Source organism: Trachemys scripta, chromosome 3 (assembly GCF_013100865.1).
Source record: "Trachemys scripta elegans isolate TJP31775 chromosome 3, CAS_Tse_1.0, whole genome shotgun sequence".
Taxonomy (NCBI): Eukaryota; Metazoa; Chordata; order Testudines; family Emydidae; genus Trachemys; species Trachemys scripta.
The window spans coordinates 65,022,993-65,095,081 of record NC_048300.1 but is presented as its reverse complement, the minus strand read 5'-3'; positions in this window follow the sequence as shown (position 1 = coordinate 65,095,081).

Here is a 72,089-nt window from a genome sequence, read left to right as displayed (position 1 = left end):
GCTCTGTTCTTTAACCACAAGGTTATCATTTCCCTCTTATCTGTCATGTTAGGCAGATAAAGGAATCTCTCAATTCACTCATTCCTGGAGAGTAATTCATTAGCAAACACTGTTCACCAATGTCAGTTACAAGTAAATTCCAGAGTGAAGTTTCATGCCTAGTTTAATAATGAAGTAGATTCTAATTACTCACCTGCCATTCCTCTCATCTTCACCTCATTATGAGGGATGTCCTTTGTTCCACACCCAAGTTTCTCTCTCCTGCATGCACATCTGCTGTCATTCTCATTTATATTAATCTAATTTGTCTCCATGAGAAATGGTAGATCATGAATCTGAGGGTACCGAAAATGTTAATTACATTAATAAAACTGGTCTCAGAGGAAGGATGTGACCATCCCTTGTAATTATTATTTTAATTCTTTATCTGTTCTGTAAACTGTTGCATTCAGTTTCTATTTATATAGGAACACCAGACAGCTCACTATAGCATGATCACATCAATAGCACTCAGAGGACCTATTCACATGGGTGCCCCCATTTCATTAGGTATTGCACAACTACATAAAAAACCAAAAGTACTTGCGTTGAGGAGCTCCCTAATATGAACTGGTTTTATCAGGTCCCTAACAAAATGACAACACTCTGGCAGCTCAGCAACTAAAAGTTACCAGAAACGGTGATTCTGGATACGCCTAAAGGATAAACAAAGCAACTAAGTAAGCAAGCAACCATTTGGGTTAAAGGGATTTGATTGTCCCTCTGAGATCAATAGGATGGACTGCTGTCTCATTCACAAAGGGCCAATTTCAAACTCACTGATATGGACTAGGATAAGATGTAATCTTTAACAGTTTCCTAAAACCTATCTCAAAAATGTTCAGAAAAAAAAAGTGACCTTACATGTTGAATGTCCATCAACGGCTGGTCAAGCAACACCTCAGTAGTCTAGGTGAACTTGAGATGGCAGAGGCAAGAATCAGATTCAGACCTTAACCAGGAGACTGTAGAAAGCTATAGAGTAGTCATGATTGAGTTTAATGGAGGATGCATCTGGCCCATTTTGAGCATTTTGTTTCCTGCCTATGAAATGAAGTTTTCTGAGGTCGAATCTGAGTATTTTGCTGCACAGGATATTACCATGATTAGCTGTTTCCTTTTTTCCTTTTTATACATTTCATCTATCACAAATTGTCACCTTGTCATTCTGTTATGGAATGTTGGTATCTTTTTCTATATTTAGTTATTGTTGAGAATAATCACTGCTCTGTTTGTAGAGATATACCCTGATTGCTGTTCTTAGATAAGGCGTTGGAACTTTAAATCTCACTTCAAAGGAAGTCCTTGCAAAGTCTGTTTAGAACAGATTGGATGGGAGAAAAAAAGACCATGGAACCCAGAGAATGTTGCACAATTCAAATCTTTCATCCTCTGCAATATTTTGTTGTGGCTGGCATTTTGGATCTTCGTCACTCCTTTTAGGGTCCAATCCTCCTTCCAGTAACATCAGTGGCAAAAGGGGCCATTGTCTTCAAAAGGGGCAGGAGGAGATCCCTCAAGAACAGTATTTTATACATGGGTCTGAAAGGCTAATAGCTGTGCTCATGATTACAAAGAAATGCAATAAGAATTAATATGAAAATGCCTTTGTTTTATGGACCATGAAAAACTGAGATTGTTTTGTTGTATGCAGGTTGTTGTTCAGAGCATAATGGGTTGGCATATATGTGTGTTTACAGCGAGTCCTCCAATTGCAAGTATTTAATTTATAGCAAAGCATTTTGGGATCTCTATGAAGAGCTCTATAAAATGAAAGGAACTATATGCATGGACTCCCTCTATTAGCTACGGCCCTATAAAACTGTCACAAACAAATGCCGTCCTTGTTGCTGTGCAGATGCTTTGGTCTCTCTCCGTGCTATCTCTTCTAAGATGTTTTGGGTTTTATTGATTCTTTTTGTGTTTGTGGATTGCATTATATGTTTATGCCAATGAGTATGGTTACCAACTGTGAAAATATTCTTCCAAAATACCTTATTTTATATTAAATATAAAACAACATTATAGCTTGCAAAATAGAAGGCAATGCTAGAAATTGGAAGACAGGTTTATGGGAGAGGGACTGAACAGATACCAGTCATGAAAGGTGCTTTCTGTCAGACTCTGTACCTACTATAAAACTAAGCTGCCACTTCTAAGTTGACAAGGTGGGTGAGGTAGTATCTTTTATTGGGCCAACTTCTGTTGGTGAGAGAGGTATGCTTTTGAGCTTACCCAGAGCTCTTCTTCAGGGCTAGGAAACATATGCAGAGTGTCACAGCTAAATAGAAGATGGAACAGGGTGTTTAGCATAAATAGTTAGCACACATTTCAAGGGACCATTGAAGGTAAAGTGGCCTATTAACACCCCTCCAGTCACAGGGGGACAGGAAGTGAGTGGAGGGGGAAAAAAAGGCAGTGGGGGAATTGTTAGTGGGTTACAGATTTGTTGTAATATATGTACTACAGGTATACCATTGGTTTTGAGATACATCAATTATATTTTCATCATCTGAACAGATGACCTAAACTCCCTCATAGATTTCCAATACAGCTTCAATAACCACCTCCCCTCCATTCAACTCTCTAGAACACTCTCACACTAGCATCAACTTCCTGGACACCATGATCAGCTTCAGCAACGGAAGCCTACAGACAACTACATACAAGAAAACCCACGGATCACCACACCTATCTTCACAGATCCAGTAGCCACCCCAAACACACCAAGAAATCTGTTATCTAGCTCCGAACACTCAGATACCACAGGATATGCTCTGAGGAGAAAGTCTGGGATATACACCTTAGCACACTTAAAACTGCCTTCACCAAGCAAGAACACTCCACCAGAGAAGTAGATTGCATCATGAAATACCACCCAAATACACAGAGAGAACCTCCTGCAATGCAGAAATAAACCCCCCTCTGACTGCACACCCATAATTGTCATCTACAGGGTCTGCTTACCCCTACACTAGCCCAGACAGGGTTAAACCCATATTATTGACAGCGGAAGTCCTGCCTCCCTGGCGGGCCTGGGCATGCTCCAAATGCTCTACCAGTATAAAGGGAGGAAGCCCAGCTCATTCTGGGCTGGAGGCTGCAGGGGAAGGACCTGCCAGGGAAGCTCCTGCAGAGGGCTAGTCACAGCCCCTGATTATGCTGGGAATCAGAGCCTCCCCAGGCCCGCTTGAACCATGGTGACTGGAGGAGCCACAAGAGGCAACTGGCCCAGCTGACCACTGAGAATCCAAAGTCTCATGGGAGACCCCAATGCAGAACTGGTAGGATGTGACCCAGGGAGGGTGATGGAATGGCACCTCCCACCTGGGAAACCTCAGTGTGTCAGTAGACCCCCCTGCTGAGTCAGTGGTAAGTTGTTATGCCACTGTTAGGGCTGTGGGTTGGGGCCCGGTGTAATTGGGTGGGCCTGGGCCTCCCTACTGGGGCCACCATACCCTTTGATGGGTGCCCCACCCCCATAGACTCTGGCCACTAGGCCATGCTGCCATGACCCTAGGGGTGTAGACTGTCACCCCCTGACTGCAAGCCATATGGGGTATTGTTAAACAATTACAACCAACACTCAATGGGGACTCCATCCTGCAAGAAATCTTTCTTGAACCCCCTCTTCTGGCTTTCAAACAACTTCCCAGCCCCTCCAAACTCATCATCAGAAGCAAGCTCCCCACAGCCTAGGACACACCATCTCAAAGTGGCCTGGTGTGGTGCCAGAGCAGCAGATGCAAAACCTGCAGACATATCTCCACTGCTATGATGAGCAACATCCTCCCCACCACACCTTTCAAGATTCTTGGGTCCTACACATGCCTATCACAAGTGCATTCATCCAGTGCACTAAATGCCCCAATAACAACTGTGCGGGTGAAACCAGACAATCACTATACTCTCTCAGATGAACTCACGCAGAAAAATGAGAGACAAAAACACCCTATCGGTTGTGGGTGAACACTTTTCACCAAATGATCACTGTATAGTTGTCCTCTCAGTCCTCATCCTCAAAGGCACTCTGCACAATACCTTCAAAAGATGAGCCTGGGAGCTTAAATTCATAACTTTGCTAGACACTAAAAATCCTGGACTGAATAGACACTCTGATTTTATGACTTATCACAGCAATCTATAACCCACTAAACCCTCCCTCTCCTGTCTTCCCCCTTCATGACAGGACTGGTGTTAACTGGCCACTTCACCTTCAATGGTCCCTTGAAATGTGTGTTAACTGTGTATGCTAAACAATGTGTCCCACCCCGTATTTAGCTGTAACATTCTAGAAGAGCTCTGTGTAGCTCGAAAATTTCTCTCACCAACAGAAGTTGGTCCAATATAAGATATTACTTCATTCACCTTGTCACTCTAACATCCTGAGACCAACACTGCTACAACAACACTGCATTTCTAAGGGTGATGGGTAATTCACTTTACTGACAATACACTCATTTCTACCAGCTCAAAAGTTTTCTTGTAAGAGATCTTTTTAAAGAAATAATTACTATCCTCTTTGGATAGCACAGTCTATTTCTAATCAGTATTTTTGTGCTTCTTATAGATGGGTTTTCATTTACTGTGTAGCTAGGAAGAAATTTCCCAGTGAATGAATAAGAGAACAAGTCACGCTGCCAGATAATTAGCCAAATAATAATTACATTAAATTAAGTAAATCAGTAAGAGCATAGTGGTCTCAGTTAAATTGCAATTCACTTGCATAAACCAATCCCTGTACTCAGCAAAGAGCCAATATTTGCATTTGAACTTGCTGTATAAAGGATTGCTTTATAATTGCACTCTTTAACGCATGCAGATTAGATGGGAGAAGTCTCTCCATTGAAACTCAATGAGAAGAAAGAGACATTTGAAGAAGTCTGGATTTAGAGGTTGACTTCATTCAAACTGTGATTACGGGTAAGTTTCTCTATATCAAAAAACTCAAATTAATCACTGTTAAGCTTCCAGTAATCTGAAGCATGATTCTGATCAAATGGTTAGCTAATAAATTATGTACTAGTACCAAACAGATATAGTAGTCTCTTAGCCTCTAATGCTATTGGGGAAATTTCAATAGCTAACAGTGTTCTCCTTGGAAAGTCACAGGTAAATCCCTTATTTTTGCACTTCCTGTCAGCTCCTTCATGACAAACAGTGCATGAGGTGTCTGAACTTGATACAGTCTGAACCTGATGGGAGTGATACCAAGAAGATATAGACAGTGAAAACTAGAGAATTGCTACCAAACTAAACTGGAATTATAAAGCAAAATCTTACTCATGTGAATTACTTAACCTCTTTTTTTCCCTCAACAAAGAAAAGAAAATAGATCATGTTTCTCATTTATTTCATTGTAGGTGTTAGGTCAAACATTCTTTTCTATTTATAATTAATATGGGCCAAATTATCAGATGGAATATGCTGGCATTTACTCCATTTATTCCAGTGAAGAATCTGGCCTTATGTAAGGATTTGTGGCTCAGTATTGTGTTTGCCACTTGCTTACAATGACCACATCTCTCACAAGTGGAAGAGTCCCAAGCACAGGTCTTCCCAAAAGGGTGGCAGTAAAATAGGGTGACCAGATGTCCTGATTTTATAGGGACAGTCCTGACATTTGGGGCTTTTTTATATGGGCTCCTATTACCCCCCCCACACACACACACACCCTGTCCCAATTTTTCACACTTGCTATCTGGTCACCCTACAGTAAAATCTTTAAAGCCACTCCACAACATTGTGTATTTATTTGTGCCACTAATATCAGGTAAAAATTCTTACATTCCCCTTTCCTTTCAGATGCCAACAGAAAGGGCCCATCTGTAATGTGCCTGGTTTGATAGTTAGTGTTCAGCACATGTGAAGGCAACTAACTACCACACTGACCACCGCTTATTATATCACAACTGTCTCAGTATTACTATGTTCTGCCCCCCGCCCCGTCTATCTGTTATAGCCAGTTGATGTTTCTCATCATATATTAGGATTGCAAAGTTTTTGGGATAGGACCCATCTTTGTGCTATTATGGCAGGGCTGATAGCACTGCCTATTATTTAAGGTTTTCCAACATTTCCCATCGTAAGACCCTATTTTCAGTTATATCATTGGCAAACTAACTCTTTTGGCTGAAATTTTCCATGCCAGTTGTCTGCCTCAGGCTGAATCATTATGGAAAATTTCTGCCCAAATGCTCCAACTGTCTGTGAGGAAAAGGATAGGGAAACATTTGTTTTTCCATATTAGAAAGTTCTGGTGATCTTTTATTTTGGAAGCTCAAATGTTTCCCACACACACATTCCGGTTTTGGTGCAGGGATTTGAAGTTTGACAGAGGGGTGGCCAATGTGGCAGGGATGCGTTTGGCTGACACCAGGAAAATTCATCCAAATTTGACCAAGTTATAAATATTTGAAAAATCTGAGTTTCCAGATACTCAGCAGAGATCTGCTAAAGCTCAACAGCTAAAATCTAGGAAAATTCTGTTCTCCCTGAGCATGCTCCAACCTGGGCTGAGCAGGACTTTTCCTGCAATTGCTGTTCCTGGCTATTGCAGGCTGAACTGGGGATAGGTACCAGAAGGGAGAAAAAGACCGATTCTCTCTCCTGTGCTATCAGTAACTGCCCTGATGGATCCAGGCAGCACAGAGGAGGAAGCCACCTGATTTGAATACAGAGGGATAAGCGACAGACCTCGGGGATGGGTGGGGGGGAATAGACTGAGAAAGAGAGCCAGAGGGGTGGAACTGGAGGCTGGCAGAGGAGAGAGAGAAACTTGTACAGAGATTTGAGGTAGGTGGGGAGATTGTGACTGGTTAGGCAAGGAAACTAGAACTGGAAGCCAGGTGGGTTGAGACTGGGACTGATCAGGCAAGGACTGGCAACCAGGAGGGTGGGAGGAAGGAGGTGAAGGGGAGGGGAGACTAATCTGTTGGGGAGCCAAGGTGCAGGGGGAGAACTGAGACTAGCTCAATGAGCACAGTCCATCCCATGCACTAAATAAAGCAGGGGTCCTATAGGAAAAATAATATGTGATCTTGTAATTAAAGGTTTATCATAATGCATACATAAGGTGATCAGTTGCACAGGTGAACTTAATTCTGGCTTTTCCTGCCTTTTGAGTGTTTGATTTAATGGTCTTCACATGTGCATGCATGTGTAGTAAAAGATACTGTACCATGTGCCATGGGTTTCACATATTATTTTACAAAGGTACTCAGATAGATCAGAAACACTGTCTCTTAGGTTTTAATCTTTTTCAAAATCAGACACATCAGAGTTTCTTATTCTCTGCAATTTTATGTATGAAGATAAACTCATTTTCATTAGAAAATCCAAAATTTTATTTTTAAAAAGGTACCCTGAAAAAGCTTAGTATTTATTCACAGTGATGGAACTACAGGATTCGGAATTAATTTTGCATATCCCACTCTTTCAGACAGACACAGTTAAAATCCACCTAACCCCCGCGCCCCCTCTCTCACACACACACCCCTAATATCTGAGCACCTTCCATGTTGATGGCAGTAGTTATGTCCCTAGTGAACTTCACCCTTTTTGGGGTAAGACCTCAGCATGGGGTAGGGATTTGGAGCTTTTTAAAAATTTTCTTAGTTTAATGGTTGCTTTGATTCAGGCTTTTAGGTTGGACGGACTTTTGGGGGTTTTAGTATTAAAAGTGTCATTTTCTTTGGGGGTCTAATACTTGCTTAGCCACTCACTAATTGGGTACCTTTGTCCAAGCTATTCAACTAGTCCTTGGTCAGCCCAGCTGTAAAAGTGGATAAAAAAAGAACTGCACTAAAAACCACTTGCTGCACATGAGTGAAGCTTTCCTGAGTAAGTGCATTAAAATAAAAATGAATATGTGAGTGATTTGTGATTAGATATGTACTCCATTTCTGAGACATGACCTTCAGAACTCACCTTGGGGCAGCATTGCTCCTGGGAAATAATCCACATACCATACAAGCCCATCATGATTGCTCTTTTCATCTTTGTAAGAAACCGTAGGGCAAGCAGTGGCAGTAAAATGGCACCACCATTCCTTTATTATTCATGCATGCATAAGTTTCTGTATTGAATTACATGCACTCATATTTCATTACAAAATGTTGAGATTCAGATTTATCATGATGTCTCTGCTACTATTGACTACAGCAGACTATTCCCTGGGCTTTTCTATCCCAGGAGGCTAAATGAGATGACACTCATTTGTATTCAGAAATAACGTCTCAAAGTTTCTGTATTGCTGTTCTAACTTGACCAAAATTCCTGGGTGGCTGGCCACAAAATTATAGCCTCTTTATCGCTGTTTAATTTTAGTCCACAATAGAAAGCCATTATTCAAATAGCTACAGGCTGACATGGTAAGTGGCTTTCAGAGCTCCTAGTTTTATAGGTATTCCTGTTGAATTAGTTTCAGAATACATAAAGAAAAAAACAAAAGTTTTACCTGAGTCTGTCAAAGAGCTGTATATATCTTTGTCAGATAAATCTGCAGATTTAGCGTCACACTGATTGCTACAAGGTGTGTATTTAATTGGCCTAAATTATCATAAACTGGAAAACCTTATTATGCTCATACATTTTAAAAAAATCATCATGTGTATGAAGTATAGATTTTATTGCCTTGTCATCTTACTGCCTATTAACGGATATGAAAAATATCTTCATGTATGCTGTTCATGTAAGTAAGACTCTAGATGGAGTACTTTACACCAGTGGATGGACATATCAGGAAATGTATGTAAGACTGGGAAAGAAGTGCCCATTTTGAGCAGACAGGGTCCCACTCTGCCACATTCCAGGGTGCAATTCAGACCAGAGAGGGGTTGTCGCTACCTGTCCTACAACCCTGTAAGGGGTCAATATGCAGCAGTTTGCTACTTTAACTGGAGCTACCCAAATAGTTCAGTTTAAACACAGCACTGAATTAGTTTTGATTACAAAATAAAACAATCTTAAGAACAAAAGAATGGCCATACTGGGTCTGGTTCATGGAATTTTAATATAGTTGTCCACAAATCAATTAAAGCTGCTAATAGAATTATATATTTAGCATTAACATTGTATAATATAGCTAAATTTGCTAATACATTATTGCTAATTCTTGGTCCTATCAAAATAAGTGGGAATTATTTTTATCCATTGCTAGTAGGAGTTAATGAGATATGGCTCTGATGCAGTTGCAGTCCCATATTAAAATCTAAACCTAGACTCATCTGGGACAAAAAAAATCATCATATTATAAATATTGCTAGAAGGTTTTTAGCACCAACTTTCTAACATCCTTTTCAAAAAATGGAGATTTATGTCAATAGTTGGACATTCACCAACGTCAAACAATCATTTCTTGAATGGAAACCCCACCACTATCTTTTTAATAGCACATTAAAGGAAGATATTGACAATCTCAAACTCAATTAACACAATCTCTACACCAGAAACGAGCAGTCAGGCTAGCTCTTTGTTCAATATATAGGTGTGGGCACGTGCTGGTGTGCCAGCCTGGAGCTCCTGCCCCTGGCAAATCTCAGTACCTGCCCCTCCCCCCTCTCTCTCATAGAATATCAGGGTTAGAAAGGACCTCAGGAGGTCATCTAGTCCAACCCCCTGCTCAAAGCAGGACGAATCCCCAACTAAATCATTCCAGCCAGGGCTTTGTCAAGCCTGACCTTAAAAACCTCTAAAGAAGGAGATTCCAACACCTCCCTAGGTAACCCATTCCAGTGCTTCACCACCCTCCTAGTGAAAGTTTTTTCCTAATATCCAACCTAAACCTCCCCCACTGCAACTTGAGACCAACTCCATCCCTCCGCCCTCTCACTTCCCCCCCATTTGCAGGGAGCTTCCCTTCCCCACCGGGGTGTAGCCTGTTGTGCCCCCAGAAGGTCAAGAAGTGATAAACTTCTTGTCCAGCAAAGAAGATTGCATTTTTCCATTAAGACTCTGCTCTGTCACCAAAGAAGGAGAAGCTGGGTCTAAATTCCAAGAATTTTATGTGTTAAGTAAAGATGGCAAACAGTAGATTCATCAGTTTGCTGGCAGCTTAGGGGGAAAAAAAAACATTTTCAGTGAAACCAAAACAAACATTTTTCAAAAAATTTTCTCAAATCACAAGGTTGAAAAAAAAGTCAAGTCAACATGAATCAAAATGTTTAGACATCAAAATGAAAAATGTTGAGTCAGAACGTGTCATAAGGTCAAAATCTTTCACTTTGACTTTCAGACATTTTGACGAAAGCAAGCAAAGGATTCACAAAGGCTAGAGTAGGAGATGGTGCTACCTCTATTATAGGGCCAGCTCCAGGCACCAGCCTGGCAAGCAGGTGCTTGGGGCGGCCGCTCCGGAGAGGGGCGGCACATCCAGGTATTTGGCGGCAATTCGGTGGATGGTCCCTCACTCCCGCTGGGAGCAAAGGACCTCCCGCCGAATTGCCGCCCCAGATCGCGATCGCCGCTTTTTTTTTTTTTGGCTGCTTGGGGAGGCCAAAACCCTGGAGCCGGCCCTGCTCTATTAGATGCTTTAGCCCACTGGTTAGGGTGCTGACATAGGAGATGCTGGTTCAATTCCCACCTCTGTGTGATGGATGAGGAGAGATTTGAACTGAGTCTTCCCCATTGCAGATGAATGCCCTAGCCACTGGGCTCTAGGGTATTCTGGCATAGAGCTCTCCTGATCTCTCCTCTTGAAGTTGCTCCATTTTTGTAAATAATTAAATAGTCAGTGGAGAAGCAGCTTGAATTTGGTCTCCGTACCCTTGGTGAGTGCCCTAATCAGCAGGTTATGGAGTCTCTTTTGCTCTTTCCCTGGCCCAATGACTATCCATGGTCATCATGACTGACAATGAATGCTACTATGAATGACCATGGATAGTTATTGGGCCAGGGAAAGAGAGTAAAAATGACTCTCTAGTCAGTTATGACATATTCTTGGTTTGTAGATGTTTCATTTGCAATTTGGTTTGAAAATTTGGTACTAAAAATGTACATTATTGCTTAGCTGCATACTATAGCTCACAAAGTATTGTGGGGGAGCTTAACTGCTAGAATCAGGTTGCCAATATTCACACTTAAAAATGACTGCTCAAGCCGATCTCTCATAATGGTATAAATTGGGGGGGAAATTGGGAGCTTTAAATGGTGGTACCATGTATTAGAATAAATAACACTACAGTTTTAGGTCTACTTCCTTGAAGGGCTTATCATTCATAAAGCAGGATTAGCTGTCTTAAGTTGGACATAGAATTTATGGTTGTCCATTTCAAAAAAACAGGAAAAGGCATTAGACATTTGTGAAAAAAGATGGAAGATCAAATGCAGTCTCAATTCTTTGTAACCACTCTTTTTCCACCATATTATCTAGCTCGTCTAGAGATATCTTTCGGAAAAAAATACCTGCTGAAAAAATAATGAAGATATACAGTAGTTTCACTGCAGTGAGGCAAGAAAACAAATATTAGAAAATGTGCAAAAAGCTTCCTTTAAAAGCTTTTCAATCTCTTGAGGCTTTAAAAAGAGAATCAATTCAAAAGCCTTCTCACTCTAGTGAAAACATGGGGGGAAAATCATGTGGGTAATAGTTAAATCTAATGCATCTTTGTACTGTAGGCGCTAGTGACTTTTAAAAGACCGAAATCAAGTTTTAGAATTTTTTGGAACTGTGCCAATGCCTTTTTGAACTTTATTACAGAAATCAAAGGACAAATTCCGCCCTCACTTCTCTGGTGCAAATTTGACTGTAAATGTTTCATTTCTTGTTATGCCTCTTGTCCAATCAACTGAATCCAGCTCTTATTAAAAGAAAGTTTTATTCTTTGTTACATTAATGATCTAAAATGGGCTTGATCCTTGTTTAAATTACACCACTTTTACATTAGTGTAATTACACAACCTTCAATGAAGTTATTTCTGATTTACAGTAGATAGGCCTTTCAACCTTATTCTGTACTACATTTCACCATTTTTACATCAGTGCAATTGTATTGACTTCACCAGTGTCACAGATCTCCAGTGCTTTTTCATGTTCAATTGAAACTTGAGGGAAGCTCATACTGAAATCAGCCAAGTCATAGCAGCATAAAATGGATGCAACAGAATGGAAAATCACGCCCTATTTTTCACAATAGGAATATACCATGGTTTGAGGAACTTTCTGTAGCATAGTTTCAGAAGTTTTCCATTGATCTGCCAAAATATTCACAATGGATAGTTACACTGCAATACTTGTCTACTGGACCATCAAATATAGTTTTATAGGATGGAAATGTAAACCTATTGATTGCTGCTGGAGGAGGCAAAAAAGATTAACAATCCAGTAAAACGACCAACTAACCAATAACTTCCTATTGTTCATTAGAAGTCTTGAATAATAGAAATGAAATAAAGTAAAGAGGTGGAAGTCTATAAAGTTAAAAAAAAACAAGTTCCATTCCGGAAGTGGCTGCAGTTAGAGTAAAAATGTGTGGTTAAAAATCTAAAAAGAATCCATCATTAAACGTAGCATGTACAATGGCATCAGGGATGATATTGCTTTTCATTCTAAGAAAACACCTTTTGTAACTCAAAACATCATAATCCTTACAAAAGAAATAAGGACTAAAATGGCCGCATTAAATCAAATCATCAACTAATTAAACCAAAGTAGTCTGGATTCAAGGAATTTAAACCCAAGTGGCTAGGGCGCCGTCAAGTTCTACAGCATTGCCTATGAAGCAAATAAGGTTGCGTGTCCCTTTTAAAGTGCACAGGAGCAACCTGTACACTTTGGCTAAGTCCACACTATGAGCTAGGGGTGTGGTTTCCCTGTTTGTATACATGTGCTCATGGTAGCTCAATGAGAGCTAGCATGAGTATAAACAGCAGTGTAGCCTCAGGAGCACAGACAGCAGCAGTGGAGGCTCAGCTGAGCGGTACTGAGTATGTACCCACCTGTTCCTGCTTTCTTAAAAACACTGCTGTGCATTGGGCAGACAACTTAATTGAGTTTTTTATTCCAAGAAGATCCTGCTACTTCAAAGTCCATCAACATAGGAGAAATGTATATTGTGTTTCAGATTTTGCATCAGCTTGCATTTATCAACATTGAACAGTTGTTTACAACTATGCTACCCAGTCCCCCGGTTTGATTAGATCCTTCTGGAATTAATCACAATCCCACTTTGTTTTATTAACCTGAATGTGCGTGTTTGTTTTGCTGTCTTAGCCTGGGTCTACTCTACAGAGTTACTTCGGTAAAACTACATCGCTCAGAAGTGTGACTAATCCACACCCCTGAGCGACACAGTTATACCAACCTAAGTGTTTATACAGATAGTGCTAGGTCAGTGGGAAAGTTTCAAAGTTTCTCCCACTAACATAGCTACTGCCTCTCGTGGAAGAGGATCGACTAAGTAGGTTGACCAGATGTCCCGATTTTATAGGGACAGTCCTGATATTTGGGTCTTTGTCTTATATAGGTGCCTATTACTCCCCCGCCCCGCCCCCTCCCCACTCCCTGTCCTGATTTTTCACACTTGCTATCTGGTCACCCTACAACTAAGCAGATGGGAGAAGCTTTCTCCCATCTACTTAGAGTCTTCATTAAAGCATTACAGTGGCGCAGCTTCATCGGTGCAGCTGCATCAATGCAGTGTTAAGTGTAGATCTGCCCTGAGTGTCCATCCTCCTCTCAAGACCACTAATACATATATCACAATACTTATCGCTGGGGCAATCCAGCATCAACTTTTCTGTACTGCAAGGAGCAGCTGCTTATTAGGGCTGTTTCCTATTGATTAACCTGCTTTTGATCCATGCCAGGACCTTTCCCCTTTCCCCATAAATATGTATTTTCCTTAATAATGTCTTGCAAGAGGCCTTCTCTGAAGCTTCTTTGAAGCTCCAAGTACAGTACATTATGTTCAGTGTCTTAAGTTTTATCTACAGTTGGATTCACGCCTACAAAGAAATATTGTAAGTCAGGCTAATTTCCTTTCTGAAAACAACTGGAAGCTGTGTTAAGTCGTGTGTGTGGTCGGATCCTCTTTCAGACAAGATCTTTATTTTTTGTGCTTGCATTTTGCTAACCTTCATGAGACAAAAATAAAGAACAGTTAAAAATAAATTAAAGTTGTAAAGTTCTCGCTTCAGCATCACAATGCATTGTTGATTAAATCTTACTGCAGTAGCGATAACATCTTCTTAATGCTGATCTCATTATAGATAAAGGGGAGGTATTTAATGGCAAGCATTAATTTCCTAAAGAAATACTATACTTAGTAACTAATGCAATTATATTGGGAGGCATAGTAGATGAGATTAGTACAATAGATGACCTAGTCTTAACAATGCCATCACAATGTAATTGCAAAAATATCCACTATATTCTAGATGTTCACTGTTCTAATATTCCAATTACTCATTATTTTCAGCAATTTGTGAAATAAGCAATTACTTTTCTGAAATAGACAAAAGCCAATTCCATTAATTTTAAAAATATCTAAACTCCTTTCATTCAGTCCTGAAACCAGCATGTTACAATGTGTTGCATATTGCTAATAACTCCTCCAGCAATGATGAAAACACCTATCAATACAATAGGTTGTGTATGAATAACAATACTCAGCAGTTTAGCAACCAACAGAAAGGTTCAGAAGTCAGGTTTGGGATAAGCACTCAAAACTTTAGTTTGCATATGAATTTAGGAAAATTGCTCTGGTGAAGGAATTAGGCTACAGATCCCAATTTTCAGTGTTTCCTGTTTCCAGCCAAGTCAAAAATTGCACAAAACCAACCTGTATTACAGTACTTTGATATTAAGGGACAAGGGGGGGTGAGGTAATCTCTTGCTGGTGACAGACAAGCTTTCCACTCCACAGAGGAGCGAATAGGGGCCAGATAGGATAATTAACCTGGAAAGCTGAGGGGAAAGCCCTAAATAAATTAATAGGCTCACCTGTGCAGTGTAGAAGGTGGGGCCTGTATAAAACCAGGTATCTGGCTGCAGATAGAGGCTGTGGGGCTGCATGGAAGTAGGTTGTAATCACTCCCTGAGTAGAGGGAATTGGGAGGCTGGCAAGCCCAGAGAGGGTGGAAGCCAGATAAATAGGAAGAAACCCAGGGAAACAGCAGCAAGGAATAGGATGGTATAGAGATCTTGGCTGCTTGTTATAGGGTTCCTGGGTGGAACCTGGTGTAGAGGGCTGGCCTGGGTTCCCCTACCAGCCACTGGGAAGTGGCAAGGGCACTGCAGATGCCAGTCAGACAGCAGGTCTGGAAAGACTGTGAATTCCCCAGAATGGGAGGACCTTAGTGACCTGGCCAGAGGGCCAAGAAACAAAGAGGAGACTGTAGTGAGAGGGGCCACACTGGGAGAGAGAGTGGGGGAAAGACACCACTAGAGGGGAAGTGCAAGCCTGGCACTGCTAATTCCCAGGATGGCCAGCAGGAGGCACCACTGTGGTGAGTGGACCCTGTGATGAGTGGACCCTGTGACATCCTGCTTCAAATCCCTCTTGAAAACTCCCCTCTGCTATGATGCCTACAAAAAATTGACAGTGGCTACGCAGCTGGTATGCTGAGACTGCTTCCTGTTATACTAAACATAAACAGTTACCTTGTCCTCCCCATCTCTCTCCTGCTTGCAGGGCCGGCTCCAGCATTTCTGCCACCCCAAGCAAAAAAAAAAGCCACGATCGGCGGCGGCAGTTCAGCAGCAGGTCCTTCGCTCCTAGAAGGAGTGAGGGACCTGCTGCCCCCGAATTGTCGCAGGTGCCGCCCCTCTCCCTTGGCTGCCCCAAGCACCTGCTTGTTAAGCTGGTGCCTGGAGCCGGCCCTGCCTGCTTGTTGTTTATCTCCACCTGTTGCCTCTCATCACATGCTTGGACGTAACCCTGTTGGGGCAGGGACTGTCTCTTTTAATATGTGTGTTCCGTTCCTCGCACAATGGGGTCCTGATTGGTACTTTAGGAGTACAAATAACAAAAACAATAGATATTTTCAGCTGCAAGTGATTTTTTTGCTAAAAAGAGATTACTCCTGAAAACAGGAGAAATTTGAATGCCATCATCTATGTCTCTGTATTATTCTTCGGCCTGATCCAAAGTCCACTGAAGTCAGTAGAGACTCCCATTTATTGCAACAGGCTTTAGACATGGCCCCACTTCTATTCCTACCTTGCTAACTAATCCCTTAGGATAGATTGTGCAGCTCTTACTCATCATGGTGATCACTAGCGACGTTATTCATGCGGAGTAGATTTGCTGTATTATCAATGGGCTACAAATAATTTTAAAAGCTACCATGTTTCTTAAATGATCTTATCCGGACAGTTAAATAATGAAATGCACCAAAGATTAATTCTGGCAATCCTGGATAATCCCTAGCTGAGTTCTTCAAAATATTCCAATCAGCATCCCGGCTCAGCCTTTCTACATCACTCGTTGAGCTCAAATGTGTGCTTATAATGTGGACATTTTTTATCCTGGATCTTGTAGTGTACAACAAATGTTTCTCTATGCTCTCATATTTCTAGTTGTTCTTCTAAAACCTCAAACAACAAATATAAAATACAATGTTATGTTGCTGTCCCACTACACATGACAGGGGATTAATTATATAGAAGTGTGTTGTAAAATATTGTGTAGTTTCATTATTTTATAAAAATAATATGCTGTGACAAAATTAAAAGACTATTTTATTAAATATAGTTACATGGATGTACCTATAGTAAAGTGTAATATGCTGGGAGTTAAGACACTTTGTTGCTTTTAAAAATTACATGTGAAATGCATTAGATGAAGGAATGAAAGATGAAATGATTTGTAAAGTTTGAGAATTAAATCAGGATTTCCTGTATTTTGTGTTTATGAATGGTGCATAACAAACTTAATTCCTTGTTAATCATTTTGTGTGTGTGTTTGAATTGCACAGATATTGGGCCAAAGTAATCTCTGGTGTAATGCCATTACTTCAATGAAGTTACATGAGGGTGATGAACTATTTCCTTTACTGCTAAGGCCATCTGGAAATTTGCAATGCCACAATAATGTTTTGCTTGCTGTGGACATACTTGCTCATCCTTTTTATTGGGTTTGGGGAGGGAAGGATAAAAATTGAAGATCACATTACCCACTTTTCTCTATATTGTCTTAAATTCCCTTGCAGATTTTGCTAAGCTTGGATGACAAGATGTGAATTTAAATATTGTTTAAATAAGCATAAAAGTGCAATCAAGAAAAGAGACAATAGGCCTCCTGAGGCAGAACACTTTCATGAATATCAACATAATCCTTGTTCTTTTACAGAAGAGATAAATACATATAAAACACATTTTTAGGAAAACAAGTGACCATAGCAGACTGCTTCTCTACCAGGAAGAAGTAATTTGAATGTACATGCTCAGGAGGGAAGCCCTTGTATTCAGAATATAGCTTTTACTTTTGCTCCCTTTTTTTTTTTTTTTTAAAAGGACTTGAGGAATGGTATTGTCTCAGCTTCTTACTGCTAGGAAAGTTTTGGACTCTTGGTTTGTGTCCATTCGTCTCTCTCCCAACTCACTCCAAAGATATTCTTTCCTAGTCTAGTTTCAATTGCAGAATGCACACAGTTGTCATTTCCTTTGTGAAAAAGCAGGAGCAAAGTTTATATACAGCTAGCACTGCTTTTCAGGACTTCAGCAAAACTCACTTTTGCATTCAAAACCTCCAGGTAAAACTGCCTCTTGGAGTGCTGTCTCCCGGGCACAACTTTCAATAATTATGTCTGTTTTAACTCTGCAACAAATGTGTTAGTTCTTTGTAGGAACACGTACATGACTGTCACTCAAAAGCCACTATACCCAGCTCCAGCCAGTGTTGGTCAAAACCTCACAGAGCTAGGGACCAAAGCTCTGGAAATGGGGCAGGAGTGTCCCCATCTGTAGCTGTTCTTTGTCATAAAAGTAAGTTCAATTGAAAGCAATTACCCTCTCTCTTAAGCACAAGTCCCAGGGTTGGCTGCAAGCAGCTCACAATTTTTGTACCCTGTTAATCCAGTTCACTCCTGAATGAATCAATACATCCTATTCCAGGACTATTTTTTTGGGACAGATTCTACAACCCTTTTGTGTCACCAGAGCACTCTAAAGGCTGTAAGCTGCCCTCATAGGGCACTTGAGGCTTCTACACTATCCCCAACTCTTTCTCCAGTGTAGAGGATAAGTCAGGGGTATGGCACTACTGTGAGCAGGGATCCTTAGCAGGCATAACAGCTCTCTGGGTCTCTTACAGCTGACACAAATTATTAAAGCTGGGGCAGCCTTGGGGTTGGGGGAGTGCAAAATTGGAATAGAACCAGCCACCTTTTCCTTGCCCATCCCTCAAGTCCTATGGAGCCTGGCAACCATTCTTCATATGGCTGCTTTTGTTGGTTATTACCAGGGCTGGCTCCAGGCACCAGTGCAGCAAGCAGGTGCTTGGGGCGGCACGTCCGGCTCTTCGGTGGCGGTAGAGCTGTACCAATTGCTCCCCCCCCCCCCCGCCGCTTGGGGCGGCAAAAACACTGGCGCCGGCCCTGGGTATTACTGGGATGTAACTGCAGAGGTGCACTAATAAATATTCTTTGCAAGGTTACTTGTAACATAACTACGTAATCTTTCTTTGAGATGATTTTTTATCTTTGTTTCCTGGGCTTACACTGTGTGTGTTTAGCATGGGATCTCCAAAAGCACACGGTATTGGCCAAACCTTGCTCCCATTCACATGAATGGCAGCTTTGCCATTGACTTTAATGGGCACAGAGTTGGACCAACACTGAGCACTTTCAGAAATCCCACCCTTAATAGTTTGTATACAATACAAGTGTATTCCTTATAAAGTTTTCTATCCCATTCAGAAAGAAATGGGCTGCAGTTAGACAAAATAAATATTTTCCAGCTTAATTAAAATGAATTGATTAATGTTGCATGACACGGTGACGATGAATAATATTACCCTTGTATCATTAATTTTAATGAGTTGATGCAGTCCTTTAGACTTATGTTTGCACAGAGGCTGGAATATGTGTGGTATAAAAGCTGAACATTTGTGTTTGTTGTAGTCAGTTTGTAAGTCATGCTGCTTTTGGAATGTTAATATTCGCACATTTTTATGTAATGCCAGGTAGAAGTGTTCAGAAGCAGGGCTCTAGTTCAAGATCCTAAAAGCATAAACATGTCTGAAGAGTCACCAGTAGCTGGAAATAAAATTCCACATAATTTAACACCTGAAACAGATTTAAAAAACAAATAAACAGCCAAACCAATAACCCTCAAAAAGAATACATTTAGATAAAAAGTTCAGTAATAAAGCTGGAGAGTGAAGGGGGAACAAAAAGATGAGCAAATATGAATTAAAGAATAGTGGTGGGTGCATTTTCTTAAAGCAGATAACATTCATTATTTTGTGTTTACTTACATTTATAGAAATGCTCAAAACAGAGAATATCAATACATTCTAGGCAGCCTGAACATACATTTAGGAATGTTTTAAATGCAATGATGTCATTTAAAATAAATCAACTCCCAGTAACCAAGGCAGTTAAAAATCTCAAATTCACTTCCAGTTCCTACAGTTGTGCACCATTATAGTTCACCTTACCTTTCCCCCTCTTATTTTAAATGCTTGAGGAAAAGATGAGTGTAACATTATTTTGGACCAAAGGTGGGGTGGTGGGAGCAAATTCCTCAGCTGCTGGGCTTTCACAGACCCAAGCAACAGTGCTCCACCATGAGGGCCTCTGCTGCTGTAAAATGTCAGGATGGCACCAGGAGAGAGTTGGTCTCTGAGGTAATAAGCCAACCTTGGCTCACCCTCCTGCAATGTACCCATTGAATGTGTGTGAGGGTATCATCGTTTACTGCTGGTATAGGCCAGGAGAAAATTACTATTTTCTGGAATAAGGAGGAGGATGGGGGAAGGAGTTCTGTCTCGGGGGTGTGGGTCTCAGTCAGCAGCTCCTCAGGCTACTCTTGGAGTCCTCAAACTTACATTCCACCTCTTGCGTGTGGCTCTGCCTAAGAGACAATCTAGCCCATATTCATTGAAACATAAATAATGACCAGTCTCTGGGAACCTTTTTTGGTTAATATAGTGGCATATGGAACATCTAACATGGTTAGCTTGTAATGCTATTTATCTCTTCTGTTCTGAGTGTATCATCTTTTTCCATATCGAGTACCATGAATTCTTGAACTTGAGGCTTCTACACTACACAAGCTTCACTACACTACACAAGCTTCTTGAACTTGAGGCTTGTGACAAGGTTGTGCACTCATGATCATTCCTATTATAACAGAGAAGCTGGACTTTCCTAAATTTATGCTGTCACATTTCATAGGATTGAGAGGACAGGGCATTTTTTCTTTTTCTGTTTAATTACTAACAGTTTCAAAGATATTTTCTACAGCAGGCAGAGTAGGGAAGACAGACACTTGAAATCTTGGCTGTGCACAGCCAAAGCATGAAAATCTGCAAATGGATTTTCAAAAGACATTAGATGCTAAAGTAGTTTACATTACTAACATTCATCACATCCTACAGGCTTTGTGCCATCTCTATTCCCCACTGAGAAATAAAACTCTGGGAGCTTTCTGAATTCATTTTAAGTCACATGAAATGCTCAGCATAAATGTACTGAGTCGGCATCTTCAGTCCCACTCAGTGCCATCTGTAACACCAGTTATCGAATGGCCAAATTCTGGACTCCTAGAGAAGCCCAGCTCTGGGGGTATTATGTAGGAATTTCTCCCCCAGGTGTTGACATCTGGGAAATCTCCTGCTCACAGTGAGGAACATTAATGCAGATGCTACTACACCCCATGGGATGCAGTAGCATCCACCTCTGCTTCCTTCCCATTACACAGGGGTTAGTGGATCTTTGTAGGTTACAAACCTATTTACTATGACTCACTCTTAAAGCCACGTCCATGCTCGCTCTGCATTACTACACACAGACTTACCTTGGAGCCCTGGTCTGTGGCACCAAGGGAGTGCAGAATCCCCTGGAACAGCCTCTTTCTGGCTGGTTTCCACCACCTGGGCAATGGAACAGCAGCTGTTTTGCTGTGTTGAAGACCTTCAGTGCCATGGGTAGTGCATAGAAGAGGCTTGGGGAGGCTAAACACCAGATGCAGGTCACCTCCCTTTGGAGGCTCATCATTTGCATTGTTTTTCACTTTTCAGCAATCCTCCCTGCTGTGGGGAGATGGAAGGGCTCAATTCCCCTTCCTGCCTTGGCTGAGTGGGTGGCCTGGCTCCCCCCATCCTCCTCTCTGGGGCCTGCTGCCTGCCTCTGGCCTTGCTGCCCCCCTGCTCATAGACTTGGGCTGCCTTCAAAGTTTGCAGAAGTGGCTCTGAAAACACATTGTAACCATCTTGCATGGTTCCACCCGGGCCATTTGTGCAAACTTTGTCCATACGCCAGCCCCTGATGCTCTCTCCTGGTGGCTGAGCTTTCCTCCTTTGATCACTGACGGGCAAGGAGGATGCTTTTGAAAAGCAGGTGTAACCACGGATTTTGGCAGTTACGCTGATGTAAAACTGGAGTCATTCAGTTGAGAGAGTTTTGGATCTGGTGTGAAATTGGTCTCAACACAGAAATGTGCTTGGGTGCCTCAGTCACAATTGGACAAACATGAATTTTTCTCCAAAGAGTTCCCCTGCTTCTAGCTTATTATGGAATTAATTATAGAAATATCCTGGTGGCTAGAAAGAAATAGGCTCTCTTCTGAAAAGTATTTTTTGAGCAAATACCCCTTGCCATTTATGCCTGTGAAAGGGAATCAGAGGGCAAAACTGACTCCTCACTCTGTGTGCTCTATGGGTCCCAAGAGAGAGAGGGTAGAGCTGCCTCTGTGAATGCTACCCCCCATCCTGTGCAGGGCGGAAAGGCAGGGTTGGGATATGGGTGGAACCATCACTCAGTCCCTCTCTGCAATGTGCTGGCCAGCATAGATGAGCTAGTGGGGAAGAGGGTGTAATCTGCTATTGCTTTAGATCCCTAGGGTAAGTGGAAAACTAGGGCGGGAACTGTGACTCATACCTGGGAGTTAGGCGAGGTTGTGCTCTATTCCTGGCTCACACACTGAGTCGCTGTGTGACTTAGGCCTCAGTGACTTGGCCTAGATTTGCAAAAGTATTTAGGTGCCTAAATCTGGGGTTTAGGCATCTAAATCCCAGTTTAAGCTCCACCGTGATTCATAAAACTGCCACTGAACCCTGTAGCCAACGCAATAAACGTGGCACCTCCATTTCTGCAGTAAAAGTTTCCCAGGCATCTGTTTCTGCCTCTGAGCATCCACACTGCTGCCTCACTCCAGGTGAAGAGAGGTTGCTGAACACCTAAGTTGCTTGCAGGGCCTGATCCGGTAGGTACCCTCTGCATATGCTTACCGAATCGGACCCCTCAGGCGAGTTCACACAAAATAGCTGAGTGAGGGGAGGAAGGAGAAGGACCTCCCTCACTACTTTTAGACCCAAGGTTATTATACTCCCCTGGGATGGGATACCCCTAGTTCATCTCTCTCCTCCACCTGAGGTCAGGTGAGTGCTCTAACCACGAGACTATGGGATATTCTGATGTGGGGCTCCCTCCAGCTCTTCTATTGAAGCTTTTCCACTGTGGATAAACAATGAAAGAGTAATTTGGGCTAGAGAGTGAGAGCGTGCATGTATGCACACAAGCACAAGAAAGACGCTATCGCTTGGTGGTGGTTAGAGCACTCACCCACGAGGTAGATCCAGTCCTTCTGTTCCAATGACACTTAAATTATTTATCCAGAGTGCAACAGCTTCAACAGGAGAGAGAGGGAGCCCCACATCAGAATAGCCCATAGCCTAGTGGTTAGAGCACTCACCTGAGAGGTGGCAGATCCCTGTTCAAATCCCTTCTTCCCCTCAAGTGGAGGGGAGACTGGAACAAGGGTCTTCCACATCCCAGGTGAGTATCCCAACCTCTGGACTAAAATTTATGAGGGAGGTACTGCTCCTCTCCTGCTGTGCTGCTGCTTCTTGCAAAAATCGCATAGGAGCCTAACTTCCACAAAGGGGTTCCCTAGTGAGAACTGCAAGCAGAGACAGGTGCTGCTCTTCAGCCTGGCCTTAGAGGCCTATGTCTGTGAGAGAGATGTGGGGTTTAGCACACACCCATCTTGTCAGCACTTTCTGCTGGGTAGCATAGGCAGCCGCCTGCCTAGCATGCTGGCTTTTGTGAATCATATAGGAGCCATGAGCCTGAATGCTCAAAAACATAAGTTTCAGCACAGAATGTCATACTGCCTAACTATTAGCCAGCTAAAACAAACCAACAAACAAAAAACCCCAATAAAAACAGCCCAGAGATGCTCAAAGCCTGAACTTGGAGCTGCCGAGACTCCTATACAATGAACAGGCAGAGAAAGGCATCTTATAAACAATGGTCAAAGGAAAACCAGATGAGGTTGGGGACCAGCTTCTAAAAGGTATGTAGGCTCCTAACTTTCATTGAGTTAATGGACGTTAGGAGTAAATACCTTTGAGGAGCTGAGCCCATCTGCCCAAGCAAGGCTGGAGACTCAGCAAGGCCCATGCATGGAAGCTTTGGAGCTGGCAGGCCCAAACAACCCCTCCCCCAACTCTGATGGGCAAGCAGTACAACTGACCCTCTGAAAGTCAGCTCTAAGGCGCTTGTCATGTTGAAAGCACAAGGAGATATAGAGAACTCCCTAAAAAGTGCTTCCTTAAGCCATGAAAGGGTGAACACAGACTCAGGAGACCCCCCCACTCCTCTCAGAAACCACCATTTCATTCAACCCACAGTATCTACATGGGACAGCAGATACCTAGCACATGTCCTCCAAAACACTGACCATGGAGGCAAAAGACTCTACAGATGGTGCTTTGGAAGGATTCTTAAACTCACCCAAGGAACATGTGATCTTAGACACAGGGAAAAAGGATGGAGCAACCAAGGGGAAGTGCCAGGGGAGCTGTACTGTGCTTCTACACACAAACACATATACACACAATGCCTTATCCCTGTTCCATGGCTCAGTGACCTGGTAGATCCCAACGAGGGCACTTCTAGCACAAATCACACTCTATCACAGTCCAGAGAACATCAGAAGTGCCCTGCATTCATGGCACCAGGGGATGTGGGTTTATGCATTAGAGCTGTTGAAGAGATTCACACATGGAGAGAAGCTGTCTTCTATTATGGTAGCTGTCCCATACCCTCCTCCTGGGCCTAGTCACTTCCCTAGAGGACATGGTGATCCACATGCATGTGAGGGTGCCAACTGGCCATTGAAAAAAAAGTGGAGACTTTGTAGGGAGCAGGAAGACAGCAGGGGCCATATGTCGGGGAGGAGTGTGGGTTGATAATGGGTGTGAGAAACTGTAGTCCGAGGGGATATCCTGTCACCTGCATGGGGCACAGGTTTATGGTAGCAATCGGACTGGTAGGTAGGAAGCGGTGGCTAATGGTGTGTACAGCTTGGATGTGGGTGGAACGTATGTGTGTGGGAGCAATGGAGGGGAAGTGGTGTGAGTCTTACCTAGCAGCCACCCCAGGAGAACTCTCCCACGCAAACATGTTGCTCAGCCTAGATTGCAACCACATGTATGCATCATGACACAGTCCAGGGTACTTCACTATGACAACCATGAAAATCAGCTGTGCATTGGAGATGGCCATCATGTTCATGGCAGAAGTCCAGTGTCTGTTGATGTAGACATATGCCTTGTGCTCTGGTTTTCTGATACTCACATATGTGCTGTTTAGAATGCCTAGCATATGTGGGAAGGCTGCAATCTGGTAGAAATCTAGCATGTTTCACCTCAGGGTGGCAGGCTTGGAGGGGAACTGGATGTATTCTCCCATGTGGTTGATGATGGCTTTCAGGAACGGTAATAGTACGTTGGAGGCCATAGGCTGGGTGATGCCAATGGGCTGGGTAGTGACTCATTGAAAGGAGCTTAAGGACAGTATGGCCAGGGTTATGCTGATCCGTGTATAGGTAGAGAGTTTGTGACACCTGCATTTGGCAGTTGGCGACTGTTGTGCAGCACATCACATAAGTGCGGCAGTGTATCTGGGTGTTGTGAGATTTAATTGGCACTATTTGAGATCTCAAAGGGGAAGGTACAAAGTAGGATCCATATACAAGCGGACAGTGGAGAAAAATTAATGTTTGACCCTTACAACACTTCTCAGCATACAGTACACTCTAAAGCTACATATGTCTTCTACTGTTGTTCAAGTTTCCTGAGTAATATAGGATGAGTAAAAAGAACAGGAGTACTTGTGGCACCTTAGAGACTAACAAATTTATTAGAGTATAAGCTTTCGTGGACTACAGCAGCCGAAGAAGTGGGCTGTAGTCCACGAAAGCTTATGCTCTAATAAATTTGTTAGTCTCTAAGGTGCCACAAGTACTCCTGTTTTTTTTGCGAATACAGACTAACACGGCTGCTACTCTGAAACCTGTCATAGGATGCTTTGCTCAGTTTTCTTTTTTCTCATGTAATGGCTGGTTCAGTTTCTGTAGTTCTGACAGAATAAAATGTCCATACACATCATTTAGCATTCCTTGATACCTTTTCAGTATTTAGCTACAAAAGGGGTATATGGGGAGAGAGTTTATGTACTGAATACATACCACACTTAACAATATGTATGGCCTCATGTTCTAATACAATTGTCCTCAAATCTCTGAGGCGAGGGTTAAACCACATACAAAGCAATTCCTTCCTTCTTGCCGTAGGCTGAATGTAGTGGGATGTTTAACAATTATCTCCACAGAGCATGACAGAGATATTATGGTAGAACATTCTTTGTTTTCCCATAAAATATGTGGAGTGAACCACTTCAGTATTTTATTAGTAGAGGATGGGAATTTTCAAAGAGTTAGGTGTGCAAATCCCAGCATGTGTGCACCTCAGACTTATTGATTTCACACAGTATTGAAAAAAGGAAACAGGGAGGCAATGCTGTATCTACAGACCTGCTGTTATTTTATTATTTGAAGGAACCACACATGGTAAATCTGATGTAGGAAGAGATTTTGTTTTACAGACTCCTGGGGCAATTAAGAAGATCTGATGTACCACAGACAAATATGGTAGGGATTTTTTGGGGGGTATGTTTTTTAGTATTTTGCTGCTTTCATTCTCTACTGTACATTGCCTTTGCCTTTATATTGCCATTTGTGATCTGTTTCAGAGTATTCATCTGAGAAACACGGAGGGTCACGTTGCATAACAAGAGCCAGTGGCAGTGAGCACAAGAGATGTGACTGTCACACCAATCATACACAGTAGGAGCTGGAACGTGGCTAACCTGCTTCTGTGATGTTACATCTATGCACAGAACACCAACTTGGTTACATTTCTGCGATCGGCACCAACGTGAAGTCTGACAATGAACTCCTGAAAGGTCCCCGCCTGCAGCCTCACTCTGACAGAAATATCCTTTGTTCTTCACACTTCTCCCCACATCTTAAAAATATTTATTGACACCATCTCATGTTCCCCAATATTAAATAAAATACAAATGGTTTTGAATTGGGTTCTGGGAAAAATACATATTGCATTAGATTAAATATTGGGTGATGGGCAGTAATTTATATCCAGAAAAATATATTAAATAGATCATTTATATTTATTTATTTCACACAGATATTTTGGGCCAGATGTACACTGGCACGGCTCCACTGTTTTATGCCAGCTGAGGATCTAGACCACAATATTTGTAAAGTGTGTAAAAATGAATTAGTTGGTTAATACGTTTTTAGCCAACGAAGCTATGCCAGTTTACACCAGCTGAGGTTCTGGCCCATGATGTATAATTGTTACGGACCAGATGGTACGAATAACTGTAGCTCGGTTGAAGCCTGACCCTCAGGCTTTAAAATGGAATGACTTTAGGGTGTGATCCACTTCCCTTACTGTCACGTATTCTTACTTTGTTTTCTAGTTTCTTGAAGCATACAACTAGTAATAAAGCACGTCCATTCTCAGCTCTTTAAAGGGAGATAGGAAGGACATGTCACTCTTCTTATTTGGGTTCATAATTGCTCTCTGAATAGGGGATTAAGAAAAATAAGGAGTTATGAATCTAAAATTGGACTTGGCAAGGTACAAAATTGTGGGGGGAATGAGTTGCACTGCAACAGTCACGGAGTGTAGCAAATGAGAACACCAACGGTACAGTGCAACTGTGTACAGACTTTCCAACATTTTCTGCAATGATAAAAACATACTGCCATAAAAAATGGTGCTGCCATTATTCCAGTACTAAACTTCTATTAACACAGGCACTAGTAATGAGGTGTCTGCAACAATTAATTTCCCCATTTCCATTGAGCTAAACTCTTGAAATTCATTGATTAATAATCAATTACTGAATACAGGCAAAAATAAAATAAATAAATCAAGTCCTAAGTTTTAACACTAAACTTTCACCTTTCCATCATTCCGTCAACGGTTACCAACAGGCCACTGTTTGTTTTTATGAGACTCCCACTCTTCTAGTGCCTGATATTTAGGCTGCTGAATATTGGGAATAAGCAGAAGCAATAGGTCTATTCTTCGGAGAAGAATGTAACCTCTCCAGCAGCTTTATAGTGTTTCAAGATAAGATTTCATTTTCACCACATGTTGAAAAATCATATGCACTGTTACTAGGAGGTTGAAAACACTGATAAACAAGGCACAGAAGATTAAGATGAAAGAATCCCTGCTTTAATCATAGGTTGCTTTCTTCAATCCAAATAATTGCATTAAATAATGTTTGAGCATTTTAAAAAGTCAAAGCTCTCCAAAAATGATGGCACTAAGGGGAGAGCTGGGTCTGCCCAAAGGGAGGGCTGCTATCAGCTAGTGCATGTGTATATATAGAGTTGCACTGAAAACCAGAGGAAATGCTGCTGTACTTAAGGTGATAGAAGCCTGTCTTTGCACATCAGAGTCCAGATTCAGTAGAATGCATACAGTGAATGTGGGCTGGTAACAGTAACCATCAACAGACAGCAAACATTGGATGCTTTATCCACAAAGTGCTAAAGATGAGTCACATCACCCGCCCATGTAAATTGGTATAGCTCCATAGACTCCAATGGGGCTACACCAGTTTATGCCACCTGAGGATCTGGCCCTATCTTTACTAGTCTCCACTTCACCATCTCCTTATAACTGGTGAGGGTAAGGTACTGGAGGCCTTTGGAAACAAATGTATTTTAGGAATATTAGTGAGTGCAAAAGACACATACAGGATACAAATAGCCAGACTGGTATGGGACTGCCATTATCAAATGAAATTAATCCAGAAAACAGTTGGATGACAAAACTTCTATGTAAAATTCTTATCAAAGTTATATAGGATGGATGTCTTTAAAAAGTACCAAGTCAGCTGTGGGATCTGAGTTTGAAAATAAACTTTTAGAAAGCTAGGGTCTTCTCTCTGCACCCAACAGCAGGATATGACTATTCAAGCAAGACCAATAGGTATGTACCAGTACTCTAACACAATACACACACTAATACATAGTCCACTGATAAAACATAGCAGAGAAAAACCCTTGATTGTAGTCAGACCTAACTGGCTCTGACCAACTAATTATTGTTTGTATTATGGTAATGCCCAAAGGCATAACGAGGACCACAGCCCTATTGTGCTAGGCACTGTACAAACACAAAGTAAGAGACAATTTTTGGCCCAAAAGCTCACATTCTAAACAACATTTCTTTCCTCTATTTTGAGCACAATATCGACTTCATGCATATTGTTACTGATGCCACTAAACATCCATAAGGCCCTTGCTCGGAGAAGTCAATGTTCAGCTCCACAGTTTTTAGAAAGATTAGTTTTATAAGCGCTAATGTAAACCTGACCAGTTTTATCAGGGATCCTAGCAATGGTAAAGAAATTTAAAAAAAAGTGGCTGGCTCATTCTCTCTCTCATATACACAAAGAATTGTCGGGGGACCCCTCTGCAGACTAATCACTAGAGATGGTTAACATTTTATGAATGTTTGAAATATTGTTGACACCCCCTTTTGCAAAAAAAATTTCCTGCAAAATATTATTTCCATTTTTAGACCAGCTGCACCAATCACCTAGAAAATAGGTGAAATATTTCTGCCAGATATAACCCATAGTGTGTGTGTGAGACTGCAGATTCATTCAAAGAGCAGTAAGTAGATAGTGGGGGGAAATCCTGACCCTAGTGAAGTCAGTAGGAGGTTTGCTATTGACTTCAGCAAGGCCAGGATTTCATCCCTGGCAATTTCCTCTGCACCTGGCCTGAAAACTAGCCTCTGAACATTTTTGGTAGTGCACGTCCACTGCTGATTATGCAGGTCACATCATGTCACCATAGAAGTCCAATTTCCTGACATGTCATTGAATTCAGTACCCTGATTAGCAACACTTTGGATTGCTACCGCTATGTATTCTTTCAAAGCTTCATCGTACTAGAACCATGACATACTGCATTACTGGCTTCTCTAAAATGTTTGCATGGACAACTCCTCCCTGTCTCCCTCTTCCCTTCCTCCAGAGATTTGCCTAGTTTGTTTTGTTTTCTGTTCTCTACATTTTATCTTGTATCCAAAACATTCTTTTTCATTCTAGATTTTTTCTCATTAAATCTTTTCCCCTCAAATCCAGCTTGGATCTCTCCCCAAAATCCAGGATTTGAAGTGATTTTGATAGCTTTTTTATTTCCCAAAGTAAGCACCTGAGCCTTCCACTCTGCTCCCACTTGCAGCAAAGCTGACAAAAGAAGTGTCTACAAGAGCCAATTACAAATGAGATGATCAGTAAAAGTGCTGCCGGTTTTAGACTCACCAAGAGTGCAAATTACATTTCCTTGCAGCAACTTGCTGTGTTTTATTAAAGAGGCAGAGTTTATTAACCTAGCAATTAACTGGAAAGAAAAATAGCCAATCAGATCATCAGTAATTGTATATTGGAGGAAAACCTTCAGGAAGTGCCTATATTTCAATCATTAGTCAACAACTGGTTACCAATCATTAGTCAACATCAACAAATAAGCATCACAATTGGACACAATTGCAACTACCATTCAATTTTCATTTTACTGATACACACATATCGCCTTGTGATCTTCAAAATTATTGTAGCTCTATAGTTCTCTACATTTGTCTACACATTTGAGGTGAACCAGTTGCTTGGCAAATGAACGGTTTGTTCTCTTCACTGCTGGCAATTATTCCCTGGCAAATTGGAACCCTTAATAGCTTCTGAAATGTTTAATTTTAATTAAGGTGCAAACATTATTATCTCTATGAATCAGAAGTTGAAGGAAAATGGCATGACCCTTTTTCTTGTCTTGCTCCATGCAGCTAGAGATTTTGATCCCTCAGATGATCCCAAATTGGAGTCGTCGAGGTTACCTCACCAGGCAGGTCCATGTTCTGCATTAGTAATAGCTAGTCTCACTCTGTAAAACAGAAATGTCCATAATTGTATGATGACAACCATCTTGGACTGACACCAGGGATTGAAGAGTTGAAAACTTGAATCTCTACAACTGGAGTTAAATTGCCAGGCTCTCCAGCTGCAAGCTGTAATGGACTCATATCCTCTGCGGAATGAGCACAATGGGGACTCTTAACACATTCCAACCTAATTTTGGAAATTTAACAAAGTTTACAGACTACTGTTACTTGACAGCTGATGAACTAGATTTTTTGGGGGAGCAGCTGCAAGGAGCCTTTTCGCCTCATACAAGCAACAAGGAAGGAGCGTGTTAAAAGAGATAATAAGCCAACACATTAGTCCATGCAGCATGTGCCCAAAGAGGCATGCACTGTGGATGATCATCCCTGTAATCACTATCAATTCCGTTTCCAGGTTGCCAAGTATGCGCCAATCTGTAGTGAGTGCTAACCAGGGGGGCACTTTGCTAGTGCTTGGTACTAGAGCAAAGTGCAGTTCCCACACATCCATGTGACTTGCCATAAATAACTTGAAGGATTCCAGTAGTAGAGAATGAACAGGCCTATATCTCCGCTTCATTTGGCCAGGTAGGATTTAACCCTAAATGTGTTACTAAACTATCTTCCGCAAGGTGTAAATATTAATCACCCTACCCTGTCACACAGAAAGAAATAAAAATCAAATATCTGACAATATCACCAAACTTGCAGAAACCCAGTTCTCATTTAAAAAGGCCACTTTTTCCCCACTCTGGTGAAAATGTAAATTGATCACTTTAAGGCCAGTTTACATTGTCAGAGATGTGAAAAGGTCTTAGTCTAAATGTGAATGAAACCCTCTCATATCTTTCACACATGCTTATGCACTACCGCTTTTGGTACTGTTGCATTGAATACAAAGGAAGAAAAATAGGGGGAGGGAAGGATTGGGTGCGGGGGGAGGGGGAGAAGAGCAAAGCCACCAAATTGTGACACCAGAGGGCAATGTTCTCTTGTGATATCACTCACAGGACAGAGATGCAGGCAAATTTTGCATCCCACTGGAGAGCTATGTTTTAAAATCTCCCTGTTCTGAAACGCACAATCTACAGTGGAGCCTGGTAAGGTATGTCAACTTTAATGTTTGAAAGCTTTGCATGATTTATAGAAAACCATTACACAAACTGCTTTTGTTATCAATGTTACATTTTACAGTAAGTCATAAATGCAGTGTCAGCAGATATACAATATTAGACAGATAAAGAGCTCAAGTGCATATGTACTCAAGATAAAGGCACTATAGTAAAACTACCCTGGCCTTCTCTTTCTTTAAGCGCACAACAGCCCTGAAAATTCTAACTAGCTATTATAGTGAAACCATGGTAACTACCGTACAGAGTCAAATACAAACATGCTTTCTTAAATTAGAGTGACAGCAAATCTGCCATGACCATGGTAAGGTAGTAGATAATATTCTACACCTGCAGAAATAAGACTCTGTCAAATCCTGCTTTGGTTTTATGAACAGTATGTATTTAGTCCACACTTCTTTCTGCCGAATTTCCCCCATGAGCCCCTTTTTGTTCTATTAGATTTAAAACTAAGTATTTTAAAGTGACGGATGAGCCCACACACACACAAAAAGAACAATTTGTCAAAGTTATGCAGTGTGCTATGATGAAGCCTGTTGAACTGTATGATGAGCCCTTGATGGAATTTGTCTGGGCTGCACTCATGAACTGTATGGCAGATAATGTTCTAGTGAGAGGATTTGCTGCAGTGCAGCCCACCTGACTGCAGCATGAGGAATTTCCCATTTACACCGGTCATAACCAGAGTTCAACGTGCGGTGGAAACCGTTTTTTCACAATACCCGGAGTGAAATCAAAGTGATGCAAAACAAAGCAGCATTTTCATTGTTGTACTTTTGCTTAAGTCTCAGAATTCCCTACAGAAGTACACTGATTTAACCGGTGAATTGTAACATATCCATTACACAAGAAATGCAGTGGGTCCGTTTTAAAATTAAAAGAATAAATCTCTCTATATAAACACACTTCTGGTGTAGAAAGAAAAGGTAATGGGTAAGATTTTCTAAGGGGCCAGATATTTAAAGGTGCCTAAAGATGTGGGTAGGCATCTAATGGAATTTATAAAAGCACCTAGATGTCATGGAATCCAATGAGTGTCAGAAGCTTAGGTGCTTTTGAAACTCCTATTAGGCATCTATTTGCATCTTCAGGCACCTAAATACTTTTAAGAATCTAATCCTATCTGCCTAAGCCCCTCTGACATATGCATTGACTTGAGCAGCTAAGTTGTAAGGAGGCAAGACAGTGATTAGCTGAACTTTCCTCATGGTAAGGGCCTAAGTGCATTTAATGGATCACATATATATAGATATAGATATATCACATACTGGTTAGTGTTACACATAAGCAAGTGCATAACCATCTATAACTAATACAATAGTATGTAATGCAGAAAGTTATATGTGATCATAGATATTGTTAATCATTATGATGTAATGAATCAGAAGGGCTGTTGATAGAATGCAGGTTGTTATCTTGAGGGTACACAGACTTCAGTCTTTGTTTATGTACAACCTTGTTTGTAAATACTCAGTCAGATCATTGGCCTGATATATCTTGATCACTGGGGTGTGGCACTCTGTGCCTATGCTGACATAAACCTGTTCCTTGGAGATGCTCTGGAGTCAGCAGTGGTTTTGTCAGCTACAGTAAGCAGTGGTTGTTTGCTTTGCTAGGTTCATAAGGTTAGCTGAGGGCCTACTTGAAAGCCTTACATTAGTAACTTAGTCACTTTTGAAAATGTTATCCAACAGCATTTTGGTTATTTTACATGGCGAGTAGAAGAACAGGTCAGTTAAAAGTTTTTTATATGTGCATCAAAACCAAATTGAATAATGATAGATCTATAGATATAAATAGATATTAAAATGTACATTTTGTGCAACATAAATTTTGGGTGTAATACTCCAACCCTTATTCAAGCTTATTAGGGCTGGGTGAAATTTTGCCGGAAAACCTTTTTTCAGTGAAAAATGCACATTGAGCAACACTGAAATGTTTAGCAAAAACTCAATTTTGCTGAATATTTTGTTTCAAAACATTTTCATTTTTTTTAATTTTCAGTCGGAAACAAATTTTTGTTTAAAAATTTCCTTTCATTTTATTTTTAAAAATATTTAAACATTTAAAAATTGTCAAAAGCAAAGTAAAACATTTTGATTTTGCCAAAACAAAATGTTTTGTTCAATCCCAAATTATTTTTTTTCAGCTGATTTTTCAAAACTTTTCATTTATGGTCTGACCCAAAACAAATCCCCCACCCTCCACCTTTTTGTAATTGCCAATATTCAGCCAGCTCCAACGCTGAGCAGTACCATACACCATGAGCTGTCCAAATAAAATCAGTGGGACAACTTGTGGAGTAAAGGTCTGCAAAATTAAAGGTTGCAGAATTAAGCTCTTTGTATGACTGGTGACAATGTTACCATAAAAAGTGTTGATATGAGAAATTAAATCATTGATCTCTAAGACAAGTGAAACTCTCCCCATTGAAAATAAAAGTTTTCCCAGATTACTTTAGAAGCACAATAGCAAGATGCATAAGAAAAATATCTGCTTACTAGCTGTTACTCCTGCTACTACAATTCTTTTTACCTACTGTGGGTTGGGGCCTACAAAGCCTTAACTCGCATAAGGTGTCCTTACTCCTGTGAGTAGCTATATTGATTTACTACTTGTGAACCACACCATCCTATCTTGGCATAGCCCATATGAAGAGATAGGGGAACTGCCCCACCCCATGGGGAACTCAGAGAGGGATTCTGCCTCAGTAATGAAGAATGCCTTTCCAGATCTCCAAAGTGCAGAGGGTTTGAGCCTCCTGCTACTACAATCCTTTATAGAGCACAGCTTGTTCCCCCTCGTTGATAGTCCCGCACTATGAGCTACTGTGTATGGGTTGTTTTTAATTTTTCCCCCCTAATTTTTCTCTGGCCTGCCTAAACTCTGGTTCTGATAATGCATGTTCAATGGGACTATTGCTTCCTTAGTTTTACATGTAACCCCCACTCAGAGTTTGCTAGCTCCTGAAACTCTGGACTGAGCTTCTAAGAGGTCCTAAACGACGGACTACAACAATGGCTATCAGAACCCTGTGACATCATTTCCCAGCATGCTTAGAATCTGGGGTGGGAACAGAATGGACTAGAAACTCCTGGTGAGGCCAATAGGGAGACTTTGAATAGCTGTGGGATCGAGTGCATGGGTCATGCAGTTCCAGTCCTGCAGAGACCAGCATCCAGAGTGGTGGAGATATGATCTGGCACTGGTTTCTAAGAACCAGCTGCGACCTCAATAGGACTCCAGATTAGGGAGCCAGGTGTGGGCCCTGCCTCAGGACACTGTAAGAGACCCCTTTGTTTGGTTTAAGCTGGCCTGCATTCACAGAGCTTCTGAACTCAACCTCTTCAAACCATCTGTCTGGGAAGGAGCCAGGTAGGGAGATGAGGGTTGGGAAGGAGTTGTATTGAGTTAGTGTTTATTACTTACTAGCTAACACTTTCCTTCCCAGATCCTATTTTCTTTTTCCCAGTAAAGTCCCTTTTTGTTATATTGTTGTTTTGGAGGGGTGTCATTTCTTTGCTGGCATTTATGTTGATGGACTTCATTGTTTTTCTGACTGCTCCTTGCCAGCCATGGTAGCATTATGAATTTTCCTAAGGGAGAACATCTCTTGTCCCTCAGGCATGGTGAGGCGTTACCTTGGGTAGAGGCACCAGGAGGCACAAAAAAGAACAAAGACCTATGTGTGGAGAGGGGAGAAGCCACTGCCAGCAGAAAGCACCAGGGAGGAAGTTTGAGCCACATCTCACGGGGAAAGGCTGCATACATGTATACTGTAGGTCTAAGAACAGTGAAACAGAATTGCACCAAAACTCCCATACAGATAATTTATAATAACCACTAGACCTTCCTCACAATAGCAGCTTTCAAGACACACACACACACACACACACACACAGCACAGCACAGATATCAAATAGCCATGGCTATTTATTCTGCTGTGGTGTAGAAAAGTACTGCATGTTACCGCTGAAATACAGTAAACTGATTATATCACACACTTCTTAGGAGGAGGAAATTGCTTCATTCCAAATATTCTGCTGTAGAATCAGAGTCCTCTGAGGAGTGGAATGAATACAATAGCAGTGTATGTGCCATCCCAGAAAAAGCCGAGAGTAAAAAGGAAAAGCAAAGGGAAAGGGATCTAACAAATGAACCTCAGAAGAAGCACTCAGACAATCCAAATAAGGATTACCCCTCATGATCATTTAGGAACCTGACACCTTTAAAACCTCCCTAGTGTAATCTGAAACATCAGCTGTTCTTATTTTGTTTGCAATCCGTTTACAGCAAACATCAATAATGAGTTCCACGATGAAAATAATTGAGTACAATCTCTCCACTGAATATATTCTCTGTGCATTGTGTGTCACTATATTTGCATCACAGCTGGAGTATGGGTCTTTATTATCCTCTAGTGGTTAAAGAGGTTAATGGGTCTGCTACAGCTTCAGTCTAAGGATCTTAGTCCTTTAGCACAAGTGGGCAAAGCACTCTAGGCTCTGGGTTCAAATTCTACTGTCAGCTCAGGCTGATTGGTTACACAAGGATTTCAAGGCAGATTCAAAACAGGAATTAACCCTAAGATCCATGTTGGCAAGGTGAGAATTATCCCTATTTTAAAGATATGGAATCTGAGGCACAGGAACTTTAAGGCCAACATTATCAAAAATGGGTGATTAAAGCCAGATACCTAAAATCCATATTTCAGCTCCTAAATATGTGACCTGATTTCTATAGATATTTAGCCCCCTCACCCCTTTCAGTCAATTTCCCCCCTCTCCTTTCCCTTTCTGGACTGTTCTCTGGTTTTCCTTTCACTCTTGTTTTTCCCTCTCTTGTTACATTTACCTTTGCTCCAGCACTTGGTTTTTGCTCTCCCTGTCTCCTCCTGTCTATGTTTCCTCAGATCAGGAGTATGTTTGAAGCTGTTCAGAGTGGGGATTATAAGGGAGAAAGCCCAAGATTTATGGGAAAATGATTATTAATTAAAATTATATTCTTATAATGTTAGGCCACTACAAACTCACCTGCACCTCTACTGAATTTTAAGAGATACCTACAATTATGTTTATACTTTGATGCTTGGAGAATATACCACCACATACTTATGTTTTGCCTAATTATTTTGTAAAATTAAATGTCAGGCTAACTTAAAGAAATACCAGGAGTTCTGCTTTCTGTCAACTAGTGACCAGCTCCCAGAATGGTAAAGATGATAACATCCTGCGTTGTAAAACAGCTAAGCGTGGTTTTAGAGGCTCTAAAAAAGAGCTTTCATAATTTCTCTTGTTTTAACTCCATACTGTTTTTACGTTTTGAAAATGTACATGAGCACTGGTTATTGTGATTTGTATAAAATATTTCACAGAAGTTTTCTATTGCAAGTTTTAAATTATAGGGAATCGATTCAAGGACCAGCCTGGTGAAAAGACAGCCAAACCACAAAGGGTTTTAATCAAAGAACAGGACATATCTCTGGTATCCGCTACCATTTGTTATAGCAAAGGTGGGCAAACTGCGGCCCGCAGGCCACATCTGGCCCGCGGAATCTCCTGCCAGGTTCCTAAGCTCCTGGCCCCTCCCCTGCTGTTCCCCCTCCCTTGCAGCCTCAGCTCACTGCGCCACCGGCGCAATGCTCTGGGTGGCAGGGCTGCGAGCTCCTGGGGCAGCGCAACTGCAGAGCCACAGCCTGACTCAGTGCTCTGTGTTGTGCAGTAGTGTGGCTGTCTCCAGCTGGGCAGTGCGGCTGCCTGTCCTGGTGCTCCGGGCAGCACGGTAAGGGGTCAGGGAGCAGGGGGGTTGGATAGAGGGCAGGTGAGTTCAGGGTGGTGGTCAGGGGCAAGGGTGTGAATAGGGGTTGGGGCGGTCAGAGGGCTGGGAACATGGGGGCAGGAGTCCTAGGGGGCATTCAGGAAGGAGGGGGGGTTGGATGGGGCAGCAGGGGGCAGTCAAGGGCAGGGGGTCTGGGGGCAGTCAGGGGACAGGGAGGGTTGGATGGGGCAGGAGTCCGGGGGGGCCATCGGGGGGAAAGAGGGGGGGGGGGGGGTGGGCCATGCCTAGCTGTTTGGGGAGGCACAGCCTCCCCTAACCGGCTCTCCATACAATTTTGGAAACCCAACGTGGCCCTAAGGCCAAAAAGTTTGTCCGCCCCTGCGGTATAGACTTGATCTTACCTTGAAAAAACAAACTGTGTAAGATATTTATGTACAGAAGGAGTCCTCCTGACTTTCAAGAATGTAAAGATGTTATGTTTAGGAGCAAAGAGGAATGCAGACATGAGTTGGCAGTTATAAAATTAAGTTGTAAACGTGGGCTTTCCTTTACTCCTCTCTGAAAGAAAAAAGCTGCTAATAAAGATTCTTATAGAAGAAGGTACTTTCAATAGGTGTGCTAAAGCCTTCAAACTTTGAAAAACACTGATGGTTGGAAGTGTTTTTTTTAGAAGATGCTGGTTACTTCCAAGTCTTATAGATTCATAGATTTCAAGGCCAGAAAGGACCACTGTGAGCATCTACTCTGACCTCCTATATAACAAAAGCCACAGAACTTCCCCAAAAAAGTACTACTAGAGCACTAGTTCTCAAACTTTTGTACTAGTAACCCCTTTTACATAGCAAGCCTCTGAGTGTGACCCCACCCCCACCCCTTATAAATTAAAAAACACTTTTTAATATATTTAACACCATTATAAATGCTGATGCAAAGCGGGGTTTCGGGTGGAGGCTGACAGTTCGTGACCCCCCACGTAATAACCTCGCGACTCCCTGAGTGGTCTCGACCCCAGTTTGAGAACCCCTGTACTAGAGCATATCTTCTAGAAAAAAAATCCAGTCTGATTTAAAAATCACCAATGATGGAGAATCCATCATGTTCCAATGGTTAAATCAACCTCACTATTAAAAAAGCCTGATTTCTAGTCTGAATTTGTCAACCTGAAACGTCCAACCATTGGATTGTATTATACCTTTCTCTGCTAGATTGAAGAGCCAGTTATAAAACATTTGTTTCTCGGGGAGGTACTTATAGACTATCAGGTCACTGCTTAACCTTCTCTTTGTTAAGCTAAGTAGATCGAGTCTGTCACTATAATATGTTTTCTAATCCTTTATTCATTCTCATGTCTCTCCTCTGAATCCTTTCCAGTTTATCAACATCCTTCTTGAATTTGGGACATCAAAATTTGACACAATTCAAGAAATATGTTTCCTCTCAATGGTTTCCTTTGTTTACAGTCAAATGCTTAAAGATCAAACCAGCTTCTTTAAAGAAGTATATTTGCAAATATTTTATCTAAATGTAAGGCTTCTAAAGTAATTTCCTAATATCATTGCTATGTGAGTGGTAAAATGCTTAATATATCAACATGGAATCCAATGACCTTGCTATAACTAATTATTAATATGAGAAACCATTTAAATGTTAAATATTTATATTAATTAGGGAACCAATTTGTTATCTGGCAGTGTTCAAGCACCTTTCTTACCAAACTCAGAAAGACCTCTACAAAGACTGTTAAGAAGAAGAAACAATGCCTTTTTGAAGGACCACGTAAATTAAAGATGCTCTTTAAGAATTAATTAAGTTAAAAAAGACTATTTTGAGAACTGAAACACTTCTATTTAGAAAATAAGATTGTTTGGACTTATCTACAACAGAATTTCAACTCCGATTAAACACTGATGGAACTAAAGGAATATCTCAGAAAATGGACTAAATAAAAGAAAGAGTTAAAACTCTAAAGATGCTCTGAGAATTTCTCATTACGGAGACCAGGGCAGTATAACAATTAAGTTGAGTAAAATTTACAGCCCTACTGCATATGCATCAGCAGCCTACACATTCATGAACTGAAGAGGTTTCTAAGATCAGCCTCTGAAGGTACTGAGCCAATGAAAGGATGACAACAACTAATTTGAATCTAACCAACCCTGGAAGAGGTATATTTTCCTCCTGCAGTGAAATTTGGGGGGACATAAGGGTTATAAAAATCCTCTAATTGAGAAAGAAACTCTCTGCTCCCCTCTTTCACTTTACAACACTCTTCACAGCTCAACCCGTGCATCCAACAGCAGCTGCGAAACAACAGGTAAGAAAAAATCCCACAAAAGAATCATAGAAATGTGGGGCTGGAAGGAACCTTTAGAAGTTACCTCGTTCATTCTCCCTGTGCTCAGACAGGACCAAATATACTTGGCCCATCCCAGACAGGTGATTGTCCAACCTCTTAATCTCCAACAGGGATTCCACAACCTCTCTAGGTCACTGGTTCTCAATCTGTGGAGGTCTGCAGACTATGTCTAAGATTTCCAAAGGGGTCCCCACCTCCATTCAAAATTGTATAGGGGTTCACAAGTGAAAAAAAGGCTGAGAACCACTGCTCTATGTAACCTTTCCAGTACCTATCTATTCTTATGGTTAGAACATTTTTTTCCTGCTATGTAACCTAAATCTCCCTTGCTGCAGATTAAGCCCATTACTTCTTGTTCTACCTTCATTGGATGTGAAGAACAATTCATTCCCATCAACATATTTGAAGACTTATCATGTGTGCCCTCATTCTTCTCCCCCCCCCCCACAAAAAAAACAGGCCTAATTTTTAACCTGTCCTCATAGGTCAAATTTTCTAAACTTTTCATCGTTTTTGTTGCTCTCCAATTTATCCACATCATTCCTAAAGTGTGTGACCCAGAACTAGACACGGTATTCCAGCTGAGGCCCCTCCAGTGCCGAGTATAGCAGGACAGCTACTTCCTGTGACTGACATATGATACTCCTGTGAACACATCCCAGGATGAAATTAGCCTTTTTCACAACTGCATCTCATTGTTGACTCACATTTACTTTGTGATTCATTATAGCCCCCAGATCCTTTTTAGCAACTACCCAGTTATTCTCCATTTAGTATTTGTGCTTTTGATTTTTCCTTCCTTAGTATAGTGCTTTGCATTGGTCTATATTGAATTTCATCTTGTTGATTTCACACCAAATCTCCAATTCGTCAAGGTCCTTTTGATTTTTAATCCGGTCTTCCAAAGTGCTTGCAACCCCTCCAACTTGGTGTCAAATGCAAATTTTTTAAGAGCATTCTCTACTCCAGTGTTTCCCCGCAGCTCCCATTGGCCTGGAGCAGTGAACTGCGGCTGGTGGGAGCCGCAATCGTCCGGCCCTGCGGATGCGGCAGGTAAACAAACCGGCCTGGCCCGCCAGGGTTTTTCCCTGAACAAGGAGTGTCCCAAGTTTGGAAAACACTGCTCTACTCCATTATCCAAATCAGAAATGCAACACATTGATAATCATCTTTTGAGTATGTTTTTTATACCAGTTATACACCCACTTTATAGTAATTACATCTAAACCAAACTTTCCCTCGTTTGCTTATCAGAATGTCATGATGGACTATGTCAACATTTTTACGAAGATCAGGATATAGCCTGTCTACTGCTCCCCCGCATCCACTAGGCCAGTAACCTTGTCAAAGACAACAATTAGGTTGGTTTGGCATGATTTGTTCCCGACAAATCCATCCTAAGAGGCTTTAACACAGCACAAAGAAGCAGCACCAGTCCACTTCAGCACCGTTTCTGCAATAGGATGACAGGACTCAGACTACAGTATTGTGGATGAGATGAAGTTACAACGCACTACCAAGGAATTAGATTTAAATTTTTCTTGTAATAATTTTAATGGGATATTGAAATGCCATCGTAACTTAAGATAACATGTTTTTCTGTTAAACACCAAATTGTTTAGATACTGTATTCCTGGAGAGGAGATATAGGCTATGCTTTGGTAAACAGAGGGATATAGTGGGATTTAGTTTGGATTTAAGATTCTTGATGTTCATTGATTTGCCGGTCTAAAGATAACTTTGACTAGCTTCTTTTAAGTTACTGTTTTAAACACTTTCTTTGATTTCGTAGGCCTTGGTTAGGATTATAAATGGGCAAAGGTGAGTAAATTGTTTAGGTTATCCATGACAAATCAAACAAGACTCACCTGTCCTTAAAGAAAATTCTTGTATCCACCAGTAAATTGTTTTGTTACCTGGATACATCAAGACAGGACCCACTACTAATTTTGGAAATAAAGTACTTTGCTCCCCTCTAAGGGTAGATTGCCTCTCAAAGGTGTAATATCTTCTGAAAGTTCTCTACAGAGATATACAGAAAAGATTGTAACTGAAGTGATTTTTTTTTTGTGCTCTGGTTTGTTTTAATATTTTTTCCTTTTCCTTTCTTTACCAGTAAAACAGTCATAGTTTGTAATTATTTTGGTTGTCTAACTGTGGTTCCCCTAAGGCCTGGCAAAGAATTCCTTGTGACTAAAATAGTGGGAGTTTCCTCATTGAATTGGCATTGAAAGAGAATGGTGCATACCAATACTTGTTTCTCTAGCCTATACATTTGTAGCAATGTTGGGGATAAAATTACTTGGCACTCAACACCTTGAAAACACCTCCTTTCTATCCCATGGATGGGAACATCATTTGGTATCACCTAGGATGAAGCTAAGCAAGCCCACAGACAGATATGAGAGGCTTAAAATGGCTGGTAAACAACCACCTGAGCCTCCAGCTATGTGCAGGTGAGCTGCGCCCTGTTGCTGATACAGTAGGGGCTGCTACAGGAACCAGAAGAGAAAGTAGGTGGAACTTAGAGTCACTCATGGAATAAGAAGCATGTTTGCAATGGGGGTGAAGAGCATGGGTATGCAGTTTTCCTTCCCTTTCCCTGCAAACTCTTTAAACTAGTTTGATTCCCAAGGTTGGAGTAGATAACACTGTTTCACCCACTAGAAAACTTGCCCTCCCCTTCCAATAAAGTGTGGGCAAAGAAACTGATCTTCTATTACACACCATTTGCAGAAGGTAACTTTAAATTCTGAGGGTGGCAAAATATTAACATTGATTCATTGGCAAATGACTTGCTGAAAGGTACATTTACACAAAACCGCTTGCAAACATACCCAAATTTGGTTTGCCTTGTAGTTCAGTGGAAACAAAAATGTATTGTTTTCACAAACAAAGGCATTTGGATTCCTGTTTGCTCTGTGATTCTCAGCAGTATAGAGGAATCTTAGCTGTCTGAAATGGCAGAGTGCCAGACAGTGGAGTGCTATAAGAGAGAGAGGCTATGGGATAGAGCAGATATGGGAAAGGGCACCTTTTTCCCCAGTGACACTTTGTGGCTTGAAAAATTGAGAGAGGTTTTTTTTTTTCTTGCCAGAGATCTATGACAGGAATAACTGAGGTAATGAACAAAGAATTGAGACAGAGAATTCAATGTACATTTGCAATCATTCTAAAAGGATTATTCTTAGGAGCAGTGGGGGAGTTTTTTCTCTTTCTGGTCTGGTTGTTTATTCTTTCCTTCCTTCCTTCCATCCTCTCTCAGTTCCTTCTTCTGCCTTCTTTCCTTGCTCCATCTCATTTCATCTAGTCAAGTTTTTTTCTATAGCACCCACCAAGGTACTATGGAAGCCCTTCACAACCAGGGTCAACCCTCTGACCACGCTGTGCTAATCTGTGACTATTTTATCTTATCCTCTTCCCTTGTTCTCCACAATCAGTCATTTTTATGATTCATAAAGATACACCAGAGGGTTTGTCTTTTATCAGAATTATATTTATAATAAAAATGGATTGTGCTGAGGAACAGAGATAAAGGAATAGAAAAGAAAATGGGTTTGTTCGCTTTGAGTTTGTTGGCTGACATTTGGTGAGCTGTTGTGACTTTGGGCAAGTTACTTAATCTCTGCAGGAGCTGCTCAACTAGTCAAATATGTTATTGACAATATTTGTCATTTCACATGGAATACTGTGTTCAGGGAATATTTTGGGCAGCATTTGATCACCTCTTGCCATGGCCAAATACCATTCATTCAATATTTTGACAAACAGCAACATTTCATCAAATTATATTATATATAAAATAAATTAAATAAAATAATTTATAGAGCCAGGCTATCCCTGTGCCTCAGACAAAAGTCTCTTGCTTTTGTCAGTATGTGTCAAACCCTTAATTTTATTGTGCTAAATAGATCACCACAGTCCATTATAAGTTGAAGATTGGAAAGGGACAGGTGGAGAGTGAGCATAAATCAGTGGTGTAAGAATATTCTTTTTTTCCGGTTACTTTATATCATTTGCAGCAAGCACTGGATTCACCACCAGGATGAGCAGGAAATACTAATGAATAATGCTATTCATTCTAGGGAGTTTCTCAAAAGCACAGTTAGGAGTTATACATTTAACTACCACTTTGTGCCTTTGAAAATCTGCCCCCATTTCTCTTCTTTGGAGATTTTGTAGCTCAGCAATAATTACCCATTTTTTATATTTGCAGAAGCAGGGTAGCCCACAACTATTGAACAGAGCTATTTTTAGCATGTAGGTACAGATTACATTAAATAGAGAAAGTCAGTTATCACTGTGATGTTTCACATTCAAAAGTAGGTCAATAACAAATGAGAATGTCATTTTATTATAATTTAAAACAATTTCAGGCTAAATTCCCATCACAGTTAGTGTCATTCTCCCCCCCCTCCCCCCAAATCATGTTCAATGGAGGATGCACTGGTGTAAGAGAGGAAACAATAGCCTTATGCATTTAATAAGGTTGTTTGTTTCTTTTAAAAACAACAAAGCATGAAATTCACCCCATGCAAAGAGCCAGTGCAAAGCTATGTGACATTTAAGCCCTATGTTAAGGGCTTAAGTGTGACTTAATTGATGTATACATGCTTAATGCAAGCCCTCTGCACAGGGGTGAATTTCAATCCTAATAGTTTAGGATCTTAAACAGATTTATATATCTAGAACCTGCTCCTGCTCCCTTTCAAGTCAGTGGAAAATTTACTTCACTTCCAACAGAGCCACTTGCTTAAAAAGCATTTCAGTTTGCCCTTAAGAATATCCATGTATGTGTGAAGAGTATACACCTGTTAGAAGTCAGCTTCGAATGTTCCTGTGACGGGAGAGCTCTGTTATATCAGATGCTATCACGCCTGAAAATCCTAGCTGGGATTAGTTAGTATTCAGGGGATACCTCTTGGTCTGCGGATCCCAAGCCTTCAGACCCACAATTATTCTACCATTCAGTTTATGGTAATAAGCACCCACTAGTCCATTCTTCATACTTTTATATGGTCTTCAATTCATATTGTCAAAACAGACATGTAATAATCAGTCAATAAATAAAACTTATCCTGTTTTAATAACTAGCAATTGACTCTGGAACAATGGAGCCTGCTCCTGTGGTGGGGCCTCTGCATACTAGTGGAATACAAATTATAATATCAAACATAAGAGCCAGTCGGAGTTCAGGGATTTGCATACTGAATGGGTACTGAGAAATCACCATGCAGGGAACATACAGTTAGGCCCTTTTAGCCAGAGTGTAAGGCAGAGCCAGTTTGGTGCACCAAGTGACCACTCCTGGTTCATGTGCCCAGCTGGAGGAATCACTCCCAGCCCAAGCCTATGATGCAATAAATACATTGCTGGAGCCATGGAATAGCAGCTACATCACATTGCTACCTGATGACTGCTGTACCCTCCAGCTAGGGCCTCTAGCCAGCTCCAACAGCATGGCCTCATCCCTAATGAATGACCCTTGTCCCCTCTTTCTCCAGTTGCTGACACTTCTGTTCTACTCCCAATCCTGAATTTCTACTCCCGGCACTCTTCCTCAAACAGTTGCTGCTTGGTCAACCTCTTATTTACCAGAGATATAGGGAGGTATTTGTGGCTGAATCAAGATGGAGAATTCCCATGGAAGGAGCAGATGAATAGAGATAGGGGTCTGACGTTTTATCAGTTCCAGTTGGATGTAGGTTAGCACTGAGGGAGGGAGCTGATTCAGGGTAACATGGAAGCTATTCTCATCCCATGACAGCTCCCCACTCCTACCCTGTGTCCTCCTCTGTGGAATCTCTGGTCAGTCAGAAACATGATGAATGTAAGGAATGGGGCAGACACTTTGTTGCCGTTCTGGCAGCCAGAACTACAAGGTGTTAGAAAACAGAATCTGGTGCTTAGTAACTGTACCCAGTACTTCGTACAGCATCCAAAATGTCTTGGAAAGTGAAGATCTTGGCAGGTCTGATAAAATAGCTAGGGAGGCATTTCCCACCATGATAAAATCATAGGGCTTGATCCTGCAAGGTGCTGAGTGACTACAACTCCCATTTTAATGCAGAAATGAAATCAGCTTCCAGAAGATGCTTCGAAGGATTGGGTCCACAGTTTCTAATCACTCCCCCACTTCCAGCATGTCCAGAGTTCCTTCTTCAAACTCCACCACGAAGAGAAATTCCAAGGCTCTGTTAACTGGAGATGGGATTCAGGTGCAAAGATTGGATCAGGAACCAAATGTGGGTCCATATTTTTCCAAAGTTTGCAGGTGTTCACACCATTTGGTTTTCATTCAGTCTAAAGTCAGATGCCTGTCCTGAGGTTCCAATCAAACTACCACAGAGTCTGAGGGTTTCAGATCAATGGTTGTGTTTTGGACCTGTCTCTACTTCCAGTCCCTGGGAACCAGATTATACTCACTGATAATGGGTGCACATCACCAGCTGAAGGTATGCACATCTTTGCATGTGTGTTAGGATTCCCATAAGGACTGGCAGCACCATTTTTCATTCTTTGAAAAATAAAACCTTCCCCGCTTTCTCTCTCTCTCCCCCCCAACTAAAGATTATATTCTGAGATGTTTTTTATCCCTATAGTTTGCTAGAAATGACATTTAAACTGAAGATGTTGGGAAAGTAGACAGCCCCTCCACCCCCAAAGTGTTATGACAAGGGTTCCTTTAGTTGTACACATTTTATACGAACAAAATTTTATTCTGCACACTGACAGTTTGAGATAGATTCTACTATTAATGAAAAGCAGAGACAAGTCTGGTTATCCTGGAATGAAAATAACCATCAACAACAAACATGTTTATTTCATTTTATTTTATTTTAACCTCAGCTATTACTTACTCACCCTGAGGGTAAAATATGTCTAGGATGTAAAGAAGCTTTTGTCTTGTAAATATTCCATATAACAGGATGATGTGTCAGAAATTCACCTAATTTCTTGTCAGGCACCCAACCATGTATGTAAATCAGCTATTTTTTGTGGCATCTACCTTCCCTTCAGCTGTTAGAAGGCTGCAGAGTTCTCTGTCCTGGTTGGTGTGAAAGATTATAGCTGTCCTTGGCTTATCACCTTCCCCTTACCCCCGTAGGTTAATGACCTGCCATTTATATTATGGATACTTTTTAGTACTTCTGCCAAATTCTAGGCAAGGGAAAAGTGAAAACCAAAAGAAATGTATGTGGCATCACTAGAATCGGGCTTTTAAGATTCAAGAAAAGCCCCTCCATTCATGGTGAGTTTTTATTATTGATGATATTTTAAAATGACTACTCTCACCTTTCCATCTTCATGGCAGCTTAAAGGTAAATCAAATATTTCAGGACTAAACTATGGCTGTCCCAGTACAGGTTCACAATACTGCAAACCCCAGATGTTCAAGAACATGAGTCAGGCTGCCAAAATTATGAGATTTTAAAACTAATACCTGTTTACTTCCCCCCCACCCTAATCTTTAGGGTGCATGTAGGTTACATTTTCTAGCTTTTGTCCACACCCTTAAGGGTTAGAGAATTATTTATTTTGTTAAATGAAAATCAATATACTCACATATTTATATGACTCCAGGAGCTGGGGATTTTAGAAATACACCAACTATCAGAAATCTCATGAAGAAATCATGACAGCTGGCAACACTGGGTTTACCAAGGGCTGGGTGCTAAGAGCTGCACTTGGAAGCCACTTGCAGTGCATAAACAACTATATTGAACCTACAACTTATGAACAATGCTCCATAGGCTTATATGCCAATAGACGTTGCTCTTTAAAACCATTATAGACATATATACCAGTACTCTCTTATGTAGCACTCCCATAACGTAGGGAGCCAGCTGTAAAATGTAGACTGTAAACAGCTGGGATCAAACCTGGGACCTCTGAAGCTTAATGCACGAGCCTCTACTGCATGAGCGAAAAGACACAGCTCTCTTAACCAAGCTTGTAGCAGGCTCATCTCTAGCTGGCCTAGCCACCACTAAAGGGGGACAAAGTGCCACTCTGAGCAAGCAGAGGTTACATGGTGATAACAATGCTGACCTCCTTTGTAAAGGGTTACAAGATCTATTGATGTGAAGCACTGTAAGAGCTAGGTACTGTTATTTTCTTTAGTGTTCCCACGTAGGCAGCAGCCATAATATAGCTGCTTACCTGCTCCAGGCTGATTCTCCTATCACTTATATTGACGTAAATCAAAAATTACTCTACCAAAGTCAATGGCGTTATACTGGTGTAAAACTGGTTTAAATGAGAAGGGAATCAGGCCCACTGAGTGCAAGGGGCTTCTAGTGCTGTTGGCAGTGCTCAGTCAACACCTCAGATGGGGTGTGCCTTGTTGAGGTCAGGGTATAGCCCAGATACATTTCTGTGGGACTGTCTAGGGGGAGGGAAGTCCACCTTTTCTAAAACTGTAGCAGGTGCCACTGCACAGGGTACTGTCCCCAAGCAAACCGAAGGCATCATATCCTCTCCTGCTTTCCCCACACGTATAATCGGCTCCCATTTCAGTTAATGTAAAACCTCCCATTGACGTCAATGGTGCAAGATCAAGCCCACTGCCTCCAACCCTTCTTTCCCTACCTCTCACACCTCTCTGGGTCCAAATGCGCCCTTAGGCCCATTATCTTCACTAAGAAAAAAGGTGTGCTCTTGCCTTCTATTAGCTAACATGGTAAAATCTTTTGAGGTAAAACATGAAGTAAAATCCCAGTGAAGACAAGGCAGTTTGTAGTTTTAACATGAGTTAGCAGGCCAAAGTAACTCTAGGCGCCCCCATAGCCCAAGATGACATCTACACTACAAGCTAAGGGAATGATTCCCAGTTCACATACACATACTAGCATTAGCCCTCATCCGAGCTAGTATTCTAAAAACAGTAGTATAGCCATGGTAGCACGGGCAGCAGCAGCATGTACAAACTGCCCTGAGTACGTACCCATAGAGTTCAGGCGGGTTTGCATTCAGGGTGGCTAGCATGGTGTCGCCACTGCTACCACAGCTATAGTATTATTTTAGCTTGCTAGCACAAGTACGCCTACCTGAACTGGGAATCACACCCCCAGCTCATAGAGTAGTCATAGCCTTTTATTTGACCTGCTCACTCATGTGAAACTTACACATTGCCTTGTCTTCACTGGGATTTTCATTTCATGGTACTTACCATGTGTTAGCTAACCCAAGGCAAGAACACACCTTTTTCCTTGTGAAGGTGCACCATTAGTCTCAGTTTGTGCCAAAGTATTACAGAAACACTTCAACATACTTCTCTCCTTGTGAAGTGCACACCACTTTATTAAGCACAATAAATTCCATTAGGCTTTGCACACAAACTAATTTCAGTCATTTCTGTTCCCATGCTAGTCATTCCAAGATGTCCGATAGTAAGGCCTTTGAAAGACCCAACTTGAAACTACCTAGGCCAGGGGTTCTCAAACTGGGGGTTGGGACCCCTGAGGGGGTGTCACAAGATTATTACATGTGGTGGTTGCGATCTGTCAGCCTCCACCCCAAACCCCGCTCTGCCTCCAGCATTTATAATGGTGTTAAATATGTAAAAAAGTGTTTTTAATTTATAAGGGGGGGGGTCACACTCAGAGGCTTGTGTGATGAAGTGGGAATGTTCTTGATGTGTTATTTGAATGCTGAGTGAGGAGTATTGACCTGGGAAGGTTGCAGGGGAGTTTTGCTGGGGCTGCCTGCACTGGGGAAGGGAGCATACCTGAGCACGTAACCTGAGAACCCAGGAGGGGGGTTGGAGGCCAGGTGACACCTCTGCCTGGGAAACTGGACAAATGACACAAAGGCTGGGGGAGAAGCCGGGAAAAAGCCAGAAAGGAGGGGGCTGAAGGGTGTGTTCAGGTTTAGAGCTGGCGGAAAGATGGAGAGTGGTGACCCGATGGGGCTGTGGCCTCCCTGGGGCCCCCAGATGGACCTAATTAAAAGTGGGGGGGGGGCTGTTTTCTGTACCAGCAAGACCTGTTTTGGACTGTGTTCCTATTGTCTAAATAAACCTTCTGTTTTACTGGCTGGCTGAGAGTCATGGTGAATCGCAGGAAGCGAGGGGTGCAGGGCCTGGTCTCCCCCACGCTCTGTGACAGCTTGCTATGTGAAAGGAGTCACCAGTACAAAAGTTTGAGAACCACTGACCTAGGCAAACATTTTCAAAGCTGAAGACTAAAGTACAGCTGTTTGAAACTGTTCATAGTTCAAAGGTTGTTCCAATTTTTATTTTTAGTTAACTAAAAAAAAAAAAAAAAAAAAAAGACAAAATGTAAATGATTTTTCCTTGGGTGGGGGAATGCAGAGTTTTTAAAGGGGGACTGGGGGAGGGGAAGAAAGGCTGGGGGAGGCCAAAAGGTGTGGAGGAGCACATGGTTCAGACAGACACATCCCTTATAGGAGGATTGATTAAAGGAGATACTCTATATCCTGGTAAAAAGGGGAGGATAGAAGTTGATAAAGTACACATAGGAACTGAATAGAAACAGAAACAAAAAAGAATTCCATTCAATTATATCACATGGAGGCAGACAACTAAATATTGATGAATTTTATAAGTGCTTGTATACAGCTGCTAGAAGTCTACATACTAAGACGGGTGAACTTGAGTGCCTGGCATTGAATGAGGATATTGATACAAGGGGAATCACAGAAACTTGGAACGATGATAATCAATGGGACACGGTAATATCAGGCTACAAAATATATAGGAATGACAGAAGGTTGCGCTGGTAGGTGAGTGGCATTATATGTGAAAAAGCATAGTGTCAATATAGTAAAAATATTAAATGAATCAAACCTTACTCTAGAATCTATGGATAGAAATTCCATGATTAAATAATAAGAGTATAGGAGAAGGAATATACTACTGATCACCTGATCAGGATGGTGAGGGTGATTGTGAAATGCTCAGGGAGACTACAGAGGCTACAAAAGCAGAAAAACCAACAACAGGGGGATTCAATTATCCCCATAATGACTGCGAACATGTCACCTCAGGATAGGATGCAGAGATAAAATGTCTAAACACCATTAATGACTGCTTCTTGAAGCAGCTTGTCCTGGAACACACAAGAGGAGGGGCAATTCTTGATTTAGTCCTAAGTGGAGCACAGGATCTGGTCCAAGAGGGGAACATACCAAGCAGTTCAGTTAATAGCAACCATAATGTAATTAAATTTAACAGCCTTGTAGGTGCAAAATACCAAAGAAACTCACCACATAGCATTTAATCTAAAAAGGGGGAACTACACAAAAAATGAGGAAGTTAGTTAAACAGAAGTTATAAGGAACAATCACAAGAATTAAATGCCTGCAAGTCTTACAAACACCATAATAGAGGCTAAAACTAAATGTATACCCAAAATAAAAAAATAAATAATAACAACAGTAAAAGGACCAAAAAAAGCCATCATGGCTAAACAGAATAAAACAGGCATCTAGAGACCAAATATATCTTTTAAGCATTGGAAGTCAAATCCTACTGAGGAAAATAGAAAGGAACCTAAACTCTTATACTTTGGCAAGTTAAGTCTAATAAGGCAGGCCAAAAAAGAATTTGAAGAGCAACTAGCAAGAGACACCAAAAAAGAGATCACATTTACTTTTAAGTACCTCAGAAGCAGAAAGCCTGCCAAGCAATCAATGGGGCTACTGGATGATCAAAGCGCTGAAGGAGCAACTCAAGGAAGATAAAGCTGTTGCAGAGAAGCTAAATGAATTCTTTGCATCAATCTTTGCTGCAGAGGATGTCAGGGAGATTCCCACACCTGAGTCATTCTTTTTAGGTGACATAACTGAGGAACTGTCCTAGATTGAGGTGTCAGTAGATGAGCTTTTGGAACAAATTGAGAAATTAAACAGCAATAAATCACAGGAACCAGATGGTATTCACTCAATAGTTCTCAAGGAGCTCAAATATGAAAATGCAGAACTAGTAACTGTGGTATGTAACCTCTCTCTTATATCAGCTTCTGTACCAGATGACTGGAAGATAGCTAACATAATACAGATTTTTAAAAAAAGGCTCCAGAGGTGATTCTGGCAATTACAGGCTGCTAAGCCAACTTTGGTTCTAGGCAAATTGGTTGAAACCATAGGCACGGGAACTGCTGCACCCCCAGGTTTTATATGGGATTACGCTACTGGCCCTGTGCTCAGTGCTCCCGACCCGACCACTGGCTTCTGACCCTGTGCCATGCCTCCGCTTCTGGACCAGCACATGGCTGCCAGCCCGCACCCGAGGGTCCCTTGCCTTGTGCCCGTCCCCAGCTATGGCCCCCTTACCTCTGTCTGGATTCCTCCCTCCCTCAGGGAGACATGACCATGCTCCTGGCCCCTGCTCGGGGTGGGGGGGGGAGGGTATGGACAGGGAACTGGCTTTCAGCACCCCCAGTATTAAAAATGTTTCAGCGCCCTGGTTGAAATAATAATAAAGAACAGAATCAGACACAGCTGAACATGATATGGTGGGGAATAGTCAACACAGCATTTGTAAAGGGAAATCATGCTTCAGAAGTCTATTTGAATTCTCTGAGGGTGTCAAACAAACATGTGGACAAGGGGGATCCAGTGGATATAGTGTTCTTAGATTTTCAGAAAGCCTTTGGCAAGGTCCCACACCAAAGGCTCTTAAGCAAAGTAAGCTGTCATGGGATAAGAGGGAAAGTCCTCTCATGGATCAGTAACTGGTTAAAAGAAAGGAAACAAACGGTTCAAATAAATGGTCAGTTTTCATAGTGAAGAGAAGTAAATAGTGAGGTCCTCCAAGGATCTGTATTGTGACCAGTGCTGTTCAACTTATTCATAAATGATCTCGAAAAGGGGTAAACAATGAGGTTGTAGATGAGACTGGGCTAGACAGACCATTGGTTTGACCCAGTGTGACCATTCTTATGTACTTATATAGAACTAATCAGATTTTTTTTTAAATTGATGACTTTAGAAAAATATTGACAACACTTTGGAAAAAAAAGTAAAATTAGTTTTTTGTTTTCTTTCTATTCCCCCACACCAGTTTTTGAACAGCTTAAGTATATAATTAGTTTTTGGTACCCAAGTCCAAATAGCCCAATTTCACAAGACCCAAAGCCCCCTGCCCTCATGGGATCACTTTGTTCTTTCATCCCTATCCCTATTTTCTCTCTCACCATAGCATCTCCTCCAGGGATACTGCAGGTAGCATTGACACTAGCTGAAGAAAGTAATTAGGAAGACAGTAAGGATGATGACAATGGCTCTGTTTATGCTCCCCTGTGGCAGTAGCACTGCGTATGAGTGGCTCATAAGAAAATCAATGTGAAAAATGTAGGGTTTCTTTCTCTGCCAATGCTACTGATGTAATCACATGCCTTTTTTCTGTTACACTGGCTAAAGTTAAATGAGCTTCAATTAAAAAAAAAAAAAAGGCTAGGTGCTACCTGAGCTCATATTTTATAAGGCACATGAATACTATGCAGCTATCTATAGAACTCTAAGGCTGATTCTGTAGCACTGAGTGCATAGAGCTCCTATTCCTATATGCAGAATCAGACCCGTGTGCCTAGTCCTGGTATGAGCACCTGCAGCTTCTGTGCATGAAGTGCTTCTCAGGATCCAGCCCGACAGGAAAAGCAATCATGGCAGATATGGGGAATCCATTTTTCCTCTTCTTTCCACTAACCCCAGACTCCAGGGGAACAAAGTGCATTTCCTGGATTCTGAGCATGAACAGAAAAATGTTGTTCTTTTCCCAGCAATCTACTAGGTAATGAACCAAACCACTTTTCCCTCCTAACATACATTACAGCGTACATCTTGCTACAACCTGGGGAAAAGCTACCGAAAACTGTTAAAAGTCTATTTTTTAACCCTCTCTGATTTAAGAGAGCTCAACTAAATGTTTTCAATATTGAAGAAATTCACAGTGGGGCCAATCACTTGCAAAACCAAACTTTCAGCCCATTGTGATTTTAAATGGTGGTCTAAAAGCCTGTGAAAATGGTTTTATATTGGAACTGCTGACCGCAACATAGGATTGAATCCAAGAAAAGCTGCCCTGCTTCTGGACTGGAGAAGACTGCAAAAGTCTAGGAAGGAAAGGATTGGCTTTTGGACAGAATATTTAGTGAATATTACAGGCCCTGTTGTGGAGCTCTGGTAAAGTCCTACTGACTTCACTGGGACTACCTGGGTGAGTAAATGCTCACCATAGTGAGTGAGGGGTCCATTCTCTATCCGATGCAGCACTGACAGACACATGATACAGAATGATGTACTACAAGGCCAAAGTATATTTTGCACAGGACATTTTTAGGTAGTTTATGGGCAGAGAGAAAAGTTACTAGTAACTCTTTCATAGTTGTTTGGCTTTGTAAGTATAACTATACAACTTAATGAAAGAAAACTATTTTTATTCAGCTGTTTAGTCTATATTAGCTTTTTTTTAAAATGTTTGACTATACATTTTCTATTTCTTTTCCTTTGTTTTATTTTAATACTTATCATAAACTCTTCTGACGCTCCATGTCTGACAATGTTCTTGGTTCAATCACTGTCATTCTTACCTACACAGGTCAGCTTCTCACCCTCATATTCAGCATCCCTGCTCCCACCAACAGCCACGTTACTTCAGTGATCCCCTTCAGCTACTCACCCTCAGATCCTGTCCTTTCCTGCACCTATGATCTCTGGTGTATCAGTTGTTCCAGGCAGTCTAGAATACTAGTTTGAAAATCAATCTTGTGCAGAGAGCTATAACAATGTTTGTTGCCGGTTAAGGCCCACTTAAACCCTGTTTATTCCTGCCCATTAGCCACCTATAAATAGTTTTCTGCAAAATGTTTAACAACATTCTGGTAAGCTATGTTGTGCACATTTATTTATTAGAAGAATATCAGATGCAATGATTAATAGTGCTTAAGTAGTCCATTGGCCATATGCTGGCTCTCTATACAGGAGTGAATTTATTTCTCCCTTAATGAGGACTTGGGGTCAGAGGTATTTACGGTAAAACACTTAGCAGCATGCAAATTAAATAGTAACTCTAACACTGGAAATTACTGCAACGAGGAAAGATGTTTGGTCCAAATGTAAACAGACCATAAATCAGGAGCTATGCACCGAGAACCTGCTCCAACAATGTGCTGATTGCCCTCTGTGCTCAAAGTCAATGGGACTTGAGGATGCTCTGCACTTCACTGGCCACCCCCTGTATCTGGCATGACTGGGTCCTAACTGTGTTTGCTGTCACAGCTGTGGAGCACAACAGGATGTCGTCACAGCTCCAGTTAGTGCCACCTCATGGCCACTCATGAGACTGTCGTAGGAATAACCAGCCCTTGGTTCCCCACTTGTTATAAGCTTTCCTGAGTTTCAGCAGGCTGCAGCACTATTTCCTGCCTTAGCCTCTCTGGCACATTTCCTGGACCCCAGTCCATAGTCTACTGCTCCTTCACAGAAAGGTAGCCCCTCAGCCCACCTACCTTAGGCTCCCAGGACCAGTGCTGACCCCCAAGATAACCTAGTGGTGTAAACATACCCTCTCCCAAAGAACCCATCAAAAGATGCAAACCTTCTGGGTTACAGTTTAACTCTCTCAGGGGGCAGGTAGTGACTGGGAAGCATATAACCCAAAGACACTTAGACTTTGTGCAAACACCATTATTTCCCAAGGTAAAGCACAAGAGAGTACAAATCATTTCAAAAACAAACATCCTAACCACAATGACCCTCCCAAGCTTACCCTTCCCTTGGGAGTCTTTGGAGGGGTCCATCTGTGTTAAGGCAGCAGGAACCCTGCCTTGTCAGACTTCTACATGCAGCTCTCTCAGCTCGCAGTAATGGAAAGGACAGAGAAGAAAGAGCAGCTTCTGCTCTTTTATAACCTTCCACCCCCTTTGTCAGGTGACTTCCTGATCAACCTCCTCAGGTGACCAGAGACCCATACCTGGTCATTTCATTGCCAGGTGACCTGTCCTCTGATAAGCCAGTTTTGCTGGTTGGAAGCCAGTCTATTGTTTAGAACTATTCCATTTCAGTGGGAGACCATTCAAAAAAATCAACAATCCTCTTTTGTTATCCATTTGCCACCACCTTTGGAATTTCAATCCAACATGGAAGCAAACAGACAGAGAAGACCAAAGTGACTGCACATTCAAAATGGAGTTTGCAGCTTGGTTAAGATACATACAGAGGATTCATAATCTCACACAGAATTCATAAAATTATACAGATTCCCCAAGTCACCACATATTTTCTGGTAATTCCATACCACAACATCATTACTTCCTGCTTTTGGTACTTATCTCTATTAAAAACAATTGCCAGAGTACAGTAGCTATTGGATTTACATATTAGCTTATACATAATTAACAAAAGCCTGATTCTATTGCATGACATGTAGATCATTAGATAGGTGACTTGATGCAACTTTCTCACACACTTGCTGAATAGCTTAGAAACACTTTTGCAGTTGATTTTTTAAAATGCCTGTAACAGGGTCAGCCATCTCCAGAGTTCCTCTCTTCAGGGCCCCTTAAGAACACTGATAGAGGCTCTCTTGTGTGGCCAATTCCACCCCTTCTCAGGTTCCTGATTTATCAACATAAACAATTCCAACCATGCTCAAAGTTCCACAATATAGTCCATCAACACAACACGTATTCAGCTCTGCCAGTCCCAGAGCGCTTCTTCAGTCCCAACCTGCTATTTATCAAGCAGCTGCTTCAGCCCCTTCTAGCTGGAGTCCTTCCCCGCTCCTCCCAGCAGAAACTCCCCAGTCTTCCTGGCTGGAGTTCTTTTTTCCTCCAGGAAAGGGTCCAATACCCTCTTGGTGCTGCCTATTCCCCAGCTTTGATATGTCAGCAGTCAAACCCCTCTACTGGTCTGAGCCTTCTTCAGTCCTCTTTCTCAGGGCTCCAGGCCCTAACCTTTCCAGTCAGGGTCTCTTACAGGAACCTCCAATACCTCAGTCTGCAGTTTTTATACGGGGACAGGCCCCAGAAAGGCAGTTAACACTGCACAGGTGCGCTGGAGCAGTTCCTTCTCGAAGAGCCCAAACCACCCTGTAGCAATACCAACATCAAACACTAGAACAATTTTTTCCCCTATAATTTAAATGAAAAAAAAAAAAAAAACAGATAGAAAAAGCAAAACAATCAGGTTTTGCTTTTCACATGCTCTATCTTGCTATTGCACTGGGAAAGACCCAGTCACATGAGGTGTTGAACATTTCCTGATATCCTTTTTCCTTCATTTTTTTATAAAAAATGAGAACACAGAATAAAAATCACTTAGAATTAAAAAACAACAACAACTGTAAGCCCTTTTGGATAAGGCATTGTTATCTGTCTGGTGGTTTATGCTCTACTGTGCAGCACCATGTACACTCATAATTTAATACTAACTTACAAGATGATATAAAACTTTGTGTTATCTGAGCAGGGCCTTATTGCTGTATTCATATGTAACACACTAAATGACGGTCATGTGGCATGTATTCCAAATATGCTAGGGAAAGAAGTAAAAGAGCATGCAACATCCTTGTCAAGAGAGGTTAAAAAAGTAAAACGCAGGCAAACAAGGACAGAGCCCAAGCTTTGAACCCAAGAGATTGCCAGACTAATTATGTACAAGACTAACAAGTGACAGGTGTAATGCATTTGAGCAAGTGCAATTGGCTTGGAATGCAGAGACAACAGTTGTGACTTTAGTACTTTTCAAAGTACACTCATGTGATTGTAGCTCATTTAAAAGCAGGTAGGGATACACACTGTACTTCCCTGCGAATGAGAAAAAATAATGTGCTATATGGGTGGCAAAAGCCCTAGGGTGGTGAGTTATGTTCGTGAGATTAAAAATTACAGCTCTCTCAGGTGTATTGAAGTGAATTACGATGACTCCTTGAAAGGTCTGTCACAACTCCATTGATCTTTGTCTCTTCTGTTCATTGACTTTAATAAACTGGCAAATATGGAGAGGTCCCTTTTGTCCCCAAACTGATCCACCTGTACCTCATCTTTTATTATTAATTAGAGATGGTTGAATTAAAAAACAACTGGTTTTTAGTATTAAAAAGGGGCTTGCTATGATTGGTGAGATCATACTATTAGCTATCTGTTTGCACTTCAACCTCTTCTGGGTCTTCACAAAAAGGTTTGTTAATCCCAAATATTATCATGAGTGATTATGTGTCATAAAATGTGTACTGAGAGTACATTCTTGGCTATCCCTCTCTTTAAAAATGTTCAGTCATCCATCCAGGTAGCAGAAATTAGACCATGTGTTTGGCAAAGCAGTTATTCAGGTCCTTAGTTCAAGTATGGGAGTATTCCCAGTGAGTTTGGTGGAACTGTTCACATGTGTATAGCTAAGTACCTGTGTAAGTACTTCTGCTGAAAGTTAATCACTTTTGTCATGCTATCTGTAGTGGTTCATGACCTGGAGTGCCAACCTCAGGACAGACTGTCAAGAAGCATGGCAGATGTCCCAAACAGCTTGTACACTCTAAGTAGATTTCACCAACCCAGTAACAAGTGTAAACTCCTAAAGCCCTGTAACAATCTTACCATGGTATCACAGACAGTCCTCTGGGACATTCTAGTCTATCTTGTCACCTAGGCAAGCTGGACTTAGTGATAGATGGTTGCTATACTACAAAGACCACAAAATATTCAGGTTACGCCCAGTCCCAAAGGACTAGTCACTCACCCCAGTTCAATTTGCATCTCAGATCTCACACCAAAGACAATGCTCGTAGCGAGTCCTATAGTAAACTAAATGTTTTATTAACTTAAAAAAAAAGAATTATTACAAGGTTAAAGCAAGCAAGTTTATATACATAAATGAGTTACAATCATTGGTTCCAAAAAGGTGACAGAGTTGTAGTAATCGGTCAGGTCTGAATATCTTTTAGCACTAACCCAGGCTGACCCTGAGGATCTCGGCTTTTTATTTTTTGTAGCTTCAGCCCTGTGAGAGTCCAAACAGCAAAAGAGATGAAAAGTGTTCTTGTCAGCTATCTTTATTTCCTTCTTCCAGAATTCAAGCTGATGGGATGAGCTCTTTTGCATGTGGTCTCTTCATGGATATAAGGGGCAATTAAAGTATCTGTATTGTGATGTCCCACAATGGCCCATTTAGTTTTGATAGGCCTTCTTGATGGGCAGGAGGCAATTCCTCCTGACTGGGTTCCGTTTTAGAGCAAACATTTTTTACATTTACAAAGCAAAAACTTAAATATTACCTTATAGTATGTGATAAAGATATTATAAGTTTGTAAATTGCTGCATGCATTGATCTGACATTTCATAAAGTCTAAACACTAAACACATTGTTATAAGTCAAATATGCATCTTAACCATACTAAACCACAGGTGAAACAGACCGGGTTTCCAGCAGTGAATTTGTCAGTGCTCAGCTAATGCCTAAAGCCTTGGCAAGAGCTGGCACCTGATCTGCCAGCATCACAACTTGCTCAAGAGCCTTATGACTTCAATGGTACTAAGCTTATGCTTAATTTGAATTTGAATCAGGCCTTAGCAACTCTACCAACCATGAAAAAGTGTGAGTAAATAGTTGAAGTGAACAGTTCATGAATAAGCTATAGGCTGGCAATGATTTTTTTCCTGCTAATATTTACAAATGATAGATAAATTGAAAGAAATCAGAATCCGTTTGTGAATGATTTGCTAACCATAAAAGCACCTAACATCCATTGGGAGTTTTTCCATTGATTTCAATGGGTGTTGGATCAGACCCTACATTTGTAAGGAATATTATCCATAACTACTTCTAGCACAGAGTTATTATTAATCAAACCATCTGATTTTTAAGAGACAAGATGGGCTCACTTCAGTTAGGTGCTGAGTATGTTCAACCCCCACCTCACAGGAGGCATTCAGTACCTCCCAAACCTGTCATTGAAAGTTGTCCCTCTAGAAGATTATCAAAGACTTAGTAATGCAATTAAATATTTTGACTAAGTATTTGGAGATGTGCTATGTTAACATAAGTAGCTTTTGCAATGTACTTTAATTAAATTCTAAATTGATTCTTAAAAGATCACTTACAGTGGGTTAGCAACTACAGGCCCAGTGCTCTCCAGCCCAGAAAAACCATCAAGACAGGAAAGGAACAGTGGAAATTCTCTCTCTATGTTCTTCCTTTAGAAGGGGTGGTGTACAGTACAGCCTGGAAGACCCATATAACCCAAGTCTCTACTGAAAAACTGGAACTATCCTATAAAATATGGATATTCTGTATGCTTTTCTGTAGACAGCACACTCCTCTTTAGGAGTCTGTTAGAGCTGGTAGAAATATATCAACTATTGTTCATAGGAAATGCTAGGGTTTTGTTTGTTTAAGTTTCCTCTGATTTTGGGGTGTTTTAATGAAAAAAAAAAGTCAAAAACTGGGATTTTCAGCTTTCCAAAATTGGTTTTAGAAAACTGAAGATCTGTACTAAAGAAAATTAGTCCAACCCCCAACTCCCTCCTAACTTTTTACAGGAAAAAATTTGTTGTTGTTGTTGTTTTTTTTTCATTAAAAACTGGAAATTGACCAAATGAACATTTTTTTTACTGGAGCTTTGTTTTGATTTATGACAGCCTACTGAGACATGATTGGTGGGTCAGCACTCTGATCACTGTAGTCTCAATTAATTTTCCCAGTGATGGCTGATTAAGCCATTAGCTAATCAGTAGGAGAGGCAAAAAACTAATTAGCTCTCAGCTGGCTAACCTGATAAAAGCCAAGAAGGAAGCATTACAAGTGAGGGTGGGAAGACTGGGATAGCAGGGTCCAGAGTGCAAAATCTTTCAAGACAGGGAGCCGGCCCGCCCGCCCCTCTTCTTACAGTCTAGGTAAAGAGGGACTGAAAGATATAGGGATTGAAACTAGTGATGTTGCACTGCACTGTGTTTGTGGAAGGTTTGGAATAAAACACACTGAATATTAGAAGAAAGTTGGTCTGAACAATTTCTGAGGCATCAGAGGATGGGGACAGAGCGTTGCCCTGTCACACAGTTGAAAATCCATTTTTCATGAAAATATTGTTTCAGTAAAAAATTCTGACCTGTTCTACAGTTTACCTTAAAAAATATGGATGGCAACATTCATCTTATGCCTATTTCTATATGGTAACAATTAAAATAAAGAGGAAGGTTGTCCTGCTGACTTGCAGGTGATATGATCTTTTTATTGGACAGTTTACTTAAGTTCCAGGCTTCACACATGTGAGTGGTTGTTGGGATCATATCATGGAGATCTGGGCCCTTCATGTTGTTGCCATCCCTACTATCTTTAGCAACATGGCTCCCATAGGAGTTGTACTAATATTTAAAGCCCTTCATAGGATGGCCTCTAGCCCACTTGTGAGATGGCCTTTCCTTCCATGACAACTGCCACCCATGACCAATATGTTCCACCACATATATGTAACTGTTGACCAATAGGAGTCCTCATGACTGTTGGAGGCAGAATGTTTGCAGGAGCTAGATCAAGACTATGAAACTCTCTCCACAAGATAGTGTCGCTTATATATGTTAACACCCTCTCCACTACAAACAAATATAGCTATTTGTCTTACAGCACAGGATAAAAAAAAGGAGAGAGAGAGACTGACTTATTTCCATTTTTAGGTACTTGGGAACCTCTCAGATATTACCATACATGTATCTAGGAAGACAGAACAACTAATTTCACCTGTATTAGTATACTGTCCGTTTGGCTCTACTAAATCCATTAACTTGTTAGGCATGCAAGCTTTGCTGTAGGGTGTGGGTTCTCAACCTGGGGGTGGTCAATAGAGCTGAGTGGAAAATGACATTCTCCCCCAATGTTGATGAAAACTTAAAAAAACCACACATACAATTTCTGAAGACATTATCCATGGACAATTTTGACTTCTCATTGAAAACCCCCAACTCCCCAAATTAAACACTATTTTTTTTGACAAAACCCAAATGTTATCTAAAAAGAGTTTTGTAAACGAAAAAAATCATTTTTTTCTGCAGAAAGCATACAGAAAATTTTTATTTTTAGTCAAATACCCAATTTTGCATTGAAAATAGCTTTCAGAGAAAATCTCAAACAGCCCTGCTCATAACCACCTTGCCCCTCCCATATTGCATAATCAGAGGGTTCCAGTCAAGATCTTGAATAAAGAGAGGTCCTAGAGTAGACCCAGTTTGGACAAGGTTGGGAGCCACTGCTCTAGCCAACGTCTCTTTAATAAACTCCTATTTGCTTTGGCTATTTGTGCTATCAGTTTTAATTTGTATCTGCTTACATAGAGATATAGCAAATTTACAGACAGTGTGAAAAAGCATTCCACACATCCCAGTAAGTGACTAAAAGGCAGTCTATCACTATACTTGTTGGGTAAAATATTCATGAAGATATGTTCAAAAAGCATTAACATGAAAGAGTTGGGACCTGAACACAGCAAATTTTGAGAGAACGCCAAAATGGACTGCTCAACACTGATTAGAATCAATGACTGCTCAGAAAATACTCTGGAAGAATGAGAAGCATTTGAAGCAATGATAGACAGCACAATACAATCTGTGTTCATTACAGTGGAATTTAGGTGTCAAAAATGACAAAGGAAACTAATGGGGGTTAGCAGGGAAGCGGAAAATAACAAATACAAAACAGTAAAACATTCAAAAGGTAAAATGATCCCGGGAAAAGAAAAAAATAGGATCACTGGCTAGGTGACAAAAAAAAAAAATTTATGAAGCACAAGACTATATAAAGGGCTAACAGCAAAAAGAAATTCTGAGCAACAATGGAAGTTTTTGAAGTAAATGCTGTGGATATTGTACAATTTTCTAAACAGAGTGCAATCAATTCCTTTAAGTAAAAATATGGTGGAGTAGTGGAAAATGTTGTTAGAACTATTTGGAATATTGTTAGTAGCTCTGGATTTTTCACGAGAGAGTTATAAGGTTACAGAAGAGACTCACAAGTTATATCACCTTTAGTGCTTAATTTGTAATGAAAGAGGTGCCAGGGCTTAAGCAATTTCTTTTACTTTCATAAGTGAAGCGGCAAGCCCAGAGATGCCGGAGCTATGCACTGCCAAGCCTAGATGTGCCTGGGATCAACCCTGGCAAGCCTTGGCACAAATTAAGCACTGATCATCTTTATGTAGAAGGATCCCAGAGCACATTCTATGTTGCATACTGCATATACAGTGACCAATCCACGCACAGCTTCATTGGAGAAGGGGGCCTAATTCTGCAAAGTACGAGTACCCTCAACTCCTGATGACACTTAGGGCATTAAGAACACTCAACACCTCATAGGGCTAGGCCCAGAGATAATCCAAATGTTCCTAAGAAATCCCTCATCTCTCCTATGACAATATTCTGCTACCTGTACTCAAGTTCAGTTGTCCCTTATTTGGTGTGTAGTCCAATGATTGTCTGTTTCCTCATTTGGAAGGGCTACTGATGCTCTCAATAATGTATCAATAAGCATGGGGTGTTCCTCACTTTTAACTCATCATGTTAATTGTAGTAGCAAGTGTAGTATTCAGTGAGTTCAATAAAGGCTTGAATGGTTTGTAATCAGACACATCTTTGCCTAACATATATGAATGAAATATTTGAGTGGCATAAGCCAATGCCAATAAAGTTCATACTATTTGCAGTAGAGCTGGCTGAAACAAACCACCAACAAAAAACAATTAAAAACACACACACACACACAAGCAGTTGCTAGTCTTTTCTGTTCAAGTTTTATTTAAACAAACAAAAAATTCCAACTAGCTCTATTTGGTTCATGGTTCTGTCCAGAAGAACAAAAAAGATCTAGATTCTATTACTATTGGACTACCATTTTGCATAAGACACATTCACATCACATTTTTAGAGCATCCGCTTGAATCAATAGTGGTAAATAGGAGTCAAAATATGCACAGCAAGTACATTGCTGAGGTTATCCTTTATCAGTGCAAGTGCATTTCTTGAGTGATACTGATCACATAATGCCTTTACTCAGAAGTGTATTCAAAGGTGCAATGATATCAGCTTCTTTTGGAATATACTAGGTGAGATAATGGACCATAGCAAATGGTGACTAAACAGTCTTAATCTATGGACCTTGCCATTTGAGCTATGACTCTAATCCTTCCTTTACCATGTTTAACTTGCAATGGAGTCCCACAAAAACTGTTTCATCCATCGCAGCTTTATTTGGCAAAATATCTTTGTTCACCTTTGTTTCTTTATGTTTTGGTCTCTTGCATTGTGTTATCTGACTGCATAACTATGAACATGTTCAGTCTCATCAACTGCAGCAATAATGTAATCAACACTTGCACACACACCACAGCTATCACTTAGCCTTCAGCTTGCTCCAGACACCTTCCTGCTGATCTCAAAACTGCATCCCCAGCGTCTACAATTGTAACAGAAATTGGTCTTAGGTACTTCATCAACTGTTCTGTTCTCAGTTACCTCTGTCCTCTTTGCTCCTTTTAAGATCAGGATTCATTGCCTTCTGACACCACACTATTGCTTACTTGAGTAAGTAAAGGAACAGAATGGAACTTTAGGAAATTTATCTTTAGATTTTAGTTTCCCTGAGCCAGATTCTGAGCTGGTATAAATTGTCCTAGCTCCACTGACTTCAGAGCTAAGCTGCTTTATGCTAGCTGAGGATATGGTCTCATAAATAGTCTAAAATGCATTGTTTATTTCTAGTAAGAGATGCTGAATTTAAAACACCAGGCTGCTTTTTCCTATGTGTGTGTGTGTGTGTTGGAGTTGATGTTTTTGCTTCATGGGTTATGTAATATTTATAGTATTTTACATATATCCCATCCCCTTGCACAGTAATCCCATATATCTATGAAGTTAAGGCACTTTCACAATACTTCTTACCAGAAGGACTACAGCATAAATTGTTACAGGGAGAGATCGGTGGATTTTTTTTATGCTTAAAAAAAAAAAAGATTTTCAAAAGTTGTTATTGATTTTGGAGTGCATCAACTAGGAGTATTTGGAAAATGCCTAGCACATGGGAGGAGTTTCCATAAATACTAATATGTTCACTAGTAAAATTATACATCTTTTATGCAGTGTGACAGACCCAGACCAGTGGGGTACAGGAGTCTGGTAGAGGGCAAATATACTGGTCACTGGATGAGTAGTTTTCTGTTCCCTGAGTGACCAGAGCAGAGGCTGCACTAGAGTAATTAGGAACCTGCTAGAACCAGTGAAGACAGGCAGGCTAATTAGGACACCTGGAGCCAATTAAGAAGCTGCTAGAATCAATTAAGGCAGGCTAATCAGGGCACCTGGGTTTTAAAAGGAGCTCACCTCAGTTTGTGGTGTGAGTGTGAGGAGCTAGGAGCAAGAGGTGCAAAGAGCTGAGAGGGTATGCTGCTGGAGGACTGAGGAGCACAAGCGTTATCAGACATCAGGAGGAAGGTCCTGTGGTGAGAATAAGGAAGGTGTTTGGAGGAGGCCATAGGGAAGTAGCCCAGGGAATTGTAGCTGTCATGCAGCTGTTATGGGAGGTACTATAGATAGCTGCAGTCCCCAGGGCCCTGGGCTGGAACCTGGAGTAGAGGGTGGGCCTGGGTTCCTCCCAATTGACCTGGACTGTGGGTTCTTCCAGAGGGGGAGGTTTCTGGGCTGTTCCCCAAGCCACCTGGTGAATCTCTGAGGCAAGAAAATCTACCAATAAGCGCTGGACCCACCAAGATAGAGGAGGAACTTTGTCACAGCAGCCACATCCAGATAGAGTTTTTATCCTATTAACGCCTCAATTTGAGATCAGAAGCAGGAACATTTTTCAGGATTAGATAATTAGAATCATATCTGATTTAGGGTGAAGAGGTTTATTTTTTGGTTAGTATTGTAACCTATTTGAGTTGATTTTTCTTGTTTCTCTACTTGGTAAAGTTGGAGCTGGGCCATTTCTGAGGCTCAAATTCAAAGCAAAAATGAAAATGGAACCAAGTACCTGTTCTTGTGTTGAATTCCCTATCCAAACAGGCTCTGGAAAATATTCAGCACAAATATTTTTAATATATAGTTTCAATATTTTCCCCCTCTGAAATTTTCTTGGTACATCCTGGTTCACTTAAGTATCTTGCAAATGCCCACCCTAGCAAATGGGAGGGATTCAAGCCACAACTCTGTGCTTAACTCAATTTTCATCATTACTTAGCATTTGTATAGCTGAACATACTCAGATGTAAGTAAGCCAACCCCAACCCCACCCTGATGTCAGCAATTCCCAAGCTGTAGTTTGTGGAGCATCTGCTGGTGGTCCAGGAGAGCTGGCTGGTCATGTGGTGCTTCTCTCTCACTGTTCATTTCAAAAAAGGCCAGTGAAAATAAGGATGAGGAGGCAGTTTGCTGCTAATGGCTGTTTCTACCTGGGGGAAGAGAAGAAAGGAGTCTGGAGCTGCTCGTTAAGGACTGGAGCCACCAGTGGGACTGAGGCCACCAGACATCCACAGCAGAAGAATGTCCAGGGAAGTAACAGAGGGAATGAGACAGCCAGGTAAAAAAGGGAACCATGCATCAGGGAAATATATGAAAGGGAAAGAGGGAGAAGGGGACCAGGGACACTGATTGCATTAAACAGCTGAAAATACAGAAAAGGGTGCTTATGGTGGGCCCCTTCCCACAGTATCTGACCACCTCACAATTGTAACATTTCCCCCCCCCCCCCGTTTTTTTTTTCCCCTATGAGGTAGTGAGGTGCTTTTGTTCTCAATTTGAAGATGGAAAACTGAGAGGCTGATTCCTGTGTGATGTAGCCAGTCAAAGTCTGCAGGAGGCCTCAGAATTGATCCCACATCTCCCCAAATCTCAGGCTGGTGCCTTAACCCCTGGGCCCTCCTTCCTTTTTGGCTTTTAGCATTTGCCTATGTAAGCATTGGCTATAGTTTGTAATCACAAATTGTATGGTAGATGAAGCACATGACAACCTCTCAATGAAAATGACTCACTTAAATAAAAAGTTAGACCTGCTGATTGAAGGGGTGAAATTCATCTGAGTATTTTACAATCATCTTGTATCACCCTTCAAGTTCTTCAGATGGTTTTCCTCAATGGATTTCTCTGAATTTGTATGTGGTTTCATGGTTATAATGCACCTTTTATTTGTGGTGTGAGTTTTTGCTAATCACATGGACAATGTAAATGACAAAATTCTTACCATTTTGCACATGCAAAAGTCAAGTAGTTGCATGTAGTTAGCTGGGGTCTGCTGTTGGATTTTCCCCAAGCTCAAGTTTTATCTGCAACGTTTTGAGGTCTTTTCAGTTTTAATGTCTCTTCATTCTTATGCTTAAAGTATTTGTCTTCTCTAAACTGTATTGTTTTTCTTTCTAACTTTGATTTAACACTTGTTTGTTTCAGAAAAAGTACATGGAGCATTAAGTATTAAGAGCACAAATGTGTTTAATATTTTTAAGAAGAAACATATAGGAGGATGTACTTCGGTTAAGAGTGTTTTAGCATCTCTTGATCTCTCTGTCTCTCCTTTAAGAGTCTTAAACTGAAGTCATCAGCTCTTTATTTGTAAGTGGAGACACATTAAAATAAGTCTAACTTTAGTTTATCAGATTTCCAAACCTCAAAATACCTTGCACTGGGACACAGTCAGCGGCGGTTCCAGCCACCAGCGTGGCGGGGTGTGTGTGCCCTGCTGGTCCCTGCAAGGGTGGCAGCCTTCGGTGGCATGCCTACAGGAGGTCTGCCGAAGCCGTGGGACCAACGGACCTCCTGCTGAAGGCAGCCTGCCTGCTGTGCTTAGGGTGGCAAAAAAGCTAGAGCTGCCCCTGGACACAGTGCTATAGAGGTACATCCCTGAGGTGATGGTGTGGGGTAGCTCATCTTGGGGAAAACAGAGTTGCACTGAATAGTATGGCATAAGGTGCCAAGAACCAAAAGTATTTAGAAAGAAGCATCTGATTTCCAGCTGGGGCAGCCAGAGCTCACTTGCCTTTTCAGGCAAGCCTGTCTAGGAGAAGGAAACCTCTGATTTCAAATCTGAGCAGTCCAGCTTGTTTGCTCACTTTCTAAAGCAAACAAGGATGGAACAGCTAATACCTGTTCCTGCAGGCTAACCTGGCATTCTTATGAGCTGGATAAGGTGCATTGGCCTAACAAGTCATTACATCTGACCATTACTTGTTATGGAAACAGTACAGCAAACCAAGATGCTTTATCTGGAGTCTAACAAATGGAAATAGTCATGGATTTTGGATAATGGCCAAACACATTACACATAAGGGTTCTAACATTCTAGCTTGCACTACTTGCTCCAGACAAGACTGAGCTAGTGGCAGAGGAGTTAAGTCACAAGTTTCCTTTGCTGGAATACAGGACTCACAGGCTGGGTACAAGAGAGCTGACAGTTGGCAATTACACTTTTACCTTGGATATCCAAGTGGACAAGCAAAGCATAGTTGTGGGCTTGCTAGAGCAGTGGACAAGAACAGCTGAGAACCAGTGTCTGAGCAGATTGTAGGCAGTATATCTTGCTATGACAATAAGCTATTCATATCTGGGACCTGCTGTTATACACCAGCAAAAGCCACAGAAGAGGACAGCTTTTATCAATATCTGAATAGCATCATAGATGAAATTCCTGATCATGATAGAATTCTGATAATAGGCAATATGAATACAAAGGTTGGTTGTGGACATGGTAAGTAAATAATGTTGAATAGCAAACAATCATGGGGAAAGGTTAAGAACTTGCTGTGAAGTGCACAGTGAGATTACTGGCTGTACTTGGTTTCCTCACAAAGACATTCACAAGGGTCAAGGTTCCTTCCCCACTCTGAACTCTAGGGTACAGATGTGGGGACCTGCATGAGAACCTCTAAGCTTAACTACCAGCTTAGATCTGATTTTACTGCCACCACCCAAATTGAGTCATTTGGGAAACTGTCTACCTCCCCGCCAGAATATCTCCCTCCCAAGTACTATAACCCTTCCTGGGTAGCCTTGAGAGACTTCTCCATGAATTTCCTGGTGAACACCAATCCAAACCCTTGGATCTTAAAACAAGGGGGGGGGGGAAATCAATCAGGTTCTTAAAGAAGGCTTTTAATTAGAGAGGTAAAAATCATCTCTATAAAATCAGGATGGAAAACAACTTTACAGGGTAATCAGATTCAAAGAGCCCAGAGGAACCCCCTCTAGCATTGGGTTCAAAGTTACAGCAAACAGAGGTAAACCCTCTAGCAAAAGGAACATTTACAAGTTGAGAAAACAAAGATAAAACTAACACACCTTGCCTAGGTGTTACTTACAAGTTTGAAATATGAGAGACTTGTTCAGAAAGATTTGGAGAGCATGGATTGATGTCTGGTCCCTCTTAGTCCCAAGAGGGAACCACCCCCAAAACAAAGAGCACAAACAAAAGCCTCCCCCCTCCGCCCCCCACCAAGATTTGAAAGTATCTTGTTCCCTTATTGGTCCTTTGGGTCAGGTGTCAGCCAGGTTACCTGAGCGTCTTAACCCTTTACAAGTAAAAGGATTTTGGTGTCTTTGGCCAGGAGGGATTTTATAGTAGTGTACACAGGAGGGTTGTTACCCTTCCCTTTATAGTTATGACAACAAGGTTACATGGAACTCACCAAACGGTCAAACCAAAAACTGCATTGCCTTTTATCAACAATAAATGTGGTCAAAAATCACTGTGTGGGGCAATGATCATGTACTACCAATAGGAGAGATTAAGTTAAAGACAAAGAAAAAAAGGTGAATGCAACTGGAATCAAATTTGATCTTAACTTAAAAGGCAGCTCCGTGAGGGAGGCATACTAGTTGATGCTTACAAGGAGATTCTGGGCCATTAAATTTGTGATGAAGAACTCACTGCAGACTGGATGGGAAATATTCAAAGAAGTGATACAAAAACAGCTGAGGAAACTATTGAAAGGCATAAGTAAACAAGGAAAAGCTGGACAATCAAAAACTACAGGAGAAATGTAAACAAGCCAAGACTGTTGGGAAGAAGTAAAAGTATTATGCAAATCAGTGAAGTCACAAAGACTGGACAAGCAAAGGTTTGAGAGGGGGTGGGGGGGCAGAAGAGTCTTTACAGCTAACGGAAGCATTAAAACAAACAAGATATGAAGATAATGTACAAAAAGTTTGTTACATGGATACAGAACAATGTGGAAAGAAAAGCTACCAGTGAACTAAAAAAAAAAAAAAATGTCAAAGCATTAGAACAAAGTACTGAACCCTGATGTTCATCTGGAGGCAAGCATTCTAGATATGCTAGATGAACAGGGCAGCTTGCAAGACAAAATGGATATTTCCACTGCACTACTATCAGAAGAAATAGAGCAGTGAAGCAGTCTAACAAAGTGGGAAAGCTGTAGGAATAGACGATAGATCAGCTGATCTGTTAAAAACTGGCATAACAAGTGTTGTCAAAGCATTAGAAAACTCCTTGTTCCCATACCCTCTTATATAGAAGTACCAAATCACTGGCTAAAGGTAATTGTTTTACCAATCTTGAAGAAAGGAGATCCTGCTGATCCGAACAGAGGTTTAAGCTTATTGTCAGTACTGGGTGGGGGAAGAGAGAAATCATGATGAAAATAATGGTCAGATTACTTCCTCTAAAACTGGACTTAGTAGGCAAGGAACAGTGCATCTTCAGACCAGGCCAAAGGTGCATTGATCAGATAGTCCCATTCCTACAGTTGATGGAGGGGTGTGGGTGGGTGGGTGGTGGTGGGGGGGGGATGGGTATTAAAAATGTTTTTGTTTTCACCAACTTCACAAAGGCATTTGATTCAGTTTGGAAGGAAGCATTATGGAAAGTAGCAAAACCATATGGAATTCCAGGTGAGATCATTGCAGAAGTCTTTGTGCATAGATTTTATAATTGCAATGCCATATGAATTGATGAAAAAATAAGCAACAGGTTCAAGTTTGGTGTAAGACAAGGGGACATGAAATCACTGATTTTTTTTCATCATGTTCTTAAACTGGACATTAAGAATGTTTGACAAGTCGGAGGATGTGACATTGGATAATATAGAATTAACGTGCTTTGTTTATGCAGATGATATTCTACAACTGGTAGACATGTTTAAACTAATGCAGATACTCTTTGCTACCTTGGCAAATTGGTGTAGTCAACTTGGAGTTAAAATAAATGCAAAGATGACAAAGTGGTTGCATCTTGGAAATGAGTGTTGAACTGCTGCAGTGGTGGATCCTATGTGTACTTAGGAAGCTTGATCAGTGCCATTGTTCCACCAACAACGAGTTTAAAGGAAAGATGCCTTAGCCACAAGTGTGGCACAGACACTGACAATTATGGACTGAAAACTTTATACTTGGTACCAAAGTAAAAATTTACCAAACCAGTGTACCAACAGTACTACTTTATGGTCTGGAAGCAGCTGCATTCAATGAAACAGGTATTAAAAGGCTGGAGGCAGTAGAGATGAGAGCTCTTTGAAATATGGTAGGTGTAAAGTGGAATGATTTTAAAACAAATGAAGGAAAGTAGGATGGGAAATCCATATCTGGGATTGTATCCCATCGTGGTGGTGGTGTGGACACAGTAGGAGATAAATAGATGCTAGGATTCCAAAGAGAATAATGCAAACACAATTAAGGTCAGTCCAACTTAGAGTCCAACCACAGGCTAGATGGTGGGAAATTGTATGCAAAGATATGAGTTAGTGGGCTTAATGGAGGAACAAGCCATGGACAGGAATGAATGGTAATGCTGTTCTGCTGCCTGTAAAGGTGCTCCAGATGAAAAGAATGAAATTCTTGGCTATTGGAAACTGCTTACTCTAAGACCACTTCCCTGGGGAAGAATTATTGCCTTGCGATTCTGAATTATTTTCTGTGTTATTTATGAGCTTCTTAATCATGCAGGTCAAATTAAGTTTAGCTTTATTTTGTTTAGTGCAGTGAGTAATGATTTTGGCTGATATTTTAGGATTGCAATGGGAACAAGAGTGGGAGTTTATGTGCATGCTCATGGTTGACTTTTCTAATTTTCCTTTGCAATCAGAGACCTCTTTGAATTTTCTCATCTGAAACAGTAAGAGCCTAATTCTCCACTGCCTTGCTAGTCATTTGTAATTACACCCTATGCAAAAGGGTGTAAACATCAAATGAGAATGGCAGTGTGTTCACGTTTACAGGTGCAAACAGCAGCACAAGATGCAGAGCAGTGGAAAGTCAGGCCTCTGTTTTGTGTCTGCCTGTCTTTCTTCCATGTCTATCCATCTAACTATCTAAACCAACCTTGAGTCATTACTGTTACTATAGTTGAACATTTCATTGTTATCTAGGTGATATACAGATTTATCTAGCACTTTATTTCTAAATA